This window comes from Lycium ferocissimum, chromosome 5 (genome assembly GCF_029784015.1).
Source record: "Lycium ferocissimum isolate CSIRO_LF1 chromosome 5, AGI_CSIRO_Lferr_CH_V1, whole genome shotgun sequence".
Classification (NCBI taxonomy): Eukaryota; Viridiplantae; Streptophyta; class Magnoliopsida; order Solanales; family Solanaceae; genus Lycium; species Lycium ferocissimum.
In genome coordinates, this window is record NC_081346.1 from 13563711 (window position 1) to 13635799 (window position 72089).

The 72089-nt window shown below is 33.5% G+C and overlaps 4 protein-coding genes and 1 long non-coding RNA gene across 7 annotated transcripts in view; 3 read left to right on the forward strand and 2 right to left on the reverse strand.

Annotated features, from left to right (window-relative positions):
• LOC132056103 (uncharacterized) overlaps positions 1-251 on the forward strand; it is a 2470-nt gene extending 2219 nt beyond the window's left edge. Inside the window, exon 2 of the long non-coding RNA XR_009414724.1 lies at positions 1-251. This exon is cut by the window's left edge and continues 87 nt beyond it. This is a non-coding gene — a long non-coding RNA (uncharacterized LOC132056103).
• A 13470-nt stretch (positions 252-13721) lies between these two features.
• On the forward strand, positions 13722-17887 carry LOC132058231 (MADS-box transcription factor 6-like). The gene is made up of 5 exons (XM_059450781.1): positions 13722-13917; positions 15093-15174; positions 15344-15405; positions 16339-16438; positions 17775-17887. The coding sequence occupies exons 1-5, from the start codon at positions 13736-13738 to the stop codon at positions 17874-17876; spliced, it is 528 nt and encodes a 175-aa protein (XP_059306764.1). The 5' UTR covers positions 13722-13735; the 3' UTR covers positions 17877-17887.
• An 11031-nt stretch (positions 17888-28918) lies between these two features.
• LOC132056105 (gamma carbonic anhydrase-like 2, mitochondrial) lies at positions 28919-35265 on the forward strand. The gene is made up of 2 exons (XM_059448168.1): positions 28919-29412; positions 34622-35265. Exons 1-2 carry the CDS (start codon positions 29028-29030, stop codon positions 34996-34998), a joined length of 762 nt encoding a protein of 253 aa, XP_059304151.1. The 5' UTR covers positions 28919-29027; the 3' UTR covers positions 34999-35265.
• Positions 35266-44680: 9415 nt separating this feature from the next.
• Positions 44681-57088, reverse strand: LOC132056106 (SUMO-activating enzyme subunit 1B-1-like). 3 transcript variants are annotated; one of them, XM_059448169.1, is made up of 12 exons: positions 53021-53113; positions 52789-52885; positions 49181-49276; positions 48999-49050; positions 48317-48515; positions 47255-47334; positions 47004-47120; positions 46743-46793; positions 46143-46209; positions 45239-45342; positions 45051-45155; positions 44681-44977 (listed from the first exon to the last, which is right to left on the reverse strand). In XM_059448169.1, the coding sequence occupies exons 1-12, from the start codon at positions 53058-53060 to the stop codon at positions 44867-44869; spliced, it is 1119 nt and encodes a 372-aa protein (XP_059304152.1). In that variant the 5' UTR covers positions 53061-53113; the 3' UTR covers positions 44681-44866. The 3 variants fall into 3 exon arrangements, with proteins under 3 accessions (XP_059304152.1, XP_059304153.1, XP_059304154.1); XM_059448170.1 differs by lacking the exons at positions 52789-52885; positions 53021-53113 and adding an exon at positions 56991-57088; XM_059448171.1 differs by lacking the exons at positions 52789-52885; positions 53021-53113 and adding an exon at positions 49441-49461.
• Positions 57089-63826: 6738 nt separating this feature from the next.
• On the reverse strand, positions 63827-65457 carry LOC132057576 (uncharacterized). The gene is made up of 2 exons (XM_059450206.1): positions 64675-65457; positions 63827-64609 (listed from the first exon to the last, which is right to left on the reverse strand). The coding sequence occupies exons 1-2, from the start codon at positions 65455-65457 to the stop codon at positions 63827-63829; spliced, it is 1566 nt and encodes a 521-aa protein (XP_059306189.1).
• Positions 65458-72089: the final 6632 nt, after the last annotated feature.

Sequence of the window (72089 nt, forward strand, 5' to 3'; positions counted from 1 at the left end):
GTGGGACACTTCCTGTTTCGTTTATTATTCTGGATTTCCGGGCTGCGTCCCGAAGTTTGACGATTGTTATGTCTCTTAGAAGCTCCATAGATAGTTGTCAGAATTGTGGGTAGATTGTCAAAGTCTCGTACGACTTAATGGGTGTTTGCCACGTTTATGACTATGACTTATAAAGACTTCCGTTGATTTAATTCATGTGTTCATGATGTGTTGCATTTAATTTATAAATTGTTGGAGGCGAATGTTGAACCTGGCGGGTTCAAGTATCATTATTGTGTTGTTTAGGTTCTTCCGATGTTGTTCGTGACGTCGGATGCCGGTCACGTCTAGGGTGGGTTTTGGGGCGTGACAGCTTTCAAATACACTGCACATGCATCGCACCAAAGCTTTCAATTTGCTCCGCCCAAATGTTTTCATCTGCTCCGCATAAATGCACTGCACATGCACACGCACTGCACAAATGCTTCCATTTGCTCCGCATTAAACGCTTTAAATGCACTGCACATGCACACGCACTGCACCAATGCTTTCATCTGCTCCGCATGCACTGCACATGCACATTGCACCCACACCGCACAAACGCTTTCATTGCTCCGCACAAATGCTTTTAAATGCCCTGCACATGCACATTGCACACGCACTGCACAAATGCTTCCATTTGCTCCGCATAAACGCTTTTAAATGCACTGCACATGCACATGCACCGCACAAATGCTTTAAAAAATTCGCTGCATAAATGCTTTACACCATGAGTCATGCCGGTTTGAAAACCTCATTTTTCATCAATCATTGGGTTTAAAGGAAAACCGCATTATGCAGGCCTAGCAAGCCTCATTTTCATAAGTCATCTGGTTTAGGGCCCATTTCCATTAATCATCGCCAAAAGGCATCATTTTCATAAATCATTCGGCCCATAACCTCGTTTGCATCAGCCTCAGCAAGGCTATCATTTTAATCATTGCAGCTCTGTTTGCGGAGTTATTTTACATCGCTTTATTTTCGATATTTATTTTACTGACTATTTTTATCTAGTTTAAAGTTTCGCAGGAGCTTTAGCGCAACGTGGAACTATTTCTTCGGCAGCGAACTGGGGCAATATGTTGGGAAGGAAATCAGACTTCCCGACAAGGGTCGAAGATCTACCTCGAACACTCATCTCCAGCTATTCCGCCTGCATTCCAGCATATCCAATTTTCAGATTTTCCAAGTCTCTACCCTAATACCCAGTGTCTCCATAATTCGACACTGGGACAATATTTTGCGAAAATTCGCACCAATCGGGATTCGTCTGTCTTAGGTGTCGTAGTTATCCCAGAACTACACGCGGCCTGATTCTCGTGCAGCCCGAGATATGTAGGCAACTCGGAGACCGGAGTTCGGTCGTAATCTTCGTAATCCTTTCACATCTCTTACCCTTAGTCCTCCAAAATCCTTTAGCCGGGACAAAATAGGCTACTGAGTCAACGTCTTTGCCCGAAAATTCTTTCATCATTACCGGGCAAAGAGGGACAAGTTGTTGACACCCGATTTTGTCCCGTCTTCCCTAAATATTTATTTACATTTCTACTATTTTTGGTAATTTAAGCAACAATTATTTATATTTTTACTATAATTATTAGCTTTTATTAATACTGGCGTTCATTATCCTGTTGCAGTCACTATTGTTATTTTATTACTGTCACTAATATTACTATTATCATTATTGCCGTTTTTACCAGTATTATTATTATCATCATTATTATTATTATTGTTATTTTATTACCGGTATTCTTATAACCCGCATTATAATCATTTTAGCATTTTACCAGCTTATGCACGCACATCACCTTTGTCTTCGCGTATTTTAATAATAGTATTTACTTACTATTGAATTTTAAATATATATTATCGCACGATCATTACGGCGTCATTCTATTTTCATCGGAGTACTAATAAATACATACTTTTCATATTAGTGGATATTTTAGCACACTTAGTATATAATTATTTAAAATGGGTCTTTTATTTAAATTTAGAAACCAATTACTCCTTTCACTCAGTCCGCGTTTTTAATTCATCAGACCCTAATCAAAACCCCAGATCAACAATATCATTTTCGGACCAACCCACATTTTAATACCCAGCCGACAAATCCGCAACCCACATATTAAATCAGTCCAGCCCAATTAATTTGTACCCGACCCAATTCTATTTGAACAAAAGGAACCACTAGGGTTCCTTTCATTTTTCCTTCACGCCGCACACCCCCATCCCTTCTCTCTCTCTTCCGCTCCCTTCTCTTCTTCATCATCATCTCCTCCACTCACCGCCGCGCCCCACCACCGCCGCTCTTCCCCGCTCCTCTCTCCTTTTCACCCACCGCACTTCCCTTCTCTTTTCTTAAAATCGAATGAAAAACCGTAGATGTTTTCCTATAAATAATCGCTTATCAATTCATTTGAAAAGGTCTGGTGAGCCGCCTAAATCCCCCCTGAAAATATTAATCTTTCGTTAGTCTCACGTTTTCTTGATATTGATCCAAAATACTACACATTTTTATTCTCTTTTTGCTCTGTTACTATTTTGAATCTGAGTGCGTGCAAACTCGGAGATTGTAGTATTCGAGTGTAGATCGAAGGTCCCGTACCCACTTCGCTGCACCCGAAGAAGGTAAATTTCCTTCTTTTAAGTTATTTTAGTAATTGTTTGGGTGCTTTAAACTGTTTATGTGATTTGTTTGCTCAGTTGTATTTTAGTTTCGTTTATAGTTATTCTGGTTGAATTAAGCATCTTCAGTCCTGCTTAGTTTAATTCTGTGAGTATGTTAGTCTTATATGAGTTTAGATTCACCTGGTGCTTGAAGTTTATATTTGTTGGTTAGCATGTCATCGGATTAGTCATGTGTAGGTTCAGATTAGGTGATCTGTTAATCGTGTTTATGTGCATTAGTTGTTTTTTATGATTAGTTAGTCTCTATCTCATCTGATTAGGATCTATTAAGGACCATTATAATGCCTATTCTGTTTGATTCCATATACTGTTTAGAAGAGTGATGATAATCCTTGTGTGTCCTCTAAAATCTGGGCTTGTCGGTTCACTGCTATGATATCAATTGAGTTCTATGTTCAGGTATGATCCAGAAGCCTACCCATCCTGCTAATAGGGTTTAAATTTTGTTATGCCTGTCAATTGCTATGTCAAACCCAGATTAATCGCTGATTGAATCCTTTAGAGATGTTGAGACTCATTAAAATGATAGTGGCATAATGAAATGATCATTCTCTGTTATGTATAAACCTGTCTGTATTCACTAATGTCATTTAAGAGCATTATGTGGATCAGTTGAGTACATGTCTCTATGCATTATTTGTTTGAACCTGAAATTGTGATATTGTCATATTACACTGAAATCATGCTTTGCTCAGTCTTAAGTAGTCATGCCAGAATAAGAAAAGGTTCAAGCATGCTTCCTTACATGTTCTAGAGGGTCTGATATTTGGTCTGCCTGTGTCCATGTTCAAATGCCCCCTGTTTGTTTGTGACATTGCAAATTTGCTTGCTTCCATGTGTGTTTTAATCCACTAGTAATGACTGTTGCTGCATGTTTAAGGGTTAATATTGAGTATGCACATGATTGATAACTCATATAGGTTGGGTTTTATGTTGCTAAAGGAAAATGGAGATAGCTCCATGATAGTTCAAGTAAAAGGGAATAGACTATTATTGGCGTAGGCTTGTGTTTGTATACAACCTGTATGTTTCTAGAATCACTTTGTTAGCCTGAACTAGAATCTGACTAAGCTGTGTCGAGGTGATTATGTGTTTTCTTAAGCTTCAATAATTCTTAAACATCCTGGAAGCTGGGTAATCTGCAGCTATAACTACGTATATGCGTGATATAAATTGATGAAACATAATTCCGTTGTTTAAATTTGGTGCTTGTCTAAGGAAGATGGTTGTCCTGAATTGAGGCCTTGTTGTGCGTTTGTTAAGTCTGTCTAGGTGTTTATGGAATCTGGGTAATGAAGTCCCTTCTTGAGCTTAGTTGTCATCGCATGCATATTTGTGAAAATTGATTCGAAATCTTTGGTTGAAAACTGGTTTGAAACTTTACATGTATTCTTGATAAGTTGTCCCTCATTTAGCCATCAGAACCTAATCCTTGACATCCTGTTGTCTGTTTAAAGCAAATCTGTTTTTCTTTGTATGTAAGGTAGAAGCTTTCAGACCTTGTTAGGAGTATATGGTTTATTATCAGGTGCATTTTCGTGTGAGTAAACATGCATTAGCAAGTCCCGTGTATGGTTTATTATCAGTTTGGTTTGTTTAAATTTGGTGGACTGTTGCAAGTATATTTCAATTGAAGTATGTATATAAATGTATATTTGAAGTATGTTCATAATTAATACGTTCATGAGGAGGTTAGATTGGTCATTACGGATCAAGCTTGAACGCTCCTCGGTGTTAGCCATGCTTGGGATTCATGAAATCCCTTGGAACTTGTGCAACATCGGGAAGACAAGGGCGAAAGCTTGCCAATACTAACCATCTAGACATCCTTATGAATGTGTATACGCGAAGTATACTCGAATATACGTAATACATACATAAATTGCTTATTCTGAAAATGGAATGGCTCTACTGTGTTTTGGGCCTGCTTCATTCTCCCTTTTCATGACTGTCATTATCAACCTTGTGCATATTTATTGGACTGTTTTGTTTGGTATTTTGGGCCTCACTGCCCATTTTATCTGTTTCATATGCTGTTAGCTTCAGCTGCTAGCTCTCATTTTGGGCTTGAACATTAAGTGTTTTTTTTTTTTTTTTTATTGTGTTGTCTACTAATACTTGGTTTCTTATTTAGGCCTTAGTTTTTTTATTTATTTATATACTAATCCTTTTCTTTTCATTTTTTATGCATGACCATCACATGCGAGTCCAAGTGACTCGTTCTTCCTCCGCATTCGATGTTGGGCTGAAAACCCAACGCAATCTTCTCGAGTCAATCTCCCATCAGTTCTGTCCGTATCAAAGAAAAAATGGAAAACAAAATTCTGGGCCAAAAGCCCAATGAACGGAAACAGCCCGCAGCAGCAATATATAAAATTTATTGGGCCAAAGCCCAACGGCATGAATAGCTTGCAGCAGTTGGGCCTAGACAATGGGCCAGATCCATTCAATTCTCTTCCCCTCTACCCCTTTTTTATTGTTGTATATTTGATGTGCTTTGTATGACTAACCTCATTCTTATTTTATTCCCTTAACTTAGATGGATCCTAATGAATTAGTAAGTTTAGTTTTAGTAATGAGTAGATAGTTTAAGAAACACTAACATTAATTCCATAAATTTTTACTCTCTTGTTTTCATGCTAAAATTGTCTAATATTTGTTTTAGAATAAATTGATTTGCCAAAAATGGTATAACTTTATATGTTAAGTAAAGAGAATCATATTTTATCCTTATTGTCATACACACCTCAAAATGTCACTAACATGCAAATATAAATTCAAGCATATCTTATGAACAACTTTTTCAAGTTTTGAGTCAATTATGCATATTTCAAAATATAGCTAATAAAAAGGGATAAACAAAACTCATTAGCTATTTTAGTATTTTATTTATACTCCTAAATTGCAAAAAATCAATTAATATCTCATCATTTGAGTTGTTATCAAAATATTGCTTAAACTCGCATTTTTCTTCTGTTTATATACAAATTATTATATTTTCGCGAATTTCATTTTATATAGCCTTATTATATATTCTCATTTAAAGTCTTAACTATCTTCATAAATCTTATCTTAAATAGTATTTAAAGACATCTTTATGCGAACTATTATTTTCTCTAAGTCTTATTTTAAACAATATTATTACATTTTCCTTCAAAATCTTATCAATATTTACCAGTCATTTTCTTAAATTTTAAATATTATATTTGCGTCTTTAACTTTAACTAATTAACCTAAGTTTGGCCGGATAACCGTAGTTAACGGATTCTAAAGGATGCCTAATCCCTTCCCTTTAGGATAATATAGAGCCCTTACCTAGAATCACATTGGTTAAGCAGACTATTAACAGAGGTTTAGTTTAACTTTGCCTTAGTTAACATCTAGGTGTCCTAATTCACCGTTAAATTAATTAGGTGGCGACTCCTAAAAAATAAGCAAAAATAGGAATCTCCAATATGTTGTACTCTAATTCAACCCGGTTTAAATGGGGTATAACAGTACTATCACAATATCAGCACCACTCCTCCTTGTGAATAGTGAGTAATCATAATGGCTTTGCCGAAATCCCATGTTGACTAAGGCCTCGGTAAGTTTTAAGTTCCATTGCCTAGGAGCTGTTTCGATCCATAAAGTGACTTGTTTAGTTTGCAAACCTTATAAGACTCCCCCTGCTTTGCAAACCCATCAGGAACCCTCATATACACATCTTCAATCAAGTCCCCATTTAGAAATGCATTGTGTACATCCATTTGATAGATATACCACTGTTTAGAAGCAGCAATTGCCACAGTGGTTGTAACAGTCACCATCTTGGCCACATGAGAGAAGGTTTCACCATAGTCCAAGCCTTCTCTTTGACTATAGCCCTTGGCAACTAACCTTGCTTTAAATCTTTCAACTTCTCCGTTAAACTTGTATTTGACCTTGTAAATCCACCTACACCCAATGGCCTTATGACCAGGAGGTAAATCCACCAAAGACCATGTCTAATTATCTTCTAAGGCAGCAATCTCCACTTTCATTGCTTCAATCCACCTAAGATCCGCCTGACTTCTTTAAAGGATGATGGTTCTCGAGAGACTTGTATATACGGACAAGGCAAGTACGAAGAAGGGTGCAAATGCCCATAAGAGACATGTTGAGCCATAGGATGTTTGCACCTGGACTTAGGTGCATGAACAATATAATCTTGCATCCAAGTAGGTTGCTTGCTTGGTCTGGCTGATTTTCTAGTATCAAGAGGAGCTGAAGTGTGACCTGCAGGACTCTCTTGAGGAGAACCAACTGGAACCTCAGGTGTATTATTTGTAGTATCACCATGCATCTGTAATTCTACTTCCTCAGGACATACAGCAATATTAGGACCACCAACACCAGGTTGTATACCAACTTGTGGTGACTGAGCTGCTTCTTGATCAATAGATAGATTGAGACACTCAAGACTTGATGAAGGAGTAAGCACATCTAATACTGGAAATACAGGATTATTAGAAGGAGACAAGTCCTTGAAGGGAAAAACAGTTTCTTGAAATATAATATTTCTGTTGACTAGAAATGTTTTAGAATGAATATCATACGAACATATCCTTTGAGTAGAGGAGTACCCCATAAACACTCGAGGGTACAACTCTCGAAGAGAAGCGGGTCCAAGTGAGTAGGACTTGCAGGATAACATAGGCAACCAAACACTTTAAGATGTGACAAGTTAGGAGGATGTAGGTACAACATTTCAAAGGAGATTTGAACTTTATCACGTTGAAGGCGATCTATTTATGAGATAGGCTACGTCGAGACACATTCACCCCAAAATTTCAATGGAGCTGACTTGAAATACGAGAGATCCGGCAACTTGGAGTATGGTTCGTGTTTTCGCTCGCAATACCATTTTGCCGAGGAGTATATACACATGTACTCGATGAAGAATGGAAAGATTGGTGATCATAGCCGTAAAAATCGTGCTAAAGAATTCACTCCCATTATCGTTCTTAAAACTTTCTTGGTGAAGAAAATAAATTTTGAGCTTGAAGAAGAAAGTCCCTTATAACTACTATAGTTTCAGCTTTAGAAGCAATCAAGAATATCCAAGTGTATCTAGAGTAATCATCAACCACTGTTACAAAATACTTCTTACCATTATATGTAGGTACTCTGAAAGGTCCCCAAATGTCACAATGAACAAGCTCAAAAGGACACTTAGACTCATGTTTACTCAACTGAAAAGGTAATTTTGCATGCTTAGCTAGGGGGCACACTGTACAATGAGGATGATTAACTACTTGAAGACTACTAAGTGACTCATGCTCTTTTATTATATCTATAGGAGCATGGCCTAATCTTCTATGCCATAGAGTACTATCTCCAGGTAGGATGACTATGTTTACACACTTAGGTATGGTTGATTTTTGAGCTTGATGTTGACTTCCTTCCTTGATGATGTAGAGTCCATGATCCTCCTTACCAATCCCCATCACCGACCACTATAAAGATCTGGAAAATACGAAGTCGGGGAAGAAAGCTACTAAACATTGTAGTTCCTTTGTGAGTTTTGACAACGATAGCAGATTGAACTTAAAATCAGGAAGATACAAAACATTAGATATCTTCTGATTCTTAAGTACATTTGCACATCCAGTGTGAGACACATTGGCTACACCTCCTGTTGGCAAGTGAACTTTATTCTTGTCTGTCTCTGTGCTAAGTATGATATTAGTTAACATTTCAGGCTGATGAGTCATATGATGTGTTGCCCCAGTATCCACAATCCATTCTCTATTGACATACTTAGCTAGTAAGGTAATAAGAACACAACCTGCTGTAGCAGCCTTGGAAGAACCTTCACTTTTAGTTCCTTCTTCTTTTCCTTGGCTAGCATATGGAGAATTTGCGTCTGAGCATCGCTTAGTGAAAAATGATCTTTGGTCATGCTTGGTGATCTCGTTGTTCATTATGCATTGCTTTGGTGCATTCCCTTTGAGTTGCCTTGCCACTACTTGCTTGCTCGCTTCACTAGACCCCGCATAGTTAGAGTATACACCGATCCGCAACATTTCCACTTTTCTTCTTTGACTTGAAGTTGGGAGGATATCTACTATCTTATAGCATTCACTCTTGGAGTGACCCTTACAGCCATAATGTTCACACCTTAGCACATCTCTTCCTTGTTTAAATGAGTTCACACCACTGCTTGATGCCTTATTGGAAAAATTGTTTGTGAAATTTCTGTTGTTGTACATAGCAACACTCTCCATTACATTGTTGTTGGCATACATAGGAGTACAGTCTACTACACCCTTGTTGTTGTACATAGCTGCACTATCCATTCTTCCTGCCATGTATCCACAATTATTACTACTAGCTAGACTCCTTTGACTCTCCTGATCCACAATTAGAGAATAGGCTTTGTTCACACTAGGAGTTGGATCCATCATCGAATCCGACTCCTAGACTAAGTATATGACCCATTTAGACCCATAAGAAACTTAATAACCTTTGAAACTCAAAGTATTCATGGAATTGCCTTGACTGCGGACATGGACAACCGTGGACAAGGTATGATAGCATCAACTTCGGTCCACGTATCACTCAACCTTGAAAAGTAATCGGCTACGATGTACCGAGTACCCTGAGTAAGTGTGTGGATTTCCTTGTGCAGATGAAACACATGTGATCCATTTATTTTGTCAAACCTTTCCTTCAATTCACACCACACCTTGTGTGCACTAGAGGCATACACAACAGTACTTAGCAATCCTGGCCTAACAGCACTCATTATCCATGATAACACTACAGCATTACATTTTTCCCACAAATCATGCAATTCAGGTGCAAACATACTCTTAGGATATCTTCCATCTACAAATCCCATTTTACTCTTACCTAGTAATCCAATCTTCATAGATCGACTCCATAAGGCATAATTTTCAGAGCCAGTTAGTTGTAATGTGATTAGAGTACTACTAGGAGTATCATTTGGTTGCAAATATAAAAGATGATTATGATCTATAATTCGATTATTACCGTAATTCGTTGTATTTGCATTTGAAGCAGTTGCATTGTTTCCATGTGCAATCGTAGCTCCAGTTTCAGTCATATTTGCATTGTTTGGTGTATTTTCATTGATTGAAGTGTTGTCAACCGCCATTAGAGAGTATTTTGAAGCTCCAAACTCTAGCTTTCGATATCACCGTTTGAATTCAACCGTATTGATTGAATCCTACGTGCACCGCTAGTATTGTGCTTTCTTCTACTCTACTTGTAAGGACCGAGCTTCGTTATTGATTGTGCTTCCGATACCATGAAAGCTCCATTAATGGAGGTTTGATTGATCTAAAAAGAAGAAGAAAATAGGAAGTTAACTTGGAGGAGAAGGAAGGTAGTTATAGAGAGAGAATTTTTACATTTGGATCAAAATATCTTCAGTCAACTTTTTAACTTTACAGTGACTTAGCTCTAGTATATATACCATGCTCAACTAACTAACTAACTCACTTAATCATACTTATCATTTTAACTCAACCATACTAACTTGCTAACTCTTAGTCTAGTTAACAATGATTCGTTCCTTTCTGTATTGAATCTCCTTGATTTCCTTTTTTAGTCGTTTAAGTCGCATTATTAAGAAAAAGAGGAAGAAGAATTTACATGTAAAAAATATGTTATCCCACAGATTGGGATATATGTATGCGGTAGTGACAAACCAGTAATTTTAGCTAGTAATCATACTCATTATGGTGCTTTAACATATTAAGCATGTATCTAGTGGTTGGTTAACATCATGGACTTATTAATTACCGCATGAAAATGGTCCTACAAGTTACAAGATGATCCGACAAAGTACAATCGGTAGGCTATTTTTTAATATTTGCCCAAAGCAAAATTAACCAAAAGACTATGGGGTCGATCGTTTGGCAGCTGATTAAACTAGAGTTATGCAGACTTAGTAATATAGGGATTAGTTATGTGAGAATCTATATATTATTTTATACAGGGTTGAGTTATGCAGTGTCTGGTTATTCATGTATTAGTTATTCCATGCATCTTCTATCCTGCATAAAATAATACTTCACAAATTCCCTCATAACTTATACATGTATTAGTTATGCGGGTTTCTAAATTGTAAATCAAATACTATATTTATTTTGTACATGAATAACTTACCTCCTAATTACCAACTACCAAACATGACAATATTACTTATGCAATATTTAATACTTGCATAAGTCACCTCGAAACGAGCTACCAAACAACCCTTCATTGTTCTTCTTCCAAAAACTACCCACCATAATTCAAAGAAGCCATTATATGGTTTCATGAAACCTCTTTTAAGATAATGTTGGAGATGGCTGTTGGATACCCCTAAATTGGGACATCAAACTTTATCATAAACTATCACTCACTTCCACATAACACGTGTTGATGGTTTGTAGGAGCTACTCAATAACCTAAAACTCTTACGTGTCGATTTTTCATGGTAAGTGTAAAATAACAGTAGTAATTATGGGTTGGATAACACTCAACAATTTTAGCTAAACTCTATAGCAAATAAGATATACAAAATTCAATAAATAAAAAAATTATCATAAAAAACCTATAAATTAAAAGTCCTAAATCCGCCTCTTCCTCAAGGTGTTGTTATTTTGAATGTTTCTTCCTCCATTAGAGTGCTACGCATTTTCTTTTGGTCTATTTTGAAAAATATGATACAAAATTACTAACTTTATACTTTTGTTTTTAATGAAATTCTTTTTATGAGCATACAAATATTATACCATATTTAGAGCACAACACGGTTCTAATGTAAGCCCCTTTAGTTCCTCGGAGTGAGCTATAAAAAGAAAAGTATTAAAGGGACGAAAGGACATTGTATTAAGCATCAGGGCAAGTCAAGTGCTAATCTCCGCAAATAATCAGGCCAAAAACATCATGTTTTAACCTAGGATTCAATGGGCCTGGGTGCTCACTTTAAAATCAACAAAAAATGTATTGCTTTGAGTAGGATTCGAACGGAAAATTCGCAGAATTGCCCTTCTTTTGGGGTGGTCTTTAAATTTTGCCCCTCATATTTGAAATCCTTAAATTTCGCCCTTCGGCTAAAATCCATGGGTTCCAGGTTCGAACCCCAACTCAGTCAAACATTTAAAAAAAAATTGCAAGGCAGAGTTTAAATTTCGCTATGCCCTCACCGGCATACACTTGTTAAGGAATTACCAAAGTTATGCCGGACCCGGCATACTTATGCCTTATGGGCAAACTTGGCATAAGTATGCCGGGTCCGGCATACTTATGGGCAAACTTTTAATGGGCAAACTTTTAGTTAAGCCTTAACTAAAAGTCTTTTCCTAGTTATGCCTTATGGGACTGACTTTTAGTTAAGGCATAACTAAAAGTATGCCCCATAAGGCATAACTTTTCCTTAAGACATAGACTTTGTCTTATAAGGCAAATTTTTAGTTATGCCTTAAGGAAAAGTTCTGCCTTATAGGGCATACTTTTAGTTATGCCTTATGGGGCATACTTTTAATTGTGCCTTAACTAAAAGTCTGTTCCATAAGGCATAACTAGGAAAAGACTTTTAGTTAAGGCTTAACTAAAAGTTTGCCCATAAGTATGCCGGACCCGGCATAAACTTGTTAAGGAATTACCAAAGTTATGCCGGACCCGGCATACTTATGCCAAGTCTGCCCATAAGGCATGAGTATGCCGGGTCCGGCATAACTTTGGTAATTCCTTAACAAGTGTATGCCGGGTCCGGCATACACGCGACCCAAACCTTGCCTTGCAATTTTTTTTTTTTTTAATTTATGCTTGAGCGGGGGTTCGAACCCAGAACCTCATGATTTCTGCATGAACGCTCAGGGTTGCAACGCGAAGGGCAAAAATTAAAGACCACCCCAAAAGAAGGGCAATCCGCGCAAAAAAATGGATTCGAACTAGGCTGCTCCATGGCTTAGCCTAAAGCCCATCACTTTTTAATCAGAGCACTAAGATCTTTTGTTACTTCTTGAGTGCTATTTATTAGTTGATACCAAAATTTCAATATACTCTAAATGTCTACATAGATATCCGCCATGGTTAATGGGTGCTCGGGCACCAAAAATTAATACATGGGTCTGCCCTGGTTTTATATGACAAATTCCAATTACATATACAAAGTGAAAGTTAAAAGTTATTGTTTAAAATATATTGTTTCACCGTTTCAAAATAATTATCACACTCGAGACATTATAGAACATCATCTTTTATGCATTACAAAAAGTGTGTTTATGCATCATCTTTTCAATATAAAAAAGTACCCTTGTGAAACAGGTGAGCAAAGAATTTTGCACGACATACACCTTTCAATAACCCTGAAAAGGAAAAACAAAAGAAACAATTCATAGGTTTTGTCTTCTTTGATGATTCAAAAATTTAAAAAGCTTGGTGAATTCGATATCAAATATATATCCACCATGAATCTTGTTAACAAGAGGAAATTAAGATGGCCGGACACCGTAAATAACTCTCTAACATTTTTTACATGTCAAATTAAAGTGCATGCACGAAAATATTTGAGATCACTAAATACGAAATTTAAACCATTTGTTGATTATCCAATATAATAGTGGAGGCATTGTAGCTAGTACCAATAAAACATTGTGAATAGATCGTTGTCCCTTAAATAATAATCTCTCCTAGAGTATTAATTAAGTGTAGTATTACTTTTCAATGTCAAATACCCTTATCATGGTGAACTCGAATTCTAAAAGTAGTCACCTAGCTAGTAATTTTACTGAAAATAATTTTAAAAATTTTAATTTAGAAAAACATAAAGATCGATCGATGAGATAACGTCAAATTAAACCATGGTTTGTTTAATAAAAGTTGAGTACATGATTAAGGGATTACGTCAAGATTGGGCAGGATGAGGTCACGAAATTGATTCCGAGGGTCATGCCTAGAATAATTACATACTTACATGCGTATGTATTAAGGTGCAGTTTTCAGTCTCTTCTTACGACAAGGTAAAGAAATTATCACCATTTCAAGAATGGGGAGAGGGAAAGTAGAATTGAAAAGAATAGAGAATCAAACAAACCGGCAAGTCACTTTCTCCAAGAGAAGAAGTGGCTTACTTAAAAAAGCCTTTGAACTCTCAATTCTCTGTGATGCTGAAGTTGCCCTTCTCCTTTTCTCTCCCTCTGGAAAATATTACCAATTTGCTAGTCACGAGTAAGTAAGCTCCCGTTTGGCTATAAGTTTTTTTGCAAAAATATTTTGAAAATATTGTTTGGTTATAAAAAGCTTTTCCCATACTTGATGTTGATACGCTTCACTTGAGCCGAGGGTCTACCGGGAACACTACTAAAAGAACTAGCAAAAACCGACGGAAAACCAAGAGGAAGATTTTTCGATAATTTTTTTAAATCTTTCTTTTTTAAGAAAATCGACGGACTGCGTCGGTTATTTTTTGGGCAAAAATGAGAGAAAAATATAATTATTTTTTATATTATTTTCTAAAATAAACCAACAGACTCAGTCAGTTTTTTATTTTATTTTGTTATAAAAAAACTGACGGAGTCCGTCGGTTTTTAGAGCAAAAAAACAGTATAAATCAAATCAATGTAAGTATTCGAACAAAGAACATGAGTGGTCTAGTGGTAGAGCCCTTTAATGCCAAGAAACATACCCGTGTTCGATTCCAAGTTGCTACATCAGTCTGTCGGTTTCGAAAAGCGATGTAACATAAAACAATAGATCGTTTGCGTCGATTTTCCGTCGGTTTTCACTGAAAAACCGACGCAGTCTGTTGGTTTTGGCCTTCCATTTTGCCAGTTTTTTAGTAGTGGAACAACCTCTCTACCTTCACAAGGTAGGGGTAAGACTGCATAGTGCATACACACCATCTTTTTCAGACCCACTTGTAGAATTACACTGGGTATGTTGTTGTTGGTTATAAATGGTGACCGGTTTTTGGACAATTTCTTAAGATGGATCTTTCAAGTTTCAAAAAGTGGTTTAGACTAGTTTTTCAAGTATTTGAAGTCTTCTACTCACAAGACTTCAACTTCTTTTCAGGTAAAATACATGTCTAAACACAATTTCAACTTTCAAAAATCATTTTTCATCTCATCTTCAAGACTTTCTTTTTCCAAAATTTAACTAAATCTATGTCCAAACGCTAGCTTAGTTTTAATCACCCTTTTCTATCTAATAGAGAGGAATTCAGGCGGAGCTCTACAAATTAATTCAATCGAACTTATTATTCACGGCTTGAATTCTATATACAAATAGTACAAAAAAATGTATATAAAGATCATACTCATTACTCCCCTAACTTTAGATCCTGGATTCACTTTTGTTGACGTAACGAGATTATTATTTCTTTTATTAATTAATGGATGCAGCATCGATAGGACAATTTTAAGGTACAAGAACGAAGTGGGATTGTCCACAACTAACGATGACCAAGGCCTTAGAGCAATGGAGGTAATCAATTTTCTTCTAAACTTTTTGTAAGCGCCAATGAAAAAGACACTAGTAATCAAGCTAATTAAACAGTAATTAGAGTAACTTTTATTACTTGTCTAATTTTTTTTTTCTAACAACTCTGTGGCGTGTCACTATAATTCTGAGGAGTATTCTTCTCGTGGATTAGGTTTGGAGGACACAGATTGATGACATGACGAGAACAATAGATGAACTTGAAGCCAGAGAAAAGTGTGTAATTATCTCTACTTAATTTTTGTATTATACTTACCTTTTAAAATCTTGTGTGGTGGAGTTACGAGGCGGATCTAATTAGGGTATGTTATGTTGATTCAATTGAATACGTTACTTTCAATACGAATCATATATATTGCTCCTTTTCATACTGCTTATGTATATATTGTCATTCTTTTTAGAGATAAGGGTCAAAAACACACCCCAAGTATCACCTTTTTTTGAGTTTCCTATCTGAACTATCAGGTGTGAGAATTTCCTATCAAAATTATCACCGATTAGTTTGCAAAACATACCTCAACTATCAGTTGCTCACTTTTCCTACCTGAACAGAATTGTGTTTTGCAAATTACTTGCCGATAGTTCAGGTAGGAAAAGTGAGCAACTGATAGTTGAGGTGTGTTTTGCAAACTAATTGGTGATAGTTTAGGTAGGAAATTCTTACACCTGATAGTTCAGATAGGAAACTCAAAAAAGGATAATACTTGGGGTGTGTTTTTGACCCTTACTCTTCTTTTTTACTTTGCAATCCTTTATAGTAGTAGTTGTTTTCTTTTGTGGTGCTCCCAAATAATATAGAAAAATTTATAGCTCAATATCTTTGGGTGATCCAGTTTACAAAATATGTACAACATGCATGTATAGGTTGCGTGTAGTTATACTAAGATATACATATACTATATATGTAATATACATATACTATACCTGTAATATACACATACCATGCGTATAATATACATACCAATTCACAACATGCAAAATATTTCGGCCATGGTAAACTATTTAACTGACCTGTACATATTCGTAACTTTCCCAATAAAATACAGCTCATTATAATAATTAAATTCAATGTAAAGTATTATATGCATTCTATAGGATTACCATGTATAACTGTATATCTTAATCCAATTTTGTATATATTTTGGGCAGGCATTTGGCTGGAGAAGATTTATCAACTCTTGGCATGAAAGAATTGAAGCAGCTGGAGCGTCAGCTGAGAATTGGTGCTGTACGCATTCGCTCAAAGAAGGTTAATATATATAAAAGAGAATCAGAAACTTATACTCCCTCCGTCCCAACAAGATTGACACTTTTCGCTTTTCGAGAGTCAAACGAGTTGTTGTTTGACCGTAATTTTTTTCATATGTCTTTAAATATTTTAAATTATTAATTATGGTGACTTATAGTACTTTTTACATAGTTTTCAAATATGTAAATTTTATTTCGAAAAAATAAAAGATTCTATGTTAAATCACACGGTCAAAATTAAAAAATTTGACTCTCGAAAAGCGAAAAGTGTCAATCTTTTTTGGACAAAGGGAGTAGTATATAAGTTGTAATTTAAATTGATTTCCACCAAGGGTGTGTTCGGTCGGAAAATGTTTTCCAACTTCTCATGTTTGTTTGGTCAAATTTTTTGGAATACATATCCTTTAGGAAAACAAGTTCCTTCGAAATGAAAAAAATAACTTCCCTAATCAAAGTAGAGAAAACAAGTCCACAAATGACATTTCACCAACCAACCCACCCCCATCCACCAAACCCCAACAACTCCCACAACCCCACGCACCTCCCCTTGGTCTTCTACACCACCCATCCCCCTCCAAAAAATATTATTTTTTTCTTTAAAAAAACTTTTAAAAAGTTTTTGTTTTGTTTCTTACACCACCCGCCACCACCCCCTCCAAAAAATTAATTTTCTTTTTTAAAAAAAAATTTGAAAAGTTTTTTATTTTTTAAAAACCCCAACCCCATTCCGCCCCAACACCCCGCCACCCCTCCAAAAAAAATAATTTTTTTTTTTAAAGTTTTGAAAAATTTTCATTTTTGATTTTCCACAGCCACCCACCTCCCCCCTCCCCGCGCCCGCACCCCTTACGCCCTCCCTAATTTTCTACTTCATATTTAATTTTACCTGTATAAAAAATTTATAAAAATAAAAAAATTGCGTGGTTAAATTTAGTGTGGGGTGAATAAGAAAAAAAAATTCATGCTCATAAAAGTAAAATAAAATATACTTCGTATGAAATAGAAAATTTGGGTTGGATAGAGCATTGTTGTGGGGTAGAGGTGGGTGAAGATGAAGTTTGGGGGTGGATTTTTTTATGGGGTGGTGGGGTTTTGGTTTGTTTCCAAAAATATTTTCTACCAATCAACTGAGCATGAGAAAATAAGTAAGAAATTCATTTATTTTCCACGACCCAACCGAACATGAAAAAATAAGTAGAAATTCACTTATTTTCCAACAACACATTTTCCAGTAAAATATTTTCCTCCATACCGAACACACACCCCAAATCTATACTTGATAATTAAGCTGTTGATGAGCTAAATCTAATTTTAGTTTATTTACTTTCATGTAACAGAGGCGTATCGTTTCCGAACATATCAACTGGCTTAAGAGAAGGGTGAGACTCCTCCTCTATGAGGGATATATATTTAGAAGAAGGAAAAAAACAGTTTTTTAATTGAAAATTACACCCAAAAAATTTATACTAAATTTTTATTGAAAGGATGGCTTTGTTTTTCTTGAATGTTTGTATTCGATGATGCTTATTTATATAGCTGTTGACGTTTTCCATTCAAGAAAAATCGAAGCATATAGCTAATTAAATAAATAGATCAAGGCAAACATGTTAATGGTTTAGAAAAGAGAAAATATTCTGTAATCTAAAAGAAAATACTCACTATTTTTAGTAATGAACTTCGGTATTCATATCTTATGCAGCACAAAATCCTTCATGAGGAGAACATCCATCTCCAAAAGCAAGTGAGTGTGCTTACATTATTAATTTTCATAATTTCTTAATATTATTTCAATATTCGATAGGAAAACGTATATGTTTTTGGTCGTGTTTTAGTTTTAAAAAATCAGGTAAAATTTCAAAATAGCCACTTTTCAACTCTTGTATTCAAATAACCATCTTCATAGAGTTTCAACTCCAAAACAATGATTAATTTTCAAATAAACTAGGGCAAAAATGTAACCAGTGAATGGTATTTCTACCCAAAAAAACCCCTAGTTTTGCCCAGAATATCTTCGATCGATGTATATTAGTGTGGGGATCCAACAAAGTATGATCAATTGAACATTTTTTACTAAAATAACTATATTGTGCATACGTATATAGGTCAAGTGTTAATTACTTTTATACATAATATTAAATCTTGAATACCTTTAGCGAAATCCCCAACTTTGATATTGAATAACATGGAGGCCCTAAGTACCATTTTAATAGAAGTAGTTGATCTATAACATTTGTGGTACCTTCATAAGTTGATGTCTAACCTCTCCTGGTGGGCGAAGACTTGATAACTACCTTAATTTGATACAACATGCGGTTGTTATTATAAGGGTCTAGGTGGTTGAAGTTTACAATTTGAATAGGGGCTTATACGATTTGAAGGATAGAGGGAAATCTAAGGAGAGACTATGGGTTGCAATAGCTGCGTCTTTGGGAATGCCTCGAAACGGTCGTGAGGGGTGAAGGGTTGGTGTGGTATGAGCACAACACAAGGTCGTAGGTATCATAGGCCGACAATGGTTAGTTCACGCATATAAACAAGAAGCAACTAACAAGGGATAAGTAATCAAACAGTCACACATCTAGCACATGAGAAAGTCTTGCATTAACGATAGTCACAAGGGATCTCGATATCTCGATTTTAAACTTAGGGAGAATACCTCGATTCCATCCAGCCTTTAAAATAAATACTCACAAACAACAACTCAGTAATTCACAAATCAAGAATCAATCGAGAGAATGTGCCATGCAATGACATGAATGACCATTCAAATGGAGTGCTATGCAATGCAATGTCGTGCTATGTAAATATTATGCAATGCGATGAGTCACCTCTCACACTCCAACCGTACACACATGCTGGCAATGCCTCATAGTCATGACCCATGGGGGAAAAATAAACCTCGGAGGCTATCAAATTAACTCCGGCAGAAACCTTTTCAATCTCCGGCAGAAACCTCGGAGTCTCTTCACTCTCAATCTCCGGCAGAAACCTCGGAATATTTTCCTCGGAGTCTCTCAATCACTCTCCTCACCATTATAACACACACCCCAAATCTAAACAAGTACAAGTCATATTACCCCTTTGCTCACTCGATCTCACCTATCAATATTACCCTTCCCTTTCATAATGAGGGAGCTAGTATGTGATAAAGATACAACTAGGTGATAATTACATCACATAGCACATAGAATATGGGATTTATGGAATTATAATCACCGCAATCATAGGTTCATGATTCATACTAGGAATTGCAATTCAATATTCAATTCTCGTAATAACCTTCGTTTCCATATGACCAGTGGGATAACAAAGAGAGAGAGAATTATATCATTACATGAAATCACAATACAATGCTCACATAACAATATCGTAATAATGGTGAGACTCACAATAATGAGCACATATATATATTTAGAAGAAGGAATACCAAAGATGGAATTTACCTTTTAATTGATCACTACTATTTACATACGTTTCGCTAACCGGAGTCTAGACAAAAAATTTATACTTTAAAGCTTTTTTTATTGACAAAGTCTTTAGTGCTTATTCGTCACACAATATGTGTACGCTACCCAATAATACTTCAACCTATATTAAGACGCCAACAACTATGGTTAAGCTACTGTTGACGGGAGATTCAAACGTATTCTAACGTTAGTAACTCCTTTCTAGATGTTTAGGCGATGTTTTCTCTTGTATCTAAACCAACCACATACTACCAATACAACATCAATAATTATGTGTTCAATACCAATCCGGACAGCCCACACAATATTCTAAGCAGCCCACATTCATAACATGCAATAACGATTCACATACGGTTTTGACATTCTCAAGTTACTTTTATTAGTTTGTAGCCTTAACGTTTGCATGTAACAATAAACAGCCCATCAACATACAATATGATGTATACTCTTAACTGGTAATTATTCTTTCCAACTTAATGAAAACACAAGAAGTCCACTACCACAACATGTCCAAAACAGGTCTCTAGCAAAAACATAACGATGTTCGGAATTCTTGCAACTACGAACATATTTTTATACATCATTTCATGTCTTCTTTTCATATAATTTCAGTAAGTTATGACCAGCTATCCACACGACAAGTACAACATCAATTCATACGCAACTACGCTTATATCGTCATTTTTATAATCCTTAAAACAAGCAAATGACTTTAGTTTCAACTCCAACCATTAAACACCTTCATTTTAATCATAAAATTCATGATAATAACAATCAAAATATCAAGTAAAAACAGTTCACTAACTTCTTCACAAAAAGTCCACATTGCTTCAACATCACTCACATAAAATCATAGATTCAACCATTTTCATACTAACATAAACCTTTAACCTTCCAATTCTCTTCATTCTTTTTACCATGAGATCTATGATAGTAACAACCATATTTATTAAAGAAAATCAGTCCATTAATTCCAAAAAATCAAGGCCAACTAACATTCTAACACCAACTTTCATGATTTTATGCATGCGATTCATGTTCGTCAAGTTCAACCATACTTCAACATCAACACATATATAACTACTATCATGTTCCAACATCAACACACCTTATTTCATGCATACAACTTATATTCACACATCTCATCACCCTTAATACTTGAAAAGAAAGTTAGATCTTACCTTGACAACTTGACTTCTCTACTTGGCTAGAGTTGGTGACTTGAGATGGAAAATGGTTCTTGTTGCTCCAAAGACTATCTTCACGTTTTAGGGACCTTCTAAAGGGTTGAAACACCTTGGAAAATAATTTTTGGATCAAGACTCAAAGGGCTCAAAAATCACCTTGGCCGAATGCTCTCTCTCTCTAGGCTTAGGTTTTCTTTCTTTGTGTTGTGTAGTTGAAATGAATTGTGATGGCTGATTTCTTGGTCATTATTTGGTTCAACTTTGATGCCTACAAGTTGGTCACATGCTCCACTTATGGCATGATTCATTCCATTAACTTTACACTTTAAATTTCCTAATTTGTTTTCTACAACTTTCGCCAACCTCACCTTCTTGTTTCTCCTTTCTTCTTTCTTTTCAATTGTTTACAAGACAATCTTATGTGTGTTGAATGATTCATGCACCACCCTTTGTCTATTGTAATCATGCCAAGATGGATGAGCAATATTTAATGTGAAATGATCCCTCCACCATGTTATGTCCTCCTAAAACAATGTATACTTTCATAAAGTAGTGGATGCTCAAATATTCAATTGTATGCTTCAACTTTTTCTCCTCAAAATTTTCAGCCCTATGGCCGAATGTAACATGTATGTTTCTTCCAAATTTAATTGTCCACAATATGTTGAAAATGTAGTGGATGAATCAACATTTAATTTCACACTTGTATGTCTTCCATTTGTCTTATTTTAGATGACTTTGAGTCATCCCCCTTTTTTTTTTTTTTACCTTGGACGTTTGATGCTCTTGTTGGATCATTATTGTCACAAATTTGTACTTAACCCACAATTAAGTAGTTCCTAATTTCCAACAACATTCTTGTACTAAGTAAAATTTATAACCGATTAGTTCTAGTTTAGAAATTAAAATCCAGTTTCTATCTCACGTTGATTCTTTCGAATAACTCGACGTATAAAAATACGTCTGATTTTACTAAATTTGTATATCTCCACTAATTTAACCATTTATTCCACAATGCAGGTAAGGCTACATGAACTATGTACGTGAAGCTGAAGGTAGCTCAACGATTCTCGATTAAGATGCAAGCGACTAAGGTAAGCTGTTTTAAATATACTACTATATAAGTTTGATTTTTTTTTTTTTTTTTGGTCGAACAAACTATATATATTAATACCAATAGCAATCCGCTTTACATCCACCCATACCAGTAGAAAAAAAAAAGTATCTACCACCTTTATTCTGTTATACTCTTCCTCTAATTCCCTTCCTTCCTATACATTTATTCTACTAAGTATATCCTCAATCCACCTTCTATCTTTACATGTACGTTTCCTATTAAGAACCTCCAGTATTCTGTGTTTGCTATCGATCATCACCTTCTTTAGAATGCTTCTAGGATGGGGTACTTTCATGTTCCAAAGTGCATCATTCCTGGCCATCCAAATGTAGTATATAGCTGCTGCTAGTACTGCCCATACAAATGATCTGCTCACACTTCCTTTAGCCTGTCTAGCTAATCTTCTCCACGTGCCTTCTTTTTCCCAGTTTATCACCTTAATTTGCAGCCACTCCATTATATCTTTCAAGCAAGTTTGTGAGTAAGTGCATTGGAAAAAAAGATGTTCTCTGGTTTCTGGATAGCATCCACAGAGTAAGCAGCTATCTTCTTGGCACACACCAATCTTTGCTAATCTGCTCCGAGTCTGTAATCTATTATGCATTGTTATCCATCATATAAAGCTGTGTTTTGGAACATTTACATTGCTCCAAACAGCCCTCCAATTAGGCCACTGTATACCTTCTCCTTTCCTCCATTTATATCCATCATGTGTAGTATATTTCCCTGTACCAGTGATCCATCCATTATCCACATAACCAGGTGCAAATACATCTTTCAATGCACAAATTTTCTTCCAATACCAGTAAGGCAGTAACTTTCAACTGGAGCATTATATTGCCACAACTGAAGTTTCAATTTTTTTGTTAGATGCATTTAGTGTTATATCAATTCGATTACTCTTAACATTTTTTTGTCTCTATTTTTTTTTTTTTTTTACTTTCCTAATGGCTGTGTAGGGATGAGGATTGAGGAGTGAACTTTAGAGCTTCAATTGCATGGGCGTGTTAAGAGCTACCTTGAGTTAACGTAGCATATTATTTATATCAACAATATTGTATCTATATACCATTATAAAGCTGGGCTTAGGAGAGGTGATGTGGCATGTCTCTAAAGCCAAAAAATCTATTTATCTTTATTTTCAATTTTTTGCCTTTATCTCATATTTAAATTGTATAATAAATAAATAAATTAGGAAAAAAATGTAGTAATTTAATATATCATCACATAACAATTGCGTCCGCATTTACAAACGTTGCCTTTTAAAAGTGTCAATTTAAATTTTCTCTTTCCTTAGTTATTTAGTGTCAAAATTTTACTTTTCTCTCACCTTAGTTATCACTGAATTAATAATCCACACCTATTCGGCCATTCCTTTACCCACGGGTGTTCACTGTTTGGTTAAAAATCGATCCAAACTGAAAATCAAAATCAAGCCGATTGAATAAATTGATATATATCTACTTAGGTTAGGTTAGGTTAGGTTTGGTTTGGTTTTGAATTTTTAAAAACCGATAATATTTGGTTTGGTTTTGGTTTTACTAAAAGCAAACCGAAGAAAAAACCAAACCGAACCAATAAATTTTATACATATTTTTTATAATTATATGTCACTACAAGAAAGTATAGAAATCGCAACAAAAAATTTTATATTTGGCAACAACTTAGTTTTATTGTTGGCAAATGATTTTTTTGTTGCCAAAGAATTTAATTTTGTTGCCATAGTATTGATTATTGTTGCAAAAAGTACTTTTGGCAACAAAAAAAAAAGTTGTTGCACGTTGTTGCAATAACAGCCGTTGGGAAAAGTTCATGCAACAAAATATTTTTTTTTGTTGCCAAAAGTACTTTTTGCAACAATAATCAATCTATGGCAACAAAAAAAATTTTGTTGTCAAATATATTTTTTCTTGCAGTGTGTATACAATATATTAATTTTTATAATTACTTTTAAATAATTTATATAATTTTTAAGCAAAAGTTTATTTTATCTCTAATAGGCTAATGAACTTTATACCTTAAGCCGATTTTAAAAAAGAAATCCATGAATTCAAACTCATTTATTCAAAGAAACAACTATATGAGATTTACCTAGATTTATTTTTTGTATTTCTTATAAACTTTATTCACTTAATTTTAAATCATAAATCCTAAGACATTTTCTCCATAATGCAAGAAACTATAGCTACCACAATAAAAGGGTAATAATGGATTATAAGTTGGAAAAGGATAGAAAATTCTCTGCTAATTGTAGGAAAAAAACATGAAAGAGAGAAATACCGTTAATTTTCTTAAAAACCGAAAAAACAACCCAAACCGAACCAAACCGACTACAACCAAACCGATGGATATGTATTATATTTGGTTTGGTTTGGTTTTAATAATTTTAAAACAGACTAGATTGGTTTGATTTTGATTTTAACCCAAAACCGACCCATGAACACCCCTAGTCCCACGTTACTTCCCATTCACTATCGTCTTTTATACTGATTTGTTTCAACTGTCCATTATTTTCTAACATATTAAAGAATTCCTTTCCTCTATGGCTTTACGCTTCCTTTTTCTATTGCATTACTGAGATAGCAACATAGACTTTCATCCTCTTTATTTATTCTAGTTATCATTGATTTACATTTTGATTTTTAACCGTAGTCTGGCTTCTGCTTATGGATATAATTCTGCATCTTTTTAAATTTTCTCTGGTGTGCATGTATGATATCAGTTAATTATTTACTTTTTCTCTTCAATTTTTAGTTTTCTTTTCTAATACGAATGATAAGAGAGCAACTAACCAACGAAAAGAAAGTGTTTTATGTTTCATGATTTTGCTGGAGAATGACAATTTTGTAAAAGAGATTCAAGGAGAAAATTGATAATTTGACTGGCGTGGAGAGGAAAGTAAGGTGGTAAAGCTTCTACTTTTTTTTATCTGAAATTTTGCTACAGAGAAAAGACATATTGAATTAAGAAAAAACAGAACTAATCGCTTCATTTGCCCGAAAATACGATTTAAACCATAAATCCTCAATCACTCTTTGGTTTCTGTTCATTAATACTCCCTCCTTCCCAATTTATGTCACACCTTTCACGTTAATTTGATCAAGCTTTGAAGCTAAATTGAATTACATCAACTTAACATTTTTAAATTTAAATTTACACATTAAAAAACTATATGAAAAGTACTATAAGTTGCAACTTTTCTCATGTCAATGTGATGAAAATATATATTATAAAATATCGATCAAAATTTACATACTTTGAATCTCGAGAAACTAGAAGTGTCACATAAATTCAGAAACAGGGAGTCTGTTTTTTCTTATTTTTGATGTATTTTTTTTTATCTAATATTTGTTCGTTAATTCTGTGTTGGTGAAATTTTTTATAGATAATAAAAAAGAGAAATAATGATGGTTTCTCTACGGAACAAGGCGATACTAAAAAAATGATGATGAAGTTGATTCAAGGTATTATTCTGTCTCTTTTTAGTAACTCTTTTTTGGTTTAAGGTCCATTTGAATCTTTTTGTTCATTGATCTTAAAATCTCATGAAACAATTGCTTTTTAAGACGTAATAAATAATCCGTCTTCTTTATCTTAAGCTTGATCCGAATCTCACTATTAAGTGATAATACAAGATTAAAATTTTGTATTTGTAGGATTGGGATAAAATTCATTTAACTTCTTTGTTATTTTATTATTTGCTAGACTTTTTCTTGTGTATGAAAATTGACAAGGTAAATTGACGATAGTTATTGTTGCCTCAGTCTCAAGTTGCATCCTAAAAAAATCAAATTTGCAAGGTAGTGATTTCCACATTATTTAATTGATTTTAGTTTTTTTTTTCCTTGCATATTAGTCGTTGAAAAATAGGCGAATAAGCTGTGATGATGCTTATCCGTGTAGTCTGTCTAGTTCAATAATAAAAAAAAAAAAATATGTGCGATCATCTAATCATATAGCATATCTAATTTTTTTTCTTTTGCAATTTTGATGTTTTTCCTTTCTTTATCTCTTGGTGGTACTTTTTGACTTGGTTTAAGTTCTTCAAGGTGATCTTCAATTTGGTACTAATACGGTCAATAATGAAACTATTCCAAATTTGTTAATTCGATTCGTGATTCGAATTAATAAATTCAACTACATGTTTTTTGGCAGTATTATTGCTCTTACTTTTACATTTTCCTTCAAATTTGTATTAATAATTCGTTGCGTGTGGTACCTAATGTCTAAACTGATAATTGTTGCTGCACATTTCATTTTAAGCCATGTAAGAACACTAAATAATACTTCGTTGGCTTCTCCGGCAATAAACTTTATGTACTATTTACATTTTCTTTTATCTTAGAAAACATGCATGCCGTGTAGTTGAAGTTATATACACAAGAATATATCGAGTAAAATATTATATAACACATTAAAAAAAATTGATGAATGAATAATACTTCTACATCATTCATTAGAGTTACTTAATGAAATATTATTAACATTTAATTTATTTATTTTTTACAAGAATTTGCTTTTTGTTATTTTTAATTATTAATATTAGAAAAAAGTAAGTCGCAAAATTCAATGAGGTCATCTATCGCGCGGACAAATTTCCTAGTTATATGTATAAAGATGGAAAATTCTTTCTTCTGTTGTTTGAGTGTAATTTATTAACTCATTTCTAGTATTACCAGAAAAATGTATTTTGTTAATAGTGCTAATTATTGAGTATGATAGAGTTTGTTTGTGTGGTATATTGCAACCAAAAAAAAAAAAAAAAAAGATATTTGCTATTGTATTACATTGGGTGATCGGGAAGGGAAGGGTAAAGGGTGTAATAAGAATCAAACTCACACCTAATTTATAGGAGACTTGAGTGGTCACATTTGCATTTCATTTTCAAGTACAATTCTTTTTTATATATAATTCATGTACAAACAATGTGCATACAGACGGTACAATAAATGTAAATAGTTCAATAATTTACAAAATTAGGAAAAGCATAAATGAGCTAAATTAACTTAGTAACACTGAAGAAACATCATAGCCGACCAGTAGGTTTCGAATAACAGACAATGATTTAAAAGCATTATAGGAAAAAATGTTGATACATGCATAATTATTGTTTGGGTATAATCAAATGTTTTTTTTTTTTTAATTATATATCCAAAATTTGTTAGTGTTTTCAACAATTAACAATAGACATAGGAGTACCAGAATAATGAGATGTAGAGAGTATTAATATGTTTACATGACCAAACTTAGACCTAATTTATAACACAAAAAAAACTTTATAAGTACTTAACTTACAAAGGAATAATAGAAGAAAAAGCACTCAATCAGTAAAGAAAAAGAAGCGCAAAAAAATTTGTAGATGAAAAACTAGGAAAGGCAAAGGGCGGGTTAAAATTGACTGAATCAATAAATGAATTATTATTCTATTTTGCTCAAAGTTTATGTGGGCTAAGATGATTTGAATCAAGATGCGTAAACAATAGTTGTAACTCATAACCCACTTATTCAATTTTTTCTTTTTTCTTTTTGGAGATATGCAAGAACGCAACAAATTAGATCTCAAACGATTTACTCAAAAGGTATACTCTGGGCCTGATATTTAAATTTTGTCCCCTTTTGTCATTTGTGCAAACCTGGCGTAATATATCTTTTAGTAAAGCAAATATAAATGGTAAAGAGACATAGGCAAGCAAAATTAAAATCGGTGACAGATCTCTTTGACCTTATGTTATTCAATCTAATTAATTATCAACATTACAAATAAAGAAGTTTATGGCATGCAAGTCATGACAAACAAGTATGACTCATGCTATATATATTCAACTTAGTAATATTGTTGGATTAGCCACATATCATACCAGATCATCATGATTTAAGGTTAAAAATAAAAAGGAAGCAAAATACATTTCAGAATGGTGACATGCGAGTCATGACAAAACAGTAGGACTTCACGCTATATTCAACCTAGCTATCTTGTTGGATAACTCACAAATCATATCAAATTATCATGATTTTAACTTTTCACTCATGATATATCATTTAATTGTATTGCATATTATTTTTTATCTCTCGTTTATTTATTCCACTTCGCTTGTGATATATCATTTATTATTTCATCTCACTTATGATACCTTTCTTTTATAATTTCAAAACTACAAAGAGGGATGGGGGGGGGGGGGTGAGGAGAATACATTTTAGAACTATGTCATGCAAGTCATGGCAAAACAATATGACTTTTACACTTTATTCAACCACAAGCTATCCTATTGAATAAATCACAAACAATATTAGATCGTCATGAACCGTGACAAAATGTCATGACAGACTTGTATGACATATACTATATTCAATCTAACTGTCTTGTTGAATAACTCACAGACCGTATGGGATGATCACGATTTCAAAGGTACAAACAAAAAGTATATGTGACATTAAACTCATGCAAAACAAGTATGACTTCATGTTAATATTCAACCTATTCTTTTGGCCAAATATCACAAAAACAAAAATTACAAGCTATTAATAACTGAGTATCAAATATTCTATTTTTCCTAAAATAAAAGTACGTATATTGTAACTATGAACTGTTTAAGGCGCTCATACAGCTATCAAAAACCTACTGGTGCCTAAGTGGAATTATTCCTTCTTTCTGGACTCCAATTTCTATTTCACACTTTTCCTCAAAAGCCCCTAAAAGAAAACAAAAAACACATCCAAGTCCACGACCCTATTGATTCATTTCATTTCACCTCCATTTGCTAAAATCTCCCCCTCTCACACACACACACAGAGAATAAGCCGCTCTATTTCTCTTCAACAATGGCGACACTAGGTAGATTATCTCGAAGACTCATATCAACATCTCTCTCCAGTCACCTCACGCGCCGTACTCACAATAACCTCACGCGCCGCTGTCTCTCGACGGAATCACACGCGCCGCCGATTAACGAATCGCCGGATCGAGTGAAGTGGGACTACAGAGGGCAAAGACAAATCATTCCACTAGGTCAGTGGGCCCCGAAAGTGGCTGTGGATGCTTACGTGGCACCGAATGTTGTCCTTGCTGGCCAGGTGAGGGTGTATGATTGTGCTTCTGTGTGGAACGGTGCCGTTTTAAGAGGAGATCTTAATAAGATTACAATAGGGTTTTGTGCTAGTGTACAGGAGAAATGTGTAATTCATGCTGCTTGGTCTTCTCCTACAGGTACATTTTAGTATATTTATGTTGTTTGTTGATAATATTTGAGGATGTTTTAATTTCATTACAATGAGATTATTTTGCAATACTCCCTGCATTCCAATTTAAGCGTCTTAGTTTGACTAGAGAGTAGAGACAGAGTTTAAGAAATAAAGAGAGATTTTTTGAATCTAGTGGTCCTAATTTAAAGATGTGGTATAATGGACTAAAATGTTTTGAATATTGTGTTATAAACTTGCCAAGATGTTTGAATTTCAACTTACGAAAGAGGTACTCTTTTTGGGACAACCCAAAAAGGAAATTAAAGCCACTTAAATTGGGACGTGGGATGGAGGGAGTAGTATTTTAGCTGATTTAAGTGATGTTTTGATTCCAATTTATTTAAAATTTTGTTTGTTTAGGGAATTTCGGCAATTTATTGGTTAGGTGAATTAGTTGGATTTTGATAGTTGGATTGTATATATTGTGAGATAACGGGTAGTATGTAAAGGTGCTTATATTGACATTTTGCTGAGATAAAATTGTGTTTAGAAGGATTATGGAAATAGTGAAGATTGTTGCCTTTGAGTCTAAATGATGTTTCATGTTCCAAAGTCAAATGACTATGTGAACTCGAGGAATCTGGAAACCTTGTTGAGTGTTCATATATTTAGAGTTCTATAATTGACGCGATATATTTGTGTTAGAAGCTTTCAAACAAGTAGAAAGCTTGTAAGTCAAGTGAACCATTGAATCATAGTTTAGGTAATTGGTTCAATTAGGGTATAGTTCCTTTGAAGACATCTGATAAAGTTGGAACGAATTGGTTCAATTTGGGATAAGTGTTGAATTGTTATTATTACCTATATTGTTTTTGCACAAAAGAGGGGTTTTTACGTGAAGTAAAAATGACTAGACAACACAACACAGCACAAATGACATTTTTAACGCTCAATAAAGCATAGTGTAGATACCCAAGGTATGCTAACTGCAGCAAGACAACATAAGCCCCTTTACTCTTTGTTTTAAAGTGGAATTGATAATTTTCAAGGTTTGGGGCTTTAAGCAAGAAGCAAGAAGCAAAATGCACAGGTTATTGAAGTGAAGTTTCCAAAAAGGAGGATGAGGGGAAGAAGGTCATTGCAACAAAGATATACAGGAAATGTAATTTCAAAGCTCTAGAAAATGGAAAACGGGCTCTAGTGAACTGAAACTTATGCCGTAGCTTAGATATAAGAGCGGGAGGATAAGGTCATCGTAGTAGAATACAACTTTGCCTCACTTCGGCTCTCAGAATCAAGGGGGCCTTGACTTTTAATTTAAGCTGCCTTGACTTTTAATTTAAGCACAACTTTGTTAGTGATTTACAATGTTTGAATAGAAAACTCTTCAGGAAAATAAGGAAAGCTATAAATAAGAATTATTAATTTCTTGTTACTGTGTATTAGATCGGCATATTACTGGTGGGTAGTGAGTCACTGTGAATACCAATACAGAAGTACAGGAAGTGAGTACAGAAATAAATGAAGTGCTGTGTTTAAGCAGGAATACGATCTAAATTATGGAACTATAAATGCTCTTGAAAGCTTGTGTGTCAAATATATTCTACAATGTTAGGTTATGTTGACAAAAAATATGGTTGGTAATTAGGATGATTTTAGTTTACACCAAGCATGTTTCTCTCAATGTATTGCCTATAACAGTAAGCATCACTGACGTACTTTACCTTGGAAGAACTGGTTTTAATTAGCTTGTCAAGTCTCAGTTGCCTGCTCAAGGGCTCCAATATAAGGGATTTGTAAAATTTGTTAAGGCCAGATGGAAACTTTAGAAAGATCTCTGAATAGATTCAGATCTAAGAGTTGTGGAAGTCAATGGTTAATTACATAAATGTCCACTCAGGTTTTAGCCTGTTACCTTTAGTCACATTTGGCTTGAATCATTGCACCAATTTCTCTCTTTTCAGGACTTTGTCTAACAACTATGTTTCAATCCCCAAGCATTCATATTTGGCTTTGATAGAAAATACTACTTTTTTTTGTTTTGTGTAACAAAAATACAACTCGCATTTGCTTACGACTTTAATCATAACATGACATTAATCTCTTCAAAGAATCCACTACAGTCACTTGATATATATATATATATATATATATATATATTTAAAAAAAAAAAAAAAAAAAAGAAGAAGAAGAAGAAGAAGAAAAGGAATCCACTACACTCTGAAAAGAAAAACATTTAATTAATCAATCAATTGTGATCTCATGTTCAATTGCTAGTGGAGACAAAAAAAATACTTGGTGATTTCTTCCATCTACCTAAGTCTTAGTGGCCAAAGTTACGTGGTACATGTGCTGGTAGAAGTAGCAGGTACGTGGTGGAATAGTCGAGGTGTGCGCAAGCTGGTCTGGATACTACCGTCATAAAAAGGATTTGAGAAAACTATCAATTGCATCCTAAGTTGCGCGGACCCTCTGTTTTTGGTGCTGATCCCATCTCGACATGGGTCGGGAGCGGGAGCGGGATACGTCCGGGATACGGTCAACCAAGTTCAGATACTTTGACCGGAGTCATTGACAAATTTTGGGGAAAATTGAGATTTTGATCTCTCAAAATTAAAGATAATATAGATTTAAGATAAGGGAAATCACATACCTACAACATTATAGTACTTTTGTCTCATTTTTGCTGCTTCGTGTTTCAGAGAAACCAAGGATTCAACATTTATAGCTGTTACTTTTTATAATTTTGAATTTTCTTAACCGAATCCCCGCACTGGTATCCATACCCGGATCCGCACCTCCGAATCTTGAAATTTAGATTTTGCCGAATCCGACACTACCTGTATCGGATACGTACACCCAAGTCAGAGCAACTTGGAATTTGCATCTCAAGTCCAAATTTTGGGGTTGGCTGCAGCCTGTATGAATCTTCTGCCTCCATTCTGTTCTAATCCAACTCGTTTCATTCCCATACTAGTAATCATTTTATCTTTGAGGTAATTTAGGGTTCTCCAAAAGTATGGGTTATGTAAATCTCCCACTTGTCTTTATGCTGACATACACATGCATAACCAGACTAAAAGGACTGATGACAAATACTGAACCTAATTGTTGATGTGATAACAACAACTGATCTTTAATCTTGACTAGTCGGTCAAAAATATAAAGACAAGTAAATCTCAAACATATAATTATGAAGGAAACAAGTAATAGGCAAGATGAGAAGAAAAAGAAGAAAAGGCTTTGAGCGATTCCTTGGGGAAGGAAATGGGAATATGGTGAGTTGCAGAGGGAAGAATAAGAGGAACCAAGACTCTTTGGTAGAAAGATAAAGTATGAGGTAAAGAGGGCGTAAAGGCTCTTTGTTAGAAGGAAAAAGTATGAGGCAGCCACAATGGAGATGGTTGTGACTTCCTTATCAAAAGGGAGATGGTTGTAACTTGCAGGAAGGAGAATCTGAATAACAAATTATAACATCTAGGGACATCTGACTCATTTCATAGGTAAAGATTATTGTTTTCCTAATTTTGATCAGTGATTATTGTTTTTCTAATTAAAAAACATAAAAGGAGCATCTGATTTTTAGCATAAGCATTCATTTTACTGTGTGGTAGGTAGGTGGGGGCTGTGTGATGCCGTATCCTCTAAGATAAATTAAACAGATGGGCCTCTCATATTCATGTTTTATGCTGCTGGTTTAGATGTCTAGGAATGAGTAACCACATAAATCTTTACCCTGCTGCATATTTCATCCTACTATGGAATAAGACTGAAGAAAATGACTGTTGCCTCACACTGTAACTTTGAAATGACAAAAGTACCCTGAAGAAATTATATTTTCTCTTAGCGGTCTATTGTCTGCCGGTTGTTCTTTTAGTTTGTTCAGTATTTGTATGTTAGTAGAAAATGTAGAGAATCTCTAGCGTTGGAGAGTCCTTAAGTTGTCTGCCGGTTGTTCTTTTAGTTTGTTCAGTATTTGTATGTTAGTAGAAAATGTAGAGAATCTCTAGCGTTGGAGAGTCCTTAAGTTGTCTTAAAAGACAAAGTATTGAGTAGCGAATGAAACTGGTTTAAATGAAGCCGAATGGATATTGAGGATTCGTATAACTGATCCCAACTAGTTTGGAATTGAAGCATAGTAGTGTTAAAGCATTAGTATGCCCTTGCACTTGGATGTTGAGACGAGATGTGTTTGAATCCTCATCCATTTGCCAATGCAATAACCTAATATTATGATTATTATGGTATTTTTCTTTACAAAAAAGTTATTATGACGGCCTGGGAACATGCTGCTTCCTTTTCCATTTCTATTGTAGAGATTTCGTTGGACATTTCCATTTGGGTTGGGTTACATCACAAGTTTCTTCTGCAAACAGTGAGGAAATATTATCATAGTACAATATAGGCAGTTTTTTTTTGTTCAGAACTTTTTTGTTTTTTGCTAGATGTGGCTATCTAGCAAACTGTAATCCTGTTGATCAATTGGTGAAGTTGCATGTTCATGGAAATCTAAAATTCATATTAATTATTTTATATATTGAATTTTGGGATTACAAAAGCCTCCCCAGACCCCACATTGTGGGATTTAACTGGGTATGTTGTTGTATCGTTTTAGGTGCAAAAATGAATTTTATTTTTGCACCTTTTGCTGCAGGTTATCCTTTCTTTGCTTCCTTCCAAGCTTTTTGTTAGTATGGTCCATCTATGGCTGTCTATAGTAATTCCCCAGGTTGCCCCAACAAAGGCTTTTGGAGAATTATGTCATCCAATGCTAGATGGGGGTCTTAAGAGTTCTATACTGCATACGTGAATGTTAAAGAAAATAATTACAATCCTGCAGTTGTCTGTTCCTGCATTTTTTTTCCCCCAAATGTCATAAAGATCGTCTTTTCTTTCTTTCCCTACACATATCTTCGTAGTAAAGAGCAGGACATGTTTCAACGTTGATGAATCTTTTACCAACTCCATCTGAAATCTTTTAATGGTTGATATTCGTGGTTGTCTGTAGTTGCACATTCTTTATTTCACTTAGAAAAGGCATTTTCTTGGAGCAGTTTGAGGTGACAAAACCTCTATCAGTCTTATCCTCAAGTGGCCTGAGTTCTTTAGTAGTCCAACTAAGATTTCCAGCTAAGCAGAATGATATATTGTCTATCTTTATATGTTCCTAACCTTATCAACATGCAGTTTCTTTGGAATAAGTGATGCTTTAACTTTTGCTGTTCATTTGACAGGGCTGCCAGCAGAAACATTAGTAGACAGGTATGTTACGGTTGGTGCATACAGTCTGTTGCGATCCTGCCAAATTGAGCCAGAATGCATTATTGGCCAACATTCTATCCTTATGGAAGGTTCATTGGTGGAGACCAACTCTATCCTTGAGGCTGGGTCAGTGCTCCCACCTGGGAGGAGGATTCCAAGTGGTGAACTCTGGGCTGGGAATCCAGCAAGGTTTGTCAGGACCTTGACCGGTGAAGAGATAAAAGAGATACCTAAGCTTGCTACTGCAATAAATGATCTGGCCAATGGACACCACTCAGAATTTCTGCCTTACTCCACCGTATATTTGGAAGTTGAGAAGCTTAAGAAGTCATTTGGTATTTCAATTTAGAACTTTTGTTTGATTGTACTTGTGCGACCTTTTCTTTGGAGAAATAAGAAAATTATAAGACTCTTAGTGAAACTTAGGATCTCTTGTTTTTTCATGTGATTCTACAATCCGGCAGAGTGAATGTTTGTTCTCTGTTCAAGGATTTTCTTCTGACACTCGGATGTCTTTGATCATCATTTGGACATCGATACATCATGTTATGCTTTCCAGAGGCTTGTATATGCTTCGATTTTTCCTGTACCAAATAAGATGAAGAGCTATAGTTAATTACATCTGTGTGTAAAGCCCTCTGATATTAGCATCGGACCTTGAAAACCTCATGAGCTGGTCGTGAGCATTCTGGTTTTGCTCGAAATCTATTTTTGATATCTTGGGTTGATCTACTAGTCGTGAGTGGTCAATTTTTGTCTACTTGTGACGCTTAATATTTGTCGCATGGTGGTACTCCACTTTTCACGAAGTGATAGCAAAGGAAACATGCTCAGAAGTAAATTAGCCCTATAGATTGTAACCAAAAACATCATTGGATTTCAAAGTAGCACAATCTAATTGAAATTTTCACCCATGCATGTCTTAACATATTCTTTTACAGTCCAGAACCATTATAACTGATGTGTCAAGTTCAAGAGTTAATCTTGCAAGATTACGTTTCTTCAAATATTTAAGTGATCATCAGAAGGAAGCCGGCAAAGGCAATGTCCCTTTTAAAATTAAATTAAGATAAAGACCATTTGAAAAACTCTTGTGCACAAGGGTCAAATCCTATCTTTTCCAAGTAATTTCTATGGGCCAGATTTGTTGCCGTTGGATATTGAGTGCTGCACAGAAAGGGACAAAAGAATTGGGTGAGCAATATTTATTCCTCCTCCTTTTGTTTAAAAGGTTAGGGAATCTTTAGTTTCTGTATGCCTTTGTAGCACATATAATCAACCAATCACAAAGAAAAGAAAATAAACCTTCAATAATTGGAGAAATTTTACATAAATGAGGCACACCAACTGGGCAGACATTAGTTGTTAATTTTCAAAATTTGCCATGTGGAATTGGTGGGTCCGTTGTCAGCACTCTCTCTCTTACCTACATTTCTTTTGGTTTTCTATTTTATTATTTACTTTTCTTTCTTCTCTTATATTTTCCCTCACTTTTACATCATATCTTCACCTGTAAAATAAAATAGAAAAAATGGATTGAGACTACCTCAAATTTCTTTTTTTTTTTCTTTGTTTTCTGAATTTTATTCCTAACATTCACTAATAAGTGCACTTTTTACATTTCTTGGGTTGTAATTTATTTGTGATCCTAAAACTTGTAAATTACTTTTAGATTAATATTACATAAAGAAAAAAAAATATGAAGATGATTGTTAATCTCACATAATAAGCATGACAATGATGAAGCAAATACCTCAAAATTAGAATTTTTCACTTTTTTCCTGAAAAGTTTTCACTTTAACAAAATATTTGTGGATACAATAGTAGAAATTAAATATTTAAGTTTATATAAATATACCAAAAATCTTATTTTCACTTTCAACACATTCAAACATACCAAATATTCTTACAAAAATAACCTAAATATGAACTCTATCTATACGTCCAACTCCAAAATACCAAACAATGAAAAATATAGTTTTACAATGGCCAAATATATTTGGAAATAATATATATAAACTTCACTTTTTCTAATTTTTTTTTGATATATATATATATATATATATATATATATATATATATATATATATATAAAAATAAAAAGAAAGTTCACTCTTTTGCATATAGTGGAAACACAATCGGTGAAAACATTGGGAAAAATAAGAGAAAAATTCAAAAGCTTTGGTTAGTATCAATATAATTTTACAAATAGAAGATAATTTTACAAATAGAAGATAAGATCATAAAAATAAAAAAATAAAGAGGAGATGCATACAAGTGACAAGTACAAAAAAAGAGAAGGAAGGAAAATAAGTGAAAGAGAGTGTGCTGACAGTGGATCTATATTAGTTGTATATTTATAATTTCTCCTGCACGCAAGTAATTATGCAGGGACGAGTCTTTTGCCAATTTTTGTTGAAGTGGGACCTAAAATTCACTTGGCAATATATGAAAGGAGACTCACACAAATTTTATCTTCCACATGATCCTTGTGCCTCGCACATAATAAATTTTTCCCAATAATTGTATATAGAACAGGCAGGCCATCCACTAGATATTCTGGCAGGTATAATAGGCCGTACAAACTAATAATTGTGAAGCAATATTTGACAATTTGCTTCCAACCAAATAATCAATGAACACTACCATGTTCAATGTGATCTTTGTTGGATTATCTTATTTTCAATAGCATGGCACAAGCGATTAGAGACTATTTTACTCTTCATGGTTGGTGAGTAATTGAGTTCAATTTTATACAACAATGCGCCAATTGAACAAGTCCATAGATGACGCTAAAGTAGAGAGAATATGCGATAGATTATTTGACCAATTAAAACAATTATTTGGGATCATTTATGATTTGTCACTTAGGACAAAAACTCATAAAAAAGCTTAGAAGCATATAAAATAATCACATCGTGTGGAGTTAAATAAAAATGTCAAAGGGATTTGTGGATAATCAAATAAGCTTATTCTTCTACCTAGACTAGATGGTGCCACAAATTATTTTTGGGTAAAATCTAAGGTAAAAGAGATAACTTATGTTCCTTTTCCATTCTTCAAAAATATAATTCCACCACTGTCTAAACGATATTTGGGAGCATGATAATACGAGTACAATATTTAGGCTAAAAACATAATTAAGCAAAATATACGTTCCATTATAGGGGCATAACCATGATGGGGTATTGACAACTATGAAGAAGTACGTTAATTTGAAAATGAAATTAGGTTAGGTTAACAATAAGTTGACAAATCATTAAAAAGCAATCTTTAGAAATGCAAAGAGAAATATAATTGAGGGGGACCTCGTTTTTTGACATATTAGGTGTTTATCATCAACCACTACGTATATTGTGAAAGCACATTTGACTTAATATATATTTTTTGTTTATATAAACTTCCAATAATACTACTTTAATTATCTTTCTTATTAATTAATTCTTCCCTTTTCTCCTCTCTAAATTAGGGTTCCATCATCATGTCTACCATAAACATGCCGGCAATTAGAAATATTGCAAACAACGAACTCTTAGATATTGATGATCTCCAAATTTTGAAGTGGAAAGGTAAATTACTTGTATCTTATTCTTTTCTTTGCTCTCTTTGTAGTTAGTAGTAAATATATAAAATTAGTAGAATGATGTTGGAACGGCTCAATCAAATCAAATTCCCCAAAGTATTTATTGGGTCATTTGATTTGATTGAGCCGTGCCAATATCATCTTACAACTTATACTCTTCCAACGTTTTTGATATATCTTTGTCTTTCTTCTTCGGCAAAAGTGGTTACCTTTTATAACATTCATCAAGTAAAAAGATAACATACATTTTGTTGATATATAGTATATTGCATCTAATTTAGCAAATATGATTTGAAAGTTGTCAACGAGTTTTTACTTTGTTATCGTCTTCCCTTCATGTATTGGACAAACAGTTTTCAGTAGTTTGATGTTCATACGAGACTCTCCCTGGGATAGGGCACTTGCAAAATGTTCTGAGGTTCTGTGTGGGGCAACGCCTAACAATCAACGCTTAGAGCTTGCTAAGAAATTCCTACTTGTGTCAAATTTCCTAGTTAGTGTTGACCCAAATTCTTGAACAAGTGAATGATAAAGACCAATGGGAGAATTAGGATTTTTATTAAGAGGTGTCAAAATATAAAAATATATCTATACGACGAAATTAAGAGTGTCACACGATATATATCATAAAAAGTTATTTTTACCCTCAAAATTAGGCGAAGGGATGTTGACACTTGGATGCATGAATGATAAAGACTATTCATCCATAGAACTATGAAGATTGAGAGTGATTCAAATAAAGAATTATAATATTGCATATTTATTAACTGAGAACATGAGGTGAGGATGGATATGATCATTTGGATATATTTTTCTTTTTTTTTGAAAATAGATAGCTGATAACAATCAATTTTGTAGCTGAAAAGTAACATGAAATATGGATGAAGCTGTTCTTGTACCCTTATTTTTCCCTTTTTAACTAACTACATATGATTCTAGCATATCACGGAACATATCAACATGTAATTTAGGACGTGAAGAGTCTATATGTAATTGGATAACCTTTTCATGTTCAGGTGTAGTGAAGTTAAATGTAATTAACATCTGTTTGTAGCCTGTGGCGAAGCTTTGTAGGGTATGTGGATGAAACTGTTCTCGAGAAAAATATATCTTGATATTAAAGGGAATTATATTATTTAGCTATGTTTTTTGCATTTATAGGAAAAAAACAATAAAAGGATAATCATACTAGCCTAAAATATGAATATATCTTTAACTAACCAACCATAGAAACTGTAATATATTTCTAACTAACTAATTTTTAACAAGAAAACAAACTTTATTAGTAAAACAAAGTTAATGCGGTCAAAAACAAATATTCTAACACTCCTCCTTGGTAATTGGATAACCTTTTCATTTTGGTGTTGCAGATGTGTTCATCTTCCGTTGGATTAAATGAGAAGTTTTATCCCTCATTTTAACTCGTAAAATCTCTTGCTTAGCGGCATCAAAGAACATTTTGACATGAATAAAAATTTAAATCCTTTTTCCTAGTCTTAATATTTTGATCAATATGCACATAAAGAAAGCAAATTATTTTTGTAGAACTCGTTTTGATTGCAATAGTCCCTTTTCCATTTGCAAGAATATAGTCACCATTCCCGATTACGATTTTCTTGTTTTCCATTGACATAAACTCTTTAAAAGTATTTATGTCCTATGTCATGTGGTTTGTACAACCACAGTCAATCATCCAAAAATCAAATTTCTTGGTTGAAAAACATGCTACCACAAACAAGTGGTCTTCTTCTTCTTTATTGGCGACTTGTGCATCTCGTTTCATATTTTGGAGATTTGTTTTTGCAAATGTCATGACTTGTTTGCAAATCTTCCCCATCTTCCAACATATAAAAAGGATGACCTTTTAATGCGTCGGCAAGGTGGGTAATTTTTTCTTTGAATTATTTATTGGTTGGCTATCAAGGCTCCTTTGCCCATACCATCTTGCCTCATAAACCTCCTCTCGCTCTTGTGCAATGTATTTAGCAATTCTGCCAAAGTAATTATCTTTTGTGTTTTCCAAGGTAGTTATATATGGATACTTCGTATCTTTTAGGCACCGTAGCAAGAATTTTTTCAACGATTCTTGAATCTTTAAACTTAGTGCCAAACAACCTTACCTTGTTAACAATGCCAAGAAGCCGGTTTGAGTACTCTTTGACGGTCTCAGATTCCTTCATCTTTTGCAATTCGAATTCCCTTATTAAATTCAACACCTTCATGCCCAAATTTCTTTTGCTGTTTTGAGAGGCATAACTCTTGTGAAAAACCGACCAAATAAAACAAAGTTGCTTTTGCCTTTGATTTTTTGATTTTCTTTTCTTTTTGGCTGGGATTATTTGGCGGCGAAAGAACATCATAATCCTCTTTTCCCAAAGATCTAAAGCCTTAAGATAAGTCTCCATTCTTACTGCCCATAGATGATAATTTTCACCATCAAAGATAAGAGGAGCTATTTGAGAAAAACTATTTTCAGAATCCATCTCACTCACAGGTCCCTCAAGAAAATGGCTCTAGATACGAATTGTTGATTTTTTTAACAAAGAAACGTAGTAAATAACAGAGAAAAAAAATACTTAGAGAGAAAAATATACTGCAATGCAGTCAAAGGGAATTATAGTATTTAGCTATGTTTAGCTCTGCATTTACAGGGAAAAAAGATAATAAAAAGATAATCATAAACTCTAGCCTAAAATATCTCTGCAGAATATATCTTTAACCAACCAACCTAGCCTAGAATATCCTTGCAGAATATATTTCTAACTAACTAATTACTAACAGTAAAACAAAGTTTATTCAAAAGTAGTAAAATAAAGTTACTGCAGTCCAAAAACAAATATTCTAACAAAGGGGTTCAATTAAATCTTCTTGACTAGAAAAATATATTATGCATATAGGTAAATGAAAATTTTATGTATTTATGTAACTTGTTAAATCCCCATTGTATATAAAAAAGAATTAGCATTATTTATTTTGAATAGAATTTCTGGCTATGTCACTATAATTATAGTAGAGAAAATAACACTGTATGACAATTATGGCAAAATATTTACCCGATTTAGCCCATCTTTATTTTATTATCCGTTATCTTGTTTTTTTCCTTCCTCCGCCATCTCCGGCGAGCTCCATTGAGCCCGAATAGCTCCTCCACCACGAGCACCACTATACAGCCTATAAACACCCTTTATACATTATGTATATCTCATGTATAAACACCTTTTGTATAAGTTTGTATACTAGTCTTCTACATTATTATACACTTTTATACAAGGTTTATACATTATCTACAGTAGGTGTATAAAGTTGTATATTGTTGTATAATGTTGTATACATCTTAGTAGCTAGAGGAAAAGAAAGCAAAAGCGATTCCCGTAATAGCGGCGAGCGATTCAAACGAAGGATTCTCCAACACTATTCTTTCCTAAGTTTTCCCTTTCATCAGTACGTTTAGTCCTTCTAAATTACCTAAATTCTACGATGCACTCAAAGGGATGCTCGAGTCGTGGATGCGAAGGAAGGGGGAGAAAGGGTAAATAAATGGGAGCATATTTTATCGATATAGGATACTCATATTGATAAAATGATTTGAACCACTGGCCCAAAAGGGAAGTACCTTTCCCTCTGGGGGTAGGAAAATCATGATCGGGATGGCCTACTTCCACACCAGATATATCGTATAACCCCTCTAGAGTATTGATGGAACATGATAGAACATTCATATTGCCTTGCCCTCTAAAAAAATAGATCAGTTTATGGGCTAATCAATAAAGGATTTTTATCTTCGAAACCCACTGGAAGGGGCGACAAGAGAAATGATACAAAAATGATCGAATCTTCGGACGCCCCGAAAAAGATGTAAATATCTTGGTAGAAGATATGATTTCTTGGAACTGAGGTTTATTAGTTTTTAAGTAAGTACGTAGCTCAACAAGAAATTTCCTCCGTCAAAAAGTGGCTATGCGGGTGTAATTTAAATATATGGCTATGCAAATGTAATTTTGTATGTTGGATTGTACATTATCGAAATTTCCCCATTATAGTATCCCTAACCTTTCTAAGTTAATTGGGGTACAGAAAATGTTTATGATAGCCTGAAACTCTTAACCTATTTAATTTGGAGTATAACATTTTAGTAACTTGTTTAATCAAATTTGCTTAGTGTTTGGTTGTGTAAAACTGTTTTTAATAGAACTATTGTACATCATATATATGTGTAGAACTTACATCCTTTTTACTCGTAACTACGAGCACAAAAAGCTTCAGCTAGTAACTCGCAACATTTCGTGCTTTTCAGAATGTTTAGATACTATAAATCATAATTCTTGGTGCTGCTTAAAAGGTTACTAACACGGGCATCTCAGTAGCTTCATATTAGTTAGCTGCATGAACTTTCACTTTGTTGATGAGGTTCTATTTCCCCATCCCCTTCCCCTACCCGTATGTAATAATTGAAAAAAAAGGTTACTAACTGTTGATATGTTACAGACTTTGAGGTCATGTTGAATTTTAATTACGGCACTCTGAACAGTAAAATAGTACTTAATTTGCGTTAATAATGACACATACTCCGCACTATATCAATTACAAATTATATTTTGTATAAAACATAATTAGAGATAATTTTGTCCGGGACAAGGGGGAGTGGCCTCGGTGGATGATAAGATGCGGGAAGCGAGGCTGAGATGGTTTGGACATGTGCAGATGAGATGCACGGATGCCCCAGTGCGGAGGTGTGAGAGATTGGCTATGGATGATTTTAGGAGAGGGAGGGATAGGCTGAAGAAGTATTAGGGAGAGGTGATTAGACAGGACATGGCGCAGGTCCAGCTTACCCAGGACATGACCTTAAATAGGAGGTTATGGAGGGCACAGATTAGGGTAGAAGGAGAGTAGGTAATCGTGTATTGTCCTACTTATTTATTCATATTAGTAGTTGTAGTATTACTCTTATAGTTTCTTGTCATTCGATTTCTACTGCTTTTTGTTATTTTTTGTACTTCGATTATCGTATTGATTTGTGGTAGTTACTGCTTCTTTTTTCTTCATACTGTTTTATCATGCTTTTATAGTATTTTGCTATGACTTTTTATACTGTCGTGAGTTGTTTGTCCTTGTGTCGAGTATTTACCAAAAAGAACCTCTCTACCTTCCAAAGGTAGGGACAAAATCTACACACACTCTACCCTCCGCAGATCCCACTTTGCAGGATTTCACTGGTTATGTTGGGGTTCACATCAAATATGGCTTTTGGATTTAGTACTCCATGATAACACGATTCGACGTGTTCAGGACTATAATTAGTACTCTATCCATTCCCATTTGCATGACACTTTTTTTAAGTACGTTTAAAAGGAATGACACTTTTAAATTTGGAAACAATTTCCTATACACTTCTTGTTTTATACCTTTTATGTGAAGCTTTTACAATACAAATGGTATGACATGTTTAAGCCTATACATTTCAAAAGTTTTATAGCCAACATGTTTAACACTACTAGTTTTAAAAGTTTATATTTTTTTCTTAAACTCTTACCAATTCAAACTATGTTACATAAATTGAAAGGAAAGAGTATATATACATAGTACTAAGAAGCCCAAAGGCACCCTACCAAGTTTCCACAATTGATTTCCTCCACTCTATTAGCCAATAGTTTCATTTTTGGATCTCACCTTGAACTTTTTAATCTCACCTTGAACTTTTTAACATTCTTTTCGCTCGTATAAATTTCCACTCTTCATATGAACTTTTGTTTGACTCGAATAACATCGCATTTAAAACTAGTTGTAGCATATTTTCGAATTTGATTAATAGAAAATCACCAAAGTTAGTTTTCCAACAGATGTAGCTTGTTTACGACAACTATACTCGGTGGAAACTTGAGTTGCTGACAGGTCACTTATGATGAACACAGATAATAGGTGCCGTTGAAATGATGTCAGTATAACATATCTTATTCTGAGATGCTAATATAAAATTAAAGTAAATCAAATTTGAATAGACCATTTTATTTTATTTTTCCTTTTGGGAAATTCTGGTTTGATTAACACTGGCGGAAGGAATCATGTCCAACCAAGAATAAGGAGGATTTGAGTCCAAAGGTGGATTCAAAATTTGAAGTTTATAAAATCCTTTAGTGACATCAAGTTAATATACAATAAAAATTGAGCTCAAAATAAATAACTATATTTTAGTAAGTTTCTTAATACATAAACAAGGTCTAACGAAGGTGAATGGTTTACGTGAAAACATAGATATGCTTTAGATCCACCTCTGCTGGAGTGAACATTGATTTACAAAACATGCATTTCAGAATAACTCGTTGTGTATGGGAACATGAAGCAGCAAATCAGCTATTTACCCGTTCTTTTGATTACTAGCCATGGAAGGTGACTAGAGATCTGGAGAGAACAGAGACAACTGAAAATGAGACAATACCCAGCATGAGCAAAATATTAGCCCAACATGAGCACTTAAATATGGTCAAGTGTCAAATACATCATAAAATTTGCTGATCAGAACTCAAGCTGAATGAATTTCCACAAGTTTGGCAGTGATTAGTCCTAATGTTTACCTAAAAGACACCAAATAAGATCAGGATTTCTCAAAGACAGGTTTTACCATACAGGTCAATCCTCAGCTGTTGACATTAGATATGTCCTCTATTATCCCTTTACCATCCATGGCATCAAAGAAGAAAAAGTTCTTAAGGGGATCCCCTTTGCCAGATATTGCTTTTATTACCTCCTGCAGAGGAAGAGAATTTCAACACATCAGCAATGAAGTCAAGTTTCCGCTAACATGACAGTGGCATAATTACCTGTCCAAGAATTCCTCCTATGATGGCACAGACTGGAGGAAATTCACCTCCACTTGCTAACAATCTTTTCAGAAGAGAATCTGGGATCTGAGCTTCGTTCAAGCACTACAATTAAGAAGCAAATATGTTAATGACCTAGAGGAAAAGAATGAAACTTATATACAAGAGCATATTGCATCGAGATATACTTGTGCTTCGCAGAGTTCCTTCCTCAACTTCTGAACATTTGGAAGGTCATCAACAGAAGTTTCTCCAGGATTTCGTCCCTCAAGATCTTCAAACCTTTCTACAACTATAAAAATGTTCATGGTCAAGGAGTTAGGTGGCAAGCAACTTAAAGTCAATTATTGCACTCAGCCTACATATCTAAGGAGCGTGCTATCACTTTTTTGTCACCATTATTACTACTAATACACACAAGATCCCCATTTGAACTATTACAGGTTTAGGCTGCCAAACTTTGGGTCACAACCAAAACTGGCGTTAGTCTACTACATTCACTACAACAAGTTAGCTAAGACATTTATCATTCCATAAAACACAAACAATATATGATGAGAAGAAAGTCAAGAATACAAAACTCATAACTTCTGAGAGTACCCTGTCAAGTTTCTCAAAAATATTCATGCTTGCCAATAATCATTAGCTAATTTGAGTGCCATGTCCAAAGCTATTCTTTTCTCATAATATCATATCCTGGATGAGAAAGCTTTTAGTTTTGTGTGTAGGGGGCTGGGTAAGAGGGAATCCATGACCAGGCTAACATTACTTACTGCTTCCAAAGATAAAAGTTTTTTATAGGAATTTCCTAGAGACAGGGGATGGGGATTAACATTTTCTATAGGTAATTAATTCTCAAAGGCATACAGTTGGTCCTCACTGTCTGTAATTCTGATTTATTAAAAGACAAGCAAAATCTTGAGAAATTAAGCAAATTATAATGGAGGTTCTGATTTAGATAAGCCTCTTTTTTCTTTTACTAAATGCAAAATATCAAGTAAATTCAGTAACTGCCAAATAAGAATTCACTGTATTAGTCCACCACCACCATAACTGCACAAGAAATTATAAGAAACTAACTAATTTAGTTACCTCTCATTGCAAAGTATAGCTTTGACATTCTCTTGGGTAGAGATTTCCAGGGGACTGCAATGGCTTCCTGAAAATTTAATTTTAGGGCAACCAACTGCAAAAATACTCATGCAACATAGGAAACCCTATGGAACGAGTAATGATATATCAAGCTTTTTATTCAATATTCTTGTTAACCAGGGTTTTAATGAATTATTTAGTGTGTAATTTTTGTTAAGGGGAGTTTGAAAAGGATTCTTTAGTCTGTATAAAAATTTAGTACTGCAACTTGTGATGCATGGTAAAATACCATTTATTTGTTGGAACTACTAACGTTCTTTTATCAATCATGACATACATTATGCTAAGATATAGATGTTATAAACTAGTCACAAATATAAGAAGTTTGATCTCAATGAGAATCTATTTTTTTTTTTAGTTTTTAAATTCTATAGGACTAAACCTCTGCTGACTAAAGACATCAAATAATGTTTAACCATAAAAGACTATTATAAATAAAAAGGTTAAAATAACCTCAACAGTAGAACAAGTCAGTAAATCATTATTATGGCTAAACAAAAAGGAAATTATTTCTTAATTTATGCTTCAATGGAGTTATACCTCAAAACTTGGATACTGCAATTCACATTCAATCGTCTCTTCTTCTTTTTTCTGCAAAAGAAACAGAAGGATTTACTGAAGCCCGTCAAGTCTAGTTTCTTTTGACATGAAAAAGATAGAGACCAACTAGACAAAGAGGCAAGAAAGATCAGTAATTCTAGCTTTATAATCAATTAGGGGGGAAAGATTACATCTAGGGGAGAAAAGGATAAAATTCAACTGAACACAGAGGAACAAAAAAAGAAATGAATGGGTTATAACCTTACAGTAGTTGTAATTCTGCAAGTCAACAAATATCTCACCACAGGAGTCTCGGCATTCTACACTGTAAAATGCAACACGCTTTGGCAACTTGCGACATTTTGCATTTACTGATTTCTGCAAGGTGAAACATTATCAAAACAACAATACTAAGTATTTTACTAGTGACAGAGTTATAAAAGAATCTATCAATTTTATTAGATAAAAGCTAAAACATATTATTTTGACAAACAATTGAAGTATGATTTTACCTTTGTCGAAAGGGAGCAACAACTAACAACAACGATATCAAACTCCTGAAAGAAATCAGCATCAAAATTGGCAAGATCACCTGAAAAACATAGCAGATAAGTCACATGAGAAATGAAATCCACCGCATTGACAACATAAAAATTGATTATTGACATTAAATAGACAATGTTACTTAACATGTATCCAGCAAAATAATGAAATTCAGAAAGTATGTACATCAAGGAAGTCGAGATAGATAAAAAAAAAAAAAAAAACAATACAAAATGTAGTATAGGATTTGCAATTGGTGGATTGAGTTATCTGATACTGATATTTAAATTCATGGGTGTATAACAGACCTCATGCAGTGGTCAGCTTTGTCTTTCAGGAAAAGAAAATCACTTTGAAATATAAGCAATTAGCTGCACAACCAGACCATTGAGGCAAAGACGGAGAATTTTCTTTGGTTGACATTGAGCTGATTCAAATTAAGGTGACTATGGCTGTTTGTCAAGAGATTCTAGAGCCTAAGTTCAAAGCACTGTGTGACTAAAATTTTCTGATGCGCCACGATAGCGACTTAAGAGACTCAAATGCTTAGTATGCAAAGTTTTTTTTTATGATGACAAGGGAACCCGCAGCTGCTACCCTTCGGGTGCGACAGGGTAAACCCCACTCCTGTGCAATAGCCCGCAAACCACACAGGAGATAACCCGCACCAGACAAGCCCCGTGCGACGAGCTCGACCCAGAAAAAAATTGTTTTTTTGAAACTCTCAGTTTTCCTTTTGGACTGAGGATACTTATCAAAATATCCTCTGCATTCTTTTGACAGATGATGCTTTTAAAACTTTATTGTTATGCTTAGTTATTTTCATCTTTCTTGTTTTCCCTTTTAAGCCCTTGCTGTATTATATTCCTCTCATCCTCATTCAACTTGAGACTACATTCAGCAAATCAAGAATGACAAAAGAAGCAATGTCCAGATCAAGGAGCAACAAGTGGAAATGCAAAATTTTGCACTACTTAAACGAAAGAAGCAAAGGAATAGTTTATAATCAAAAGAACACAAAGAATTCTAACCTTTCTTTACAGAAACAGAAACCATAGGGTTGAAATCCTTCAACGAATCACAACAAAGCTCAGCAACAGACTTTCCCCGGAAAGTATCTTCATCGGGGGGAATTAGGAAATTCGCAAATAATAGCTCTTCCCCCGTCACCAAGCGGTCATCATTTAGCGTTAAACTACCTACTCCAGCTAAAATAATATTCTTACAGAACTGAAAAAAGGTAGATCATTCAACAAAACACAAAGAAAAAACAGGTTAGAACAAATATAAGAAACAAACTAGCCAATAACCATGACATATGATATTTATATAGCTTGTTAAATTATCACATACCAATACCAATTTAGAGCCTGGTTCAAAATAAGTGTCAACTTAGCCTTTTTTATTTTGGTTCAAAGTAAGTGTCCACTTACATACTGTAACAAGAAGGAATTAACTTTATTTTTCCAGATTTTCCCCTATTTACTCAAGGCAATGAATAGGCAAGAGTCTTATTAACTAAGGGTAGTTTAGTCAAAATACCTACTTTTCCTAGGAGTTAGTGTTTTCTTAAGGGGTGTAAAAAAAGCTAAATGGATACTTATTTTCAACCTGAGGGAGTAATATAATTAGTAGTTAATATCTTCTGTTGAGTGTTGATGAATAAAAAGAATTCATAACATGTATTAACCTAAAAAGAGTTCAAAAAGGCACCTCAACACTTGTTCCTTTCAGTCCACTGACAAATACATTGGATTTGCTGAGCCTGAAGCAAATAACACTTTAAAATCCAAATTGAATAGACAGAGATGTTTTCCAAAATCCAAATGAAAGATTGTACACAAATTTCTTCTTTTAAAGTCTACTTATATGTTTAAACAGATGTTTTTTGTTACCTTCTCTGAGCATCAACTCCCCAAACCCTAATTTGACGATCATAAAGGGCAGTTTCCTGCTCCGTTAATTGTTCACCTTCTGTTCCCATTTGCAACCTGAACAATTCAGCAAACGCATACTTTGTTGCTCAAATTAATAAAATAAATTGTGAACATAAAAGCAGCTGGCGGAGAAAATAGCAATACTCAAAATAACAACAAACTGAATAAAGGACATACACACAAGTATTGAAAAGAGAGCTTACACTGAAAAGCCTAAGAACTGAAGTCGTTTGCAACTGAGACGCTGTTCGGAAGCAATTTGCAGATGAAATAATGTATTCTACTTCCTGTTCTTTCTCTTTTCTTCTTTTTACTAAAGTTACATCTCATTTCCTCCTTTTAACCCTTCTTTGCTTCTAAATTAAGTATTGGACTTACATTTTAACGTTGACTTTTTTTTTTTCCAATTTTTCACACGAGAAAGTAGTAATTATGATGGTTTTTTATAAAAAAATTATATCTTTTTATTTAATTTTAAAAATACTTATAAACTTAAGTAATTAAATACAAAAATGGATCAAATTAACCCTTGATAAACCCTAATGAATTTGTCTTTTCGATCTGTCGACAAAGTTGTTAAGAGTTTTATCAACGTTGGAGGATTCATCAGGAGAATCTAAACTTGATATATTGCGGTGAGATGGATCGGATCCTTCATCCTAAACTAAAGGTCTTGAATTCAAATCCTGAATATGAAAAAAGATTTGATAGGATGTGCTTCCTCTTTGAATGTGTCTATCAAACACCAATTAAAAATAAATTAAAAAATAAACATGATGTGTTCTTCCTCTTTGTAGGGGCTATTGGTACCTCCTGAAGCTGCAGTATAAATATGTGGAGTCTAACTAGGAAGTAAGCATAACAGTGTCAACAACTTGAGAAAAAGGGAGCAATTGTAACTTGTAAGTTCACCATCTTTAATATTTGGAAGTGCTTGTGACTAAAATAATAAAAACAATTTAAGTGTTTCTTTGACATGCTATTTTACAGTGAATTTCCATTCACAAGTTAAATTAAACATTATAAAGAAAAATTAGACAATTAAATCGTGGAAATTAAAGCGTAAGACAACTCTCGAGTAACACATGACATTTGCGAAAAATAAATCCTTCTCCGTCTTTGGAGGAACAGGACATATTAGTAAGCAAAAAAATAAAATAGTCATTAATTTTCATAATTTCTGATTAAAGAAGTAGAAAGTAAATCGTTGATATTAACTAAACAATCCTAGTATAAAGAAAGGAATGTTTTTATTTCATAGGTGTCAAAATTTACCTGATGCTAATAAGAAGTTATGTGCATTTATTTACTTGTAACTAGATACACATATGATTAGATTGTAATGGCTATCCTGCAAGTAATAGGAGTATCATATAGTATATGGGATTAACATGTCAAGATAAGATATTATTGATTATTGATGCAGGTAAAAGAATCCAAGAATTGCAAGTATTAGAGTGATGGCAGTTGACGCCCAGGCCTGAGCGTTCATTCAAGCCTTGGGCTCTCGGATTCAATCTGCTGGATAGCCAATCATTACTGAAGTTGTTGCTATGAGAAAGGCAATTAATGCAGAATATCCACTTCTCAAGGGATAGAACAATATTCATATATTATCATATGCTAAGGTGTGGTAGAAAAATAGAAAAATATAATCGAAGAAGAAATGGTTTTGAGGCGTGAATAAATCTGACTTTCTTTTTCTTTTAGTAATATCTCTTTAAGATTGTTAGAAAATAAAAAAATATAATCCAAGAATGTTATGTGTCGTCGAAGTCCTACCGTCACTGCCATCATTTTGAATTTTAAGATGGAATTCACGTTGAAGCAGCATTGTAAAATTGTTGACACTCACTGATTCCAAGTGCTCGTATTAGCAATTCGATTCTGCAACACACGTATAGGTTTGCAAATCCACATATGGTGGATTTAATTAAGGGCAAAGGGTCAAATATACCCCTCTACTTACTTTATTGATTAAATATACCTTCCGTTAGCCAGAGTACCCAAATATACCCCTCTGTTAGCCAAAGTTGTTAAATATACCCCTACATGGATGAAAATGCCCAAATCAGATGAAATTGACCATTTAACTTAAAAAAAACCATGCCCCATAATTTTAACCCGACCCGACCCACAAATTCAAGAATGGTGTTTCAATCAAAAATTCAATCAAAATTACCTGACCAATGCTCTTAGGGAACCATTCGATGCGGATCAAGCTTACCTTCACCCTAAATCCATTCTCCAAAACCTCAACTCTCGCAGGTACCCAAAATCCCATCTTTAAATTACCCTTCTTTTTGTGCAAAGAAAAATAAAATTACCCATCTTTTTTCTTCTTGATTAATCAAATTTCCCATGTGTTCAGTTGTTAAAAAGTATATATGTTTTTATTGTTTTCAGTGCTACTGCAACTTCACTTGATGAATCAGAACTTGCTCGAAAGATTGTACATAAATGGGATGAAGGTACTATTTATTTCAAGAATCTCCTTCTTGTTTTTCTTTTTCGTCTGAATATACTTCAAGAATGTATGATTTACATTAATATATGTTTGAATTCTTTTAGTGGATTCTTGAGGGCTCAAAAGTAGTAAATTTTGTGGGTCGGGTTAAAATTATGGAGCATGATTTTTTATTTTTAAAAAAAAAAAAAAAAGTTAAATGGTTAATTTCATCTTATTTGAACATTTCCATTCATGTAGGGGTATATTTAACAACTTTGGCTAGCAAGAGGCAAGACATTTTGTGATTTTGGCTAACGGAGGGTATATTTAACCAGTAAAGTAAAGTAGAGGGGTATATTTGAACCTTTGCCCTTTAATTAAAGGGATACCACTGTTATGGATAAAGTCAAAAGATTGGTTTGACAATAATAATTTTTGGAGAATCATTTGGTGATATCTTGGCAGAAAAAGATCAAGAGACCCGTTATTTTGGAACAGTCACATTCTTTCAAATGTATTGGACTGTAAAAGTAACGGTCTCTTCATTTTTGGATTTAAATTCCTAATTCAAGAGAATGCATATGGGTGACAGGCTAATTGTTTGATGATCCGGAAAAAAACATGCATCGTGCATTGTGGAAGAATTGTTTTTGGTGGTTAGACAAAAGTACTCCGGATCTTAAATTACAAAATCAGTGTGATAAGAAAGTCAATTTATTCACGCCTCAAAGCCAATATTTCTTCTTCGATTATATTTTTCTATTTTTTTAACAAGGTGTTGGTTCAAATGTTAAATGGTCAGTTAAGGCTAACATGGGAGATGCAAAATGCGCTAAATATTTGATATCTAAAGAATTACTTGGATGTTATAGAGTTTTCTTTTAGTAGGAGGAATATCAATCAGTGTAGTCACGAACTAGCTAGAACTTTGGGTTAATGAAGGTTTTTGGGATCATAATTTTCCCAATTAGCTTGTTGGGAATTCCTTTAGTTTGTTGACTTTATGAGTAGAATGAAGAGTTCCAGTATAAAAAATATATGCAACAAAAAAGAATATTAAGGAAGGAGTAGAACTTTCTAACTCTGGAGTTTCTATTCGAAAATGGCATTATAGTACCTGACAAACATGGGAATGAGCATTTGACATCTTGTTACAGCATTTTGTGCTATTTCTTCTTCTTCTTCTTCTGCGTGACACAATAACATCTTCAAACCTGAAGCCGAACATAAACAAATGAATAAAATAATTTTAATTTATATCCGTTTGGGCTCCTATAACTCCAGTCAGCTTAATTAGTATGCTAATCATGATGATATTTAATTAAAGTATTAAACTAAATACAACTCACCAAGGTTTTGGCCATACTCTTGCTTTGGATTAGCAGGCATTGGGTACGTAAGTCCTCAAACTTTCCTGTTCCAAAAAGATGACCTGCACAGGCTTTTTATACTGCTTTTGGTTTCTTTTCTCGTTACAGAAAAAAAAAAAAAAAAGCCCTAAAAGGGGGATGGATTCATTTCCATTCATAAATAAAAAAAATGTTGGGACATTGGGAATGTTCAAGGAACTGAAGTGGAAAAGTCACACAATCATTTTAAAGGGCCAAAGGAATATGATCGGACATTCTTTCAAATACGTCCTAAAAGAACTAAGTGGTCATTTGTAAATCTATATCTATATCTATATATATATATACATATCTATATCTATATATAATATAAAGCTAGACATAGACAAGGTGATGTGGCACCTCTCTATGACTTCCATTTCTATTTATCTTTTTTTGCCTTTTTTCTCCATTTTCATACATAATAATATAATATATACTGCCAAAGCCCACGTAGCAGCCTAAATGGCTTAACAAAAGCCTCAACATAAATGCTGAGTTAAAACCCACATAGCATTATCTTTAAGACAAACCTTAAAATTCCTGAAATTCTCTATTAAATGAAAAATTAAGAACAACCCATTTGAATTCTATTAGAAAGCTAAAAAGTCATCAGCCAACTTACTCATGTTTGTTCTGAAAATTAGTTCTCCTCCAATTCAATGTATAGTAATGGACGTGGATGATTATGGTGTCCATTCAATATGGTATTCATTAGATTGAATTCAATTTTGTAATAAATGTGATATTTACTTAGAATGCAAATGACTCACAATTTTATTGCATAAGAAAATGAAAAGCCATCAACTATAATATATATCCTTTTAGTGTAAGTGAAGATTGGCTTACTCTGGAAAATCCTCTACAAAAAATATGAACTTGCCCCAAATATCTATTTAGATCCTGATGACTGTCACAAATCACAATGGTGATGTTGGCGGCAACACAAAATTGAAAGAGTGTCAAATATTGTTTTGGCTTTGAAGTTGGTCTCATATGCATCTTACCTCAATTCAACCATCCGGTATTCGCAACCTATTGGGCCTACTACTTGGATTTACGTTGGATAGGCCCTAAAGAGGTAAACTGGTCGCTATCAAGAAGTTCTCCATTCTCAGGGCTCGTACACGAGAACTTTGGTTAAGAGTCAAATGGTTCCAATCATCCACCATACCCCTATGTACTAAACTACGGAGTTCTTGATGCTATCAGTGAGTTTATTATTAATCAAGACTAACGTCTTATCATAAAAATCCAGCTTCTTGTCAAACTACTCCCCCACAAATAACATGGAAACCTGAACAATTCAGCAAATGCATACTTTGTTGCTCAAATGAATAAAATAAATTGAGAACATAAAAGCAGCTGGCGGAGAAAATAGCAATACTCAAAATAACAACAAACTGAATAAAGGACATACACACAAGTATTGAAAAGAGAGCTTACACTGAAAAGCCTAAGAACTGAAGTCGTTTGCAACTGAGACGCTGTTCGGAAGCAATTTGCAGATGAAATAATGTATTCTACTTCCTGTTCTTTCTCTTTTCTTCTTTTTACTAAAGTTACATCTCATTTCCTCCTTTTAACCCTTCTTTGCTTCTAAATTAAGTATTGGACTTACATTTTAACGTTGACTTTCTTTTTTTTCCAATTTTTCACACGAGAAAGTAGTAATTATGATGGTTTTTTATAAAAAAAATTATATTTTTTATTTAATTTTAAAAATACATATAAACTTAAATAATTTGATTTAAGTACAAAAATGGATCAAATTAACCCTTGATAAACCCTAATGAATTTGTCTTTTCGATCTGTCGACAAAGTTGTTAGAGTTTTATCAATGTTTAAAGATTCATCAGGAAAATCTAAACTTGATGTGTTGCGGTGAGATGGATAGATCACATTCTAAATTAAAGGTCTTGATTCGAATCCTGAATATGAAAAAAAATTTAATAGAATGCGCTTCCTCCTTGAATGTGTCTATCAAACACCAATTAAAAATAAACATGATGTGTTCTTCCTCTTTGTAGGGGCTATTGGTACCTCCTGAAGCTGCAGTATAAATATGTGGAGTCTAACTAGGAGGTAAGCATAAAAGTGTCAACAACTTGAGAAAAAGGGAGCAATTGTAAGTTCACCATCTTTAATATTTGGAAGTGCTTGTGACTAAAATAATAAAAACAATTTAAGTGTTTCTTTAACATGCTATTTTACAGTGAATTTCCATTCACAAGTTAAACTAAACATTATAAAGAAAAATTAGACAGAGACAATTAAATCGTGGAAAGCATAAGACAACTCTCGAGTAACACAAGACATTTGCGAAAAATAAATCCTTCTCAGTCTTTGGAGGAACACAACATATTAGTAAGCAAAAAAATGAAAATAGTCATTAATTTTCATAATTTCTGATTAAAGAAGTAGAGAGTAAATCATTGATTTAACTAAACAATCCTAGTATAAAGAAAGGAATGTTTTTATTTCATAGGTGTACAAATTTACCTGATGCTAATAAGAAGTTATGTGCATTTATTTACTTGTAACTAGATACATATATGATTAGATTGTAATGGCTATCCTGCAAGTAATAGGAGTATCATATATATGGGATTAACATGTCAAGATAAGATATTATTGATTATTGATACAGCCGTACAGGTAGAAGAATCCAAGAATTGCAAGTATGAGAGTGATGGCAGTTGACGCCCAGGCCTCAGCGTTCATTCAAGCCTTGGGCTCTCAGATTCAATCTATTGGAAAGCCAATCGTTACTGAAGTTGTTGCTACGAGAAAGGCACTAATGCAGAATATTACACTTCTCAAGGGATAGAACAAAATTCATATATTATCATATGCTAAGGTGTGTTTGAAAAATAGGAAAATATAATCGATGAAGAAATGGCTTTGAGGCGTGAATAAATTGACTTTCTTCTTCTTTTAGTAATATCTCTTTAAGATTGTTAGAAAAATAGGAAAATATAATCGAAGAATGTTATGTGTAGTCGAAGTCCCAGCCTCACTGCCATTATTTTGAATTTTAAGATGGAATTCAACGTTGAAGCAGAGCATTGTACAATTGTTGACACTCACTGATTCCAAGTGCTCGTATTAGCAATTCGATTATGCAACACACGTATAGGTTTGCAAATCTACACATGGTGGATTTAATTAAAGGGATACCACTGTTATGGATAAAGTATTGGTTTGACAATAATAATTTTTGGAGAATCATTTGGTGATATCTTGGCAGATAAAGATCAAGAGATCCGTTATTTTGGAATAGTCCCGTTATTTTGGAATAGTCACATTCTTTCAAATGTATTGGACTGTAAAAGTAACGGTCTCTTCATTTTTGAATTCAAATTCCTACTTCAAGAGAATGTATATGGGTGACAGGCTACTTGTTTGATGATCTGGAAAAAAAACGCATCGTGCATTATGGAAGAATTGTTTTTGGTGGTTAGACAAAAGTACTCTGGATCTTAAATTGCAAACCCAGTGTGATAAGAAAGTCGATTTATTCATGCCTCAAAGCCATTTTCTTCTTCTATTATATTTTTCTATTTTTCTAACAAGGTGTGGGTTCAAATTTTAAATGGTCAGTTAAGACTAATATGGAAGATGCAAAATGCACGAAATATTTGATATCTAAAGAATTACTTGGATGTTATAGAGTTCTCTTTTAGTAGGAGGAATATCAATCGGTGTAGTCACGATCTAGCTAGAAGTTCTACGACTTTGGTTAATGAAGTTTTTTGGGATCGTAATTTTCCCAATTACTTGTAATTGATCGGGATTCCTTTAATTTGTTGACTTTATGAGTAGAATGAAGAGTTCCAATATAAAAAATATAGGCAACAAAAAGATTAGATAAGGAAGGAGTAGAACTTTCTAACTCTGGAGTTTCTATTCGAAAATGGCATTATAGTACCTGACAAACATGGGAATGAGCATTTGACATCTTGTTACAACATTTTGTGCTATTTCTTCTTCTTCTTCTTCTTCTTCTACATGACATAATAACATCTTCAAACCTGAAGCCGAACATAAACAAATGAATAAAATAATTTTAATTTATATCCGTTTGGGTTCCTATAACTCCAGTCAGCTTAATTAGTATGCTAATCATGATGATATTTAATTGAGAAAAGGACCAAAATAGTACATTATCTTTGGGTTTGGACCTAAAACCATACATGTTCTTTTACATGGAGCATTAAAAATACATTATGTTTGCATAAGTGGTGCACTTTTAGTCAAACTCCCAAATATGTTTTTTAGAAATTTAACGGAAAAGAACAAAAATCCCCCTAAACTTTTAGAAAAGGTATAAAAATACCCTTTTTTCATCTATTTTGCTAAAACTACCCCTCAATTCAACTTTTTGGCTCATTTATTACCTTTGACTAACGGACAACACTAATTTTTTTTTAAAAAAAAATATTTAAATTACACATGACATTTTATTACTGGAAAATTGATTTATTTTTTTAAAAAAAAATGAAAAATCGTTATTTATAGAATAAGGAAAAATAATTTTTCAAAACCCTTTTTAAAAAAAAACAAATGTAGTAAGCCTTTTATATATAAAAAAAAAAAATCAGAATTGGATTTTCATTAACACATGTGGAATTTTTTTAAATTCGGAAAACTTTTTTTTAACGGGTGGAAACCCCATTTTTTTTTAAAAAAAATAATGGAAAATTCAATTTTTTAAATCTGAAAAACTGATTGTTTTTTTAAGTAAAATGTGCAAAACTAATACTCCATAATTTTCTTCTAGATTTAAAAAAAGACAGTTTTCTGGTTTTTTTTTTTTTAAACATAGTTTTTTCCATAAAAAACTTAATTTTTTCGGATTTTTTTAAAAATCCACTTTTTCCTTTTTTTTTTTTAAGTGTCCTAAAAATAAAATCATGAAAATCTATATATTTTAGGACAAAAACAACATTTTTCCAGATGTTTAAATTAAAAAAAATCCAATTTTCCAGTTTTTTTTAAACGGGTTTTAAAAAATTATTTTTCTTGATTCTACAAATAAAGATTTTCTATATTTTTATAAAAATCAATTTTCCAGTAATAAAATGTCATATATGATTTTTTTTTTAAAAAAATTTAGTGTTGTCCGTTAGTCTAAGGACATAAATCAGCCAAAAAGTTGAATTGAGGAGTAGTTTTAGCAAAATAGATGAGTAAAGGGTATTTTTATATCTTTTCTAAAAGTTCAGGGGCATTTTTGCCCTTTTCCGTTATATTTTAAAAAAGATATTTGGGAGTTTGACTAAAAATGCACCACTTATGCAAACATAATGTACTATTAGTGCTCCATGTGAAAGAACATGTATGATTTTAGGTTCAAACACAAAGATAATGTACTAATTTGGTCCTTTTCTCTATTTAATTAAAGTATTAAACTAAATAGAACGAGAAAAGGACCAAAATAGTACATTATTTTTGGATTTGGACCTAAAACCATACATGTTCTTTTACATGGAGCATTAAAAATACATTATGTTTGCATAAGTGGTGCACTTTTAGTCAAACTCCCAAATATGTTTTTTAGAAATTTAACGGAAAAGAACAAAAATGCGCCTAAACTTTTAGAAAAGGTATAAAAATACCCTTTTTTCATCTATTTTGCTAAAACTACCCCTCAATTCAACTTTTTGGCTCATTTATTACCTTTGACTAACGGACAACACTAATTTTTTTTTTATAAGAAAATATTTAAAATACACATGACATTTTATTATTGGAAAATTGATTTATTTTTTTTAAAAAGAAATCTGAAAAATCATTATTTGTAGAATAAGGAAAAATAATTTTTCAAAACCCTTTTAAAAAAAAAACAAATGTAGTAAGCCTTTTATATATATAAAAAAAAATCAGAATTGGATTTTCATTCACACATGTGGAATTTTTTTAAATCCGGAAAACTTTTTTTTAACGGGTGGAAACCCCATTTTTAAAAAAAAAAAAATAATGGAAAATTCAATTTTTTAAATCTGAAAAACTGATTGTTTTTTTAAGTAAAATGTGCAAAACTAATACTCCATAATTTTCTTCTAGATTTAAAAAAAGAAAGTTTTTTGGTTTTTTTTTTAAACACAGTTTTTTCCATAAAAAACTTAATTTTTTGATTTTTTTAAAAATCCAGTTTTTTTCGCATTTTAAAAAAAAAAAAATCCACTTTTTCCTTTTTTTTTTAAGTGTCCTAAAAATAAAATCATGAAATCTATATATTTTAGGACAAAAACAACATTTTTCCAGATGTTTAAATTAAAAAAAATCAAATTTTTCAGTTTGTTTGTTTGTTTTTTTTTTAAAACGGGTTTTAAAAAATTATTTTTCTTGATTCTACAAATAAATATTTTCTATATTTTTTATTTTTTTATAAAAATCAATTTTCCAGTAATAAAATGTCATATATGATTTTTTTTTTTAAAAAAATTTAGTGTTGTCAATTAGTCTAAGAACATAAATCAGCCAAAAAGTTGAATTGAGGAGTAGTTTTAGCAAAATAGATGAGTAAAGGGTATTTTTATACCTTTTCTAAAAGTTCAGGGGCATTTTTGCCCTTTTCCGTTATATTTTAAAAAAATATTTGGGAGTTTGACTAAAAAGTGTAAGTTCTATACATGCTCCAAAAGTTAATTCAAAGAGAAGGAGTTTCTAATAATTTTGGTCTAAAGGAAGGGAAGTTCATTTTGTCCATTTTGAGAGCACCTCTTGCCCTCCTCAGTGCAGTAGATGGAAACTGAGATATCCAAGTTGTATTGTTGCAACGCAGTCCCCAATTAGCCAGTCCATCAGCCACTTTATTCCCTTCTCTAAAGCAGTGTATTATACTCCATTCCTCCATTTTTTCAAGCATCGCTTTCGATCGCATTATGGAGTCCCAAGCATTCCACGAACATCCGCACTTTCTTTTATCCAATCCACTAGCATTTTTGAATCAACCTCAATTTTTTCGTGTCCATTGTCCTTGCACCAAGCAAGTCCAATTTCCATGACTAAAACTTCGCCATATTATTAGTAATATGGCCGGAATTTCCCATATGCAAGTAACTAAATTTCCTTGCTCATCTCTAATGATTCTGACCACTAGGCCCCGGATTTCCTTTTGCACAACCATCGAGAATTCGGCACTTACAAATCCAGCCTTAAGTCTTTCCTATTTCACCATAATGTGGCTAATCTTCTGTGTAACTTTATCCTTTATTTGGAATAATTCTTCTCCTTTCAGGTATGGACTGATCATATTGTACTGTTTGTGAACTGTCATAGCGACTTGTGTATTGATGTTGTATTTGATGTTGTTTAAGTCCATCTTTTTGTTGTCGTATCTCTGCTTGCATCTTGATTTCCAAATCTGCCAAATAATAATCCCTGGAAGTATTTGTAGGAGCATTTTCTGTAATGGATTTCAAACTTTAGCTAACCAATTGAGATTATTTGTTGTCTTAAGCATCCATTTCCCCACAAAATTCCAAAAATGTTATAATATATCCATAGTTTTGAGCAATCATACCTTTGAAACAGGTGCTCCTCCTCCTCTTGATCGTGGTTTATACAAAGAACATCTTGAAGGGAGGCGGACTTTGAACTCGATCAAGTTGTTATACAACCACACTATGTCTCATTAATTTCCATAGAAAAAACGCAATTTTGAAAGGAAGTTTTTTGTGCCAGTCATTTTGTTGGCTATGGTAACTATACTTCTTTCTTTTCAATATTTCCCATGCATTCTTTGCAACTGAAAATTCCATTATTGTTATTAGTCCATATAGGCTGATCATCTTCGACGGATGTATGTATTTGCACTTCTTTAATTGAATTAGCAATGTTCGAGGGGAGTATCTGTCTAATCTTGCTCATGTTCCATTGACCCCCCTCAATAAATTCAGCAACCTTGATCTTGATAGAAGTAGATGCTTGCCCAAATTGACTCAAATTACCAAGACTCGACCAGCTTGTCCCACCGATTCTTTGCTACCATTGTTGATTCTCCATAAAATATAATGATCAACCTTGTCTTTTATTTTCCATAGCCTTCTCCAAGTGTGCGAGTGCTTATAACTCCATTTTCTAGCCATCGAATGGATTCTTTTCGAGTACTTGGCTTTCATAAACTGTGTCCAAATATTGTCTTTGGTTCTAAATTGCCACCATAATTTAGCCCCAAAGATCTCGGTAATATTTTGCAGAGATCTCACTCCTATTCCCCCTTCCTCCTTTGGAAAGCACATTTTGTGCCAAGCCACCCAGTGAAATTTGGGTTTCCCGTTATAATTTCCCCATAGAAAGTTGGCAAACATCCCTTCCATCTGCTTTAAAATGGTTTTGGGGGGATGACATATAGATAATAAGTGCACAGGCATGGCACTTAAAACATGCTTTATTAGTATAATCCTTCCTCCTGTAGAAAGTTGCTTGCTTTGCCAGGAGTTCATTCTTTTCAGGATCTTAGTAGCCATTGTCGCAAAGTATTGAATTCTTTTCCTTCCTGCAAACAAAGGACACCCCAAGTAAGTCATGGGAAATACTTCTCTTCTAACCTGTAAAATTTCAGAAACTATTCTAATTCTTTTTGAGGAGGTATCTTCCTTCATAACAAAACAACTCTTATTCTTGTTTATTAGATGCCCAGAGTTTTCTTCATATCTTTTTAGACAATCCATAACAAGGTTTAAGGTATGAGATTTCCCTGAACAGAAAATTATCAGGTCATCTGCATAAGCTAAATGATTAACCTTAGGACCAATTGCATTCATACTAAAACCATTGAATTCCTTCTTATTATAAAGATTATTTAGAAGTGAAGATAAACATTCAGAAGCAATAATAAATAAAGAAGGTGAAATAGGGTCTCCCTGTTTAACTCCTCTTTCTGATTTGAAGAATCCATGTCTTTTTCCATTTATGACCACTGTATACCACATGTTGGATAATAGGTTCCAGATGATGTGAATCCACCTTTCATCAAATCCCATTTTTCTCATTACAAAGCAGATAAAGTGCCAAGAGATCCTATCATAGGCTTTATTCATATCTATTTTGAATACAACGTTTCCCCCTTTATTGTACTGCTTCATATCATGAATCATTTCCTGTGCCAGTAGAACATTTTCTCCAATAGCTCTTCCTTTTATAAATCCACTTTGGTTGTGAGAAATTATTCTAGGTAACAGAGAAGCAAGCCTGCAGTTTAAAACTTTTGATATGATCTTCTGAGTAACATTGCTTAAACTAATAGGCCTAAATTCTGAAAAACTCTGAGGATCATCCACTTTAGGAATAAGAATAAGGCAGGTGTTAGTGTAGTATCTTGTAAGTTGATCTCCGTTGAAAACTGCCTGCACTAGATCAGTGATATCCTTCCCAATTATCTCCCAAGTTTTCTGAAAAAATAAACCACTGAAACCATCTGGACCTGGGGCACTATTTGGGTTGATGTCCATAATCGCTTTGAAAATTTCTTCTTCATTAGACTCGCTTAGAAGCATACGATTGTCCATATCATTAATATTCTTAGGAATCTGGTCCATTATGCTCAAATCAATACATTGCCCCTGTTGAGAAAACAAATTCCTATAAAAGTTCTCTGCAGCAGATCCAATCTCTTCTTCTCCTTCCACCCATACATCATTTTCCAGAATTCTGTGGACATGGAGGTGATTTCTTCTTCCTTTTACAATGGAGTGAAAATATTTGGTATTCTCATCCCCTTCGAGGTTCCATTTCAAATTTGCCTTTTGTTTCCAAAATTCATTCACTTTCTTATGATGAGAAATCAGTTCGGCTTTGGCTTTATTCAGCTGCATTCTATCATGAGAATCCATACTCTCAATATATCTTTGTCCTAGCTCACTAATTCTGCTTTCCATGTCTTGAGTATTCTTAAAAATATCTCCAATAGTATTCTTGGACCACCTACTAAGCGCAGAACTAGTGTTCTTTAGCTTTTGTTGAACTTCCCAAAAGATGTTACCTTTAGTGTGAGATTTCCAACTAGATTTGACAACTTCCTGGAAGCCTTCACATTCAACCCAGAGATTAAGGAATCTAAAATACTTGACATAAGAATTTTGAGGGTTATCCATGGTAATATATATGGGACAATGATCTGATCCAACTCTAGAAAGATGTTGCACATTAGTACTTGAGAAAAGATCATCCCATTCTTCATTATGCACCATTCTATCTAACCTTTTCCAGATTACATTCTTTTCTTTTCTTTCATTGCACCGGGTAAAAACATGCCCGGTATATCCGCTATTTCTTAGACCACAATCACTAAGGCATTCCACGAATGGAATACTCTTGCTTAGTCTATGGGGATTTCCCCATATTTTTTCTTCACCATCAAGTATGCTGTTAAAATCCCTATGACCCCAAGGTGCATTAATAGTCGAGAGGCAAAGATTCTCATATGGTTCCATAATTTTTCCCTCCCTTTACTAGAAGATTTGGCATAGACTATTGAAATATATAACTCCTTATCATTATCAATAATCTTACAAGTGACCATTTGCTCCTCATTAGCATAAATAGAGCATTTAAGGCTCGTAGTCCAGAAAACCCAAATTTTGTTACTGCAGTTGGAAAAACATTCATGCATATTCAATTCCTTTTTGTATATCTCAATTTTATCCTCCTTTATGAAAGGCTCTTGTATAGCAATAAGCTGAATTCTATGAGAAGCGATTAAAAACTTCACCCTTTCTGTAGAGGCATGGGATTTCATGCCTCTAATATTCCAATTAATTAAGAAACTTGATCATCTAAACCTCTTTTGGAGTGATCTTGTGATTTCTTCATTTGTCTCCTTGTCTTAGGAGGTTCATTCTGATTCACTTCCTTTTCCCTTTTCTGTTCTTTCATAGCAGACTTGTTATTCTTAGCAGATATATCATGTTTTTCTATTTGCTTCTGAAGCTCCTCCTGCTCACTGTCTGATTCCTCCTCTTCGTCACTATCACTTTCCATGTCTTCAGTGTCATCTGATGTATTCTCTTCGTCAGAGGACTCTTTATCAGCCCATTCATCGTTTTCATCTATGTTAGTCTTATTGGCACTGATTATTTCCTCTGTTGTTTTACTAGTATCACCCTCAGTTTTGTTAGCACTGTAATTTTCATCTTCTTGCATAAGTTCATCAAAGCTATTCTGGGTAATCATGATATTATCTTTTTCATTGTTCCCATTTTTTCTTGGGGTTCTTCTCTTCTTGCCTGATCTACTTTTCGATTTCTTGCTCCCATATTCCTGCCATTTACCTTCGAACAAATCAACCGTGAGTTCATTTGGACTATTGATCATAACAGTCTGCCTCATAGGTTGATCTTCTTGCTGATCTTTCTCTGTATTATCAAGATTGTCACCCTTTTCTTTTGGACTTCCTTGACATTCTATTTCTTTTTGTTGACTCTCCATATTCTGACCAGTCTGCTCAACTGTCTCTTCATGGTTAGAATCATCTTGGTTCTTTTGCTCCATCCCCACTTGTTTACGATCAATATTCTTATCATTCTGAGCCTTTCTTATATTCTGTTTTTTTTACGATATAGGCATAGTCTTATCAATACCAAAAACAAGCCCGTAGGCTTAAAAACCTTAGGAGGCTCACTTCTACCCCTTCGTCTATTCCTGATCAGGTCTGGAAAGGGCCTTTGATCTCTTCCCCTGTTCTGTACCTCATATTTCCCATCTGGAATAATTTCTTTACCATCTGTTTTAGGCACATCCTCTTTTGGATTGGTGTGTTGTTTCATCCTTTCCACTTCTTTCTTTTCATTCTGTTTTTTCCTTTCTAACACACGACATTCCATCAGATTGTGTCCTAATTTCTTACAATGCTTACAATACTTAGGAATATTTTCATATTCAATTTTTTGAGTGTAGCCTTTAAGAGGTTCATTGTCATCCTCAGTACCAATCCAGATATTATGAATTAAAGGCTTCATTAAATCAATTTCAACTCGAATCTTAGCCATACTTGGTCTATTCATCGTTTTAGTAGCCATATCGATTTCGATAGGCGTACCAACTGCAGCAACAATTTGTTTAGTATAATGCCATGTGTGCATATGAAAAGGCAAACCTGGTAACAGTACCCACACTGGCACAATCGGTAAATCCTCCTCCGGTTTGAAGTTAGGAGTCCATTTTTGCAACCAAATTTGAAAACCTTCAATCTCAATCACTCTCTTATATAGAATGCCATTGAAGTCTGCTTCGTTGTTGAAGGTCATAAATATGTTGAAATTATCAAAAACCCCAATTTTGACAGATCCCTTCATCGCGAATTTCTCATCAAATTTTGACCTAATCGTGTCAATTTGGGGCCTTGATTTCAGAAATCTTCCAACAATTGTCCATCTGCAAGAATTCGTCATTACCCCATGGTAATGTCGATGTCTAAATACCTGGTCGGCATCCCGTTGTGAGTCGTTCTTCTTGCAATTATCCGATTCGGGGTCATTTCGATTTGTAAGGTTTGGAGGTTCCGTGGACAGTGGCGCATATAACTACCTACTACGGGCTCCTTGTTAGCAAGTTGTTCTTGGACTAGGGGGAATTGTTCCGTGTGGCCGACCGAGGGTCACCCGCCACTGACCCCATCGTTTTGGTGGAGAGAGATGCTTGTGGTAACGGATCTTTTATTTTAACGGCTAAATAATTTTCTAGAGAGAAGTAGGACCTTCTCTCTCTAAAAGATTTTTTCCTGTTGCTACCAACAAATAAACAATGAATTCAGCTAAGTACAATTTCTGCTTATTACCTATAGTGTAGTAATTCTGACATATCTAGGTAGTACTAGATGTTGATGCCCGTGTTTCGCACTAGTCCAATAATAGGCCTTAATATTAACTTACAAACATAATATTAGTATGACAATATTTCCATTCGGGTTAAGTATGCAGAAATTATTTGGTTTCATTTTATCTCAAAGTTTTTGTCCCGTTGAAATCTTTACATTCTACTGGTCCTAGCCAAAACTTTAGTAGTATAATTTAATAAAGTAACATAACTTATTATTTTTTATTTATGAGAACATTCATTTCTGAAGTTGTAAAGCACTAGGAATCTAACATTTTATCTGCTTTTTACTACCACTTAATGTTATAAATTTATTAGGTTTGCTTCGATATATATTTGCTTCTTAGATACAATTGTATTTTATACAACAACCGTGAGTCATTATACATTATTCTCCAGAAGATCAATAATTTCTTATTTACCATTCACAAATAAAAATTAGAAAGTTCAGAGCATAATTCAAATGCGTAATTTATCTCGACATAAACAGAAAAAGTTGTTAGCATGATACAATATTTGCTTCTCTTCTTCTTTCATAATTACAATGATACATTGTTAATAAGTACTTTTATCATTTTTATCAATTTAGTGAAAATATTATCGTATAGTCTCACATCATATGTGTATTTTCTTTAAAATTTAATTTAAATTCTACTAAAGCTTATGTTATATAGTTACACATCAAATTAATTTTTTGACCCATATATTTTTCTTTTATTTCAAAATTGTTCTTATTAATGTTAATTGGTTATATAATTTCTCAAATTGCAATTATTTTATTTTTTATTTTGTCACCTTTTAAATAAAAATTCGCTTGAATCTTTTTACTTATATTACTAATAAGTTGTAAGTTCAAAACACGATTAATATAACATCGTAGAATATATTTCGTATCCAAAACATTATTATATTAATGTTTGTACGAATACAAAGTTTGCAAATTTTATTAATACTTTTAAAAGGAAACTATTTTCCCTCTTTTGAGACAAAACAATAGCAATATTTAAGCATTAGTTGATAACTTGAATTTTAATTCCGATTAATTTAAAGGTGTAAAATATTCTATTGTTAATGTATGTAGATTGGACCTAAACAATACTTATTATTTTTTTATCAAATTTTGATTTGGATAATTATAAAATTAAATCAAATTTACATTAGTTCAAATTATTAAATTAATTTTACATGTTTAAAACGAAACAAAGTAGAAATTTGATTTCCTATTTAAATGAAGAACTACTATTTTTAATTTTTGGTGAATATTCTTAGTTTAGCTCATTTTTACTGTCTGTTGTCTTTTGTATGTTTTTTTAAGAGAGCGTCAATTCAACATTATAATTTGACTAATTTGCCTTATTTATTATTTGATCTCCATTTAATATTATTTTTTTCTTTTATGACACTAATCTCTTTTTAGAGTTATTAGAGTAAGAATAAAAAATGAAAAAGTAATTAAATTCTATCTTATTTTAAAATATAAATAGTTTAGTACACATAACAAATAAAATGACATGGCGGAATAGCAAAACAAATGCTTAAATATCTAGATTCAAAGCATGAACATAAGAAAAGAAAGGAAATTGTATGGTTTAACTACTTAAATTTTTGAAGAAAAGCAATAATATGGGGTTCATGTTTTTTGTTGTACAATGATTTCATTTGCTCCCACTAATGAGATGATATGCATGTGGCAATGAATCCACCATTATTGACTTGAGATACTTTAATTACATTGATATTACTTGATTTTTTTAATAATGTATCTACTTTTTTACTTGATTTTTTTAATATGGGGTCCACTTTTTTTTTTTTTAGATATTATTACGTTATTTTTAAATATGGTTACACTTTTTTTTTTTTTTTGGAGAGGGATATTATTTACCTCCAAACTCATGCTTATACAAGTTTTTTTTTTTTTTATTTTTTTTTTTTACATGAGTTGGAGGTTGCCGACGATACCACCTCCAAACTCATGCTTCTATATAAATAAATTATTAAAAATTCTGAGATATTTATCTACTTTATTGAGGGATAAATAATTTTTATTTATATGGCACTTGACTTTTGTTTAATCAATAGATTAACCACACTCGGATATATATAAACAAAATTCAACTAAATAAAGTTTTAGAGCATGAATGAATGTGTGTGCAAGGATGCTAGCTTTTTGTATACTATACATTTTTCATAATCCACCTAATAATTCTAAATTATTTATGCTACTAAGTTGGAGAAAAATATTTTAATAGCTGCACGCGACAATAAGAAAGGCGTGATAGTATCGAATAATTATTTGAACAAATTTTAGTTGACCCGTACTTGAAAAAATAAAATTAGTGACGGCGTCCATTGTTCAGAATTTAATTTGTAATTGATAATGTTGTCGTTGAAAATTATAACAAAGATGGAGTAGCGAAACAGCAGGATTTATGACTTCATTGATAGAAAGGATTAAGAATATAATATGTTAACTTTTGGAATTTTAATTTCTAATTATATTTCAATTAAAAAGTTAGAACATATATGCACAAAGTTTTAACTAATATATATATATATATATATATATATATATATATATATATATATATATATATATATATGTAAATTGATATGAGATACACGTTATAAAATTGATCGGATACATGCGCAGAATTTGCTTAGACCAAGATATTTGAAAACTATAAACGATATTATAAAATAACAACCACGTAAAAAGTGCTAAAAGCTTCCAATTGGTCAAACTTTTTGATTGACGTGTACACATCATATAATTCTCGACAATTTGATTAGGGTCCTTAAAGAGAAACATTGATGAATAACAACCACGTGGATGCTTCCAATTGATCAAACTTGTTGGATTAACGTGTACAACTAATTCTCGCAAATTTGACTTGGGTCCTTAAAGAGAAAAAATGACAAATAACAACCACATGGAAGCTTCAAATTGGTCAAATTTGTTTGATTGGTGTGTACACATCACCTTAATGAGCTTATATTGGAGTTCATTTTCCCAAGATTATAGTTAAGGTAAAGGAAGGATATTAAACTACAGAGATACATTCCTAATTCTAACAAATTACAATCAATAAAATCAGATCAGATCTTTACAAAAAAAGATCAAATCAAATCTGAAATTAGCCTGTTGATATTGTTCATATATGAACTTAAGTTGCTGATATTGTTCCTATAATCGACACCTGATCTATAATATAGGTATAGGCACTGAAATTTAGTCGGACTTAAATTCAAAAATTAATTTGGATCATATTCAAAATTCGAGATGTATTGGTGCAAACAAATATTATGGGCTATACAATATAATCGGATTTATCTCATAAGTCCAATATATATGGATTTAATTGAAAGAACTAGTTCTCCCCTGCAACTATAAATAGGGGTCTTCATAATGCTAAAAGGTATCAAGAAAATACATAAAGAAGCTTTAGCTCCAAGGGTGATCCGCAAGTCTTCCGCATACCAAGAAGTCTTTATCTCCAAGTGGTGAGCCGCAAGCCTCACACCTCCAACAAACCCTTGATTGACGGTGGCAGAGGAGAAGTTAATCCAGGATTACATCTTTTTATTTAAGAATTTACGGACATTGTAACCCCGCACAAATCTTTGAAATAAAATATTATTTCTATGTCGCTATTTTTCTTGTCTTGATTATTATTTTTCATGAACAAAAACTTAGTCGTTGCAATAGGTCTTGTAGGCTATAAGTATATCATCCCCTGGTTATGGTGACTATTTCACTTTCTTAAATTGGTTACATAGAAGTCTCACCTTGTGCTAAATCATTGTACATGTATGATTTTTTGATGGTCAGGCTTGGAGAATTTGAAACTAAAGGAAGGGCATAGAACTACTGGATCCAATGATAGAAAAACCAGAAGTTTTAGGATGCCTCCTTGTTGGACTCTTGTGTTGTCAATGTCGTGCCCAAGACAGACCTTCAATGGTTCAGGTGGTTTGCCTTCTGGAGAGTGGAATGTCAAGGTTGAATTTTGTGCCCCCTGAAACCTTAGTTCTTGGGATAGGATTACGATCATTTGCTGAGCAAATGATTGTGAAGAACTCGCTCCGAGCAGTTGTGACAATTGCAGAGCTGTTGTTTTTCACATCCACAGAACTGCCCCTGGTTCACTGAAGTCACAGTAGCAGGAGTCACGAAAGTGTGAATGGGCTGACTATTACTGAATTAACTGGAAGATCATGACCTAATACCAAGAAACTAATATACGGAGAAAAACATAGTAAATTATAGTAGGTCTAAAGGTCTTTTTATTTTTCCACAACATAGTAAATTATAGTAGGTCTGAAGGTCTTTTATTTTTCCACTTTTACTAGTACAATTTGAAAAAATGAACATGGCATTCCTGCTGGCAAACAACCCAGAAAGCTTAAGCTGAGCTTTGTATTTTTGGAACTTGCAAGTGGGAATTCTAGGGCTATCATTGTTGTTAGGAAAACAATCATATATCACTGAGTATGTTGTTGTTGTTGAGTTTTGTGTGGCTTTAATGCAAGACATTAAAGTTTTTTTTCTCTCTCTCTCTCTCTCTCTCTATATATATACTAGTAAATATACCCGCGCTTCGCGCGGTGAATAAGTAAATTTATAGAATAGCTATCAAGCTAATAATGGATCCATATACTATCCTCTTTTTTTATGAGAAAGAAAACACTTAAGGAAGTTATATATAATCAAAGCTTATTTAAGTTTATCTGATTGAGGAGGCTCAAGGAAGCCTAGAAGTAGTAAAACTTAAAAAATAAAATAACACAAAAAAATAAAATTATTATCAGCTGTAAATTAGTAAGGTAATATATGTATAAATGAAATACGAACGTTTCAATTAGCAATAAAAAATCATTAGACTGACCACCTTCTCTTGCTCATGCAAGACAAATTTTAAAACATTGATGTTGTGTGTGAAATCTTTAATGCATTATCTTGTCATTTAAAGCATGCTTTTTTATAAGATATACATTTAATTTTGTAAAGGAACCAAAACTAATTTCACTTAAATCCTCAAAATAAAACATAATTACCATCTAGTCTACGATTTTATGTCCATTTTTCCTCGTATTAAGATTAGAATCCGTACTCTTCTAAATCATTACTTAGTAGATTTGAATCCTGTAAAATAGATGGCGATGTGAGTTTTCAATCATCTATAACACATAGAATTCTCAACTATTTTAAACTACATATTAACTGGAGGTTGAAAATTTTGTTAATGTACCCTTCTCAAAGCTCTTGTTACTCTACCACCCACATGATAGCCATTTTATGATGATAAGATTCTGCATCCAGTCATTATATTCATCAAATTTACTAAGTATTTATAAGGAATCAATAATTCAAAATTTCAACAGAGGCTACAGCATGATTATAACTAAGTAATGATAGCTTTAAGCCAAAAAATCAGTCATGCAAAAGAGGGATTGGATATGAACGATAAACACATGAAAATGAACAAACCGTTGAACCAAGAATAATATATATAATCGTGAAATAACTAAAAGAAAAAGTTGCATACATGTATCGAGCAGTGACAGTTGCATACTACATAGTGGGAGCCATGTTAGTTTTTGACATGGTAACAAAAAGACAGACCTTCAGTCACAGCTAGATGGGCGAACTCAAGCTCACATGCCGATTAACCCCTTAAATTTCTGATCTTTCTCTTAAGTCATATCTCGCTTTTGCTTAACTTAATCCCAAAAGCCTCCAATATCAGTAGCTTCTCACGCAATTTTTACTTTTCAGTTTTTTTATTTGTTAGCTTTCAACAACTTTAGAAAGAGTAGTTGCTAAAAACCAAAAACAACGATACAGTAACATGAAGGAATGAAGGCTCGAATTCTTCAATCCACAGAATTCACTTCACTAAGAAAGTACAGGAAAAAAGGTATAAATGAGCACAGTTCCAAGCAATATTTTTCAATAAGCGAATACAGAAACCAAAAAGAGTATAAGTGAGATGAAAAATTATTTTAAAATCTATGAAAAAATGTTCTCAACCAACTTCGAAAACATACATAAAGCCATTAAAGCAGGAAGAAGGATGACTCCATCTCTCAGAAGGATGAAGTATGAACACCCATCATTCTTGGATATAATCCATTAATATACCTTCTTCTTCTTCTTCTTCTTCTTCTTCTTCTTCTTCTTCTTCTGTATTGATATTTCACCACCCAA

Bases quoted from the DNA above. Each gene is read 5' to 3' on its own strand.
- LOC132056105 (XM_059448168.1), top strand. From the start codon at position 29,028: ATGGCGACACTAGGTAGATTATCTCGAAGACTCATATCAACATCTCTC. The intron at 29,413-34,621 runs GTACATTTTAGT...TTCATTTGACAG, and splicing joins TGCTTGGTCTTCTCCTACAG to GGCTGCCAGCAGAAACATTA.
- LOC132058231 (XM_059450781.1), top strand. From the start codon at position 13,736: ATGGGGAGAGGGAAAGTAGAATTGAAAAGAATAGAGAATCAAACAAAC. The intron at 13,918-15,092 runs GTAAGTAAGCTC...TAATGGATGCAG, and splicing joins TACCAATTTGCTAGTCACGA to CATCGATAGGACAATTTTAA. The intron at 15,175-15,343 runs GTAATCAATTTT...CTCGTGGATTAG, and splicing joins AAGGCCTTAGAGCAATGGAG to GTTTGGAGGACACAGATTGA.
- LOC132056106 (XM_059448169.1), bottom strand. From the start codon at position 53,060: ATGCCTGCTAATCCAAAGCAAGAGTATGGCCAAAACCTTG. The intron at 47,335-48,316 runs GTTAGAATTCTT...TATGTTTTTCAG, and splicing joins TTCTGTTTCTGTAAAGAAAG to GTGATCTTGCCAATTTTGAT. The intron at 45,156-45,238 runs GTATATCTCGAT...TCTTAATTGTAG, and splicing joins AGGAACTCTGCGAAGCACAA to TGCTTGAACGAAGCTCAGAT.
- LOC132057576 (XM_059450206.1), bottom strand. From the start codon at position 65,457: ATGACGAATTCTTGCAGATGGACAATTGTTGGAAGATTTCTGAAATCA. The intron at 64,610-64,674 runs GTTTTTAAGCCT...TAAAAAAAACAG, and splicing joins GTAGAAGTGAGCCTCCTAAG to AATATAAGAAAGGCTCAGAA.